General features: G+C 33.6%; 2 long non-coding RNA genes across 8 annotated transcripts; both read right to left on the bottom strand.

Moving 5' to 3' along the window:
• Positions 1–46,075: 46,075 nt before the first annotated feature.
• On the bottom strand, positions 46,076–46,502 carry LOC139894221 (uncharacterized). Its single transcript, XR_011774855.1, has 2 exons — positions 46,466–46,502; positions 46,076–46,374 (listed from the first exon to the last, which is right to left on the bottom strand). It is a non-coding gene; the product is annotated as an uncharacterized lncRNA (long non-coding RNA).
• A 77-nt stretch (positions 46,503–46,579) lies between these two features.
• LOC139893829 (uncharacterized) lies at positions 46,580–49,161 on the bottom strand. Of its 7 annotated transcripts, none has more exons than XR_011774718.1 (5): positions 48,946–49,161; positions 48,803–48,839; positions 48,648–48,713; positions 47,466–47,556; positions 46,580–47,296 (listed from the first exon to the last, which is right to left on the bottom strand). It is a non-coding gene; the product is annotated as an uncharacterized lncRNA (long non-coding RNA). The 7 variants fall into 7 exon arrangements; XR_011774717.1 differs by having other exon boundaries at positions 48,803–48,836; XR_011774714.1 differs by having other exon boundaries at positions 48,648–48,839.
• Positions 49,162–72,089: the final 22,928 nt, after the last annotated feature.

The following is a 72,089-nucleotide window of genomic DNA, read 5'->3' as shown; positions in this document are numbered from 1 at the left end:
TAGTTAAAAAGAACCATTTTTATGTAATTAGGTATTTAACCCTTGCCACTTAATTTATTAAATTCAAATAACGAAAGTTATTTTTATTTACATAAATTAAGCTTCAACATTAAAAGTGATCTAGACGAATTTATGGATAATTTATTAACACCAATTTAGAAATAAACTTCGGTGGTTTGGGTGATATCAATAAATTACATGACAGTGAAATTATAAAAAGGGAAACCGTTATAATTTGGGTATTGGCGAAGGTCAAAACTAGGCTAGGTCTCAATTTAAATACTTGGGGAATAGTAGCTTTCTAAAAAGAATCCGATGAAAATTAGATTTTATTTAGTTAAGTTGTAACCTTATGTTTATTCGAGAGAAAAATGTAAAGTTTGATACTAGAACATTTTAATAGGGCGTAAAACTTAAAACAATCCATGGACCTAGGGGTGACACAATTAAGTAAACACTCCCAATTATCTTATTTATATTTGTTATAAAAGTATTATTAAAATTATTTACGAATTATCTTTTTAAAATATAAAAAAATACATAAAAACAATTATTTTTCGTAACAGTAATCTGTCACATCTTTTTACTCATACACGAATCGTGTATAGTCACACGAATCATGTAAGGCTCTGATGCGGCTACAGTACAGCTAGGGTTAAATTTAGGGTTTTAATTATTTAATTATATATATTTAGGTTATTAGTTATTTTAATTAAGTTAATTAGTTTTACTTATTATAAAATACCTTAATAAATGTTTTAATCTTAAAATTAGTATTAATTATTATAAGTTTATAAATTGTAACTAGTTTATAATTAGTAAATTAATTAAATTCCTTTTAATTTGTATTAGTTTTACTAAAAATGCATTTTAGTTAATTTAAATAAGTTTCTATTATAATTGCTCAAAACAAAATTCTAAATATATAGTTTCATTAAAAATTACTATTTTACTAATTACCAATTAGTAACATAATTAATGCATCATAATTAGTTTATTTTCATTTAGTTCCTTTTTAAGTTAATTTTTGTAATCTTGTAATTTTATTTAGTAAATTAGTTTTAGTTATTTTCTTTTACTGTTATTTTACAATTGCCTAATCCAAAACCCCCTTTAATTAAGTTTGACATCAAAGACTATTAAAAACCATTAAACACTCCATCTTCCTGTGGAACGAATCGGATTTACCAACAAACTAAACTACACGGATAGGACTAGTTGCCTATATATATGTGTGAAATCAACCTAAAATCTATAAAATACCACATATACAATAAATCAATTCGTGTAACAAAACAACTCAAATCCGTTAATAAATAAAGGTTACGTTTCCGCACATCATTAGGTGACTCACATAGGCTGCTAAGAGCTGATCATTGGAGTGTATATACCAATAGTACATACATCTAAAAGCTGTGTATTGTACGAGTACGAATACGGGTGCATACGAGTAGAATTGTTGATGAAACTGAACGAGGATGTAATTGTAAGCATTTTTGTTAAGTAGAAGTATTTTGATAAGTGTATTGAAGTCTTTCAAAAGTGTATAAATACATATTAAAACACTACATGTATATACATTTTAACTGAGTCGTTAAGTCATCGTTAGTCGTTACATGTAAGTGTTGTTTTAAAACCTTTAGGTTAACGATCTTGTTAAATGTTGTTAACCCAATGTTTATAATATCAAATGAGATTTTAAATTATTATATTATCATGATATTATCATGTATGAATATCTCTTAATATGATATATATACATTAAATGTCTTTACAACGATAATCGTTACATATATGTCTCGTTTAAAAATCATTAAGTTAGTAGTCTTGTTTTTACATATGTAGTTCATTGTTAATATACTTAATGATATGTTTACTTATCATAGTATCATGTTAACTATATATATATCCATATATATGTCATCATATAGTTTTTACAAGTTTTAACGTTCGTGAATCACCGGTCAACTTGGGTGGTCAATTGTCTATATGAAACATATTTCAATTAATCAAGTCTTAACAAGTTTGATTGCTTAACATGTTGGAAACATTTAATCATGTAAATATCAATCTCAATTAATATATATAAACATGGAAAAGTTCGGGTCACTACAGTAACTACCCGTTAAATAAATTTCGTCCCGAAATTTTAAGCTGTTGAAGGTGTTGACGAATCTTCTGGAAATAGATGCGGGTATTTCTTCTTCATCTGATCTTCATGCTCCCAGGTGAACTCGGGTCCTCTACGAGCATTCCATCGAACCTTAACAATTGGTATCTTGTTTTGCTTAAGTCTTTTAACCTCACGATCCATTATTTCGACGGGTTCTTCGATGAATTGGAGTTTTTCATTGATTTGGATTTCATCTAACGGAATAGTGAGATCTTCTTTAGCAAAACATTTCTTCAAATTCGAGACGTGGAAAGTGTTATGTACAGCCGCGAGTTGTTGAGGTAACTCAAGTCGGTAAGCTACTGGTCCGACACGATCAATAATCTTGAATGGTCCAATATACCTTGGATTTAATTTCCCTCGTTTACCAAATCGAACAACGCCTTTCCAAGGTGTAACTTTAAGCATGACCATCTCTCCAATTTCAAATTCTATATCTTTTCTTTTAATGTCAGCGTAGCTCTTTTGTCGACTTTGGGCGGTTTTCAACCGTTGTTGAATTTGGATGATCTTCTCGGTAGTTTCTTGTATAATCTCTGGACCCGTAATCTATCTATCCCCCACTTCACTCCAACAAATCGGAGACCTGCACTTTCTACCATAAAGTGCTTCAAACGGCACCATCTCAATTCTTGAATGGTAGCTGTTGTTGTAGGAAAATTCTGCTAACGGTAGATGTCGATCCCAACTGTTTCCGAAATCAATAACACATGCTCGTAGCATGTCTTCAAGCGTTTGTATCGTCCTTTCACTCTGCCCATCAGTTTGTGGATGATAGGCAGTACTCATGTCTAGACGAGTTCCTAATGCTTGCTGTAATGTCTGCCAGAATCTTGAAATAAATCTGCCATCCCTATCAGAGATAATAGAGATTGGTATTTCATGTCTGGAGATGACTTCCTTCAAATACAGTCGTGCAAACTTCTCCATCTTGTCATATTCTCTTATTGGCAGGAAGTGTGCTGATTTGGTGAGACGATCAACTATTACCCAAATAGTATCAAAACCACTTGCAGTCCTTGGCAATTTAGTGATGAAATCCATGGTAATGTTTTCCCATTTCCATTCCGGGATTTCGGGTTGTTGAAGTAGACCTGATGGTTTCTGATGCTCAGCTTTGACCTTAGAACACGTCAAATATTCTCCTACGTATTTAGCAACATCGGCTTTCATACCCGGCCACCAAAAATGTTTCTTGAGATCCTTGTACATCTTCCCCGTTCCAGGATGTATTGAGTATCTGGTTTTATGAGCTTCTCTAAGTACCATTTCTCTCATATCTCCAAATTTTGGTACCCAAATCCTTTCAGCCCTATACCGGGTTCCGTCTTCCCGAATATTAAGATGCTTCTCCGATCCTTTGGGTATTTCATCCTTTAAATTTCCCTCTTTTAAAACTCCTTGTTGCGCCTCCTTTATTTGAGTAGTAAGGTTATTATGAATCATTATATTCATAGATTTTACTCGAATGGGTTCTCTGTCCTTCCTGCTCAAGGCATCGGCTACCACATTTGCCTTCCCCGGGTGGTAACGAATCTTAAAGTCGTAATCATTCAACAATTCAATCCACCTACGCTGCCTCATATTCAGTTGTTTCTGATTAAATGTGTTGAAGACTTTTGTGGTCGGTATATATAATACTTTTGACCCCATATAAGTAGTGCCTCCAAGTCTTTAATGCAAAAACAACCGCGCCTAATTCCAAATCGTGCGTCATATAATTTTGTTCGTGAATCTTCAATTGTCTAGACGCATAAGCAATCACCTTCGTTCGTTACATTAATACACAACCGAGACCTTGCTTTGATGCGTCACAATAAATCACAAAATCATCATTCCCTTCAGGCAATGACAATATAGGTGCCGTAGTTAGCTTTTTCTTCAATAACTGAAACGCTTTCTCTTGTTCATCATTCCATTCAAATTTCTTCCCTTTATGCGTTAATGCAGTCAAGGGTTTTGCTATTCTGGAAAAGTCTTGGATGAACCTTCTGTAGTAACCAGCTAGTCCTAAAAACTGGCGTATGTGTTTCGGAGTTTTCGGGGTTTCCCACTTTTCAACAGTTTCTATCTTTGCCGGATCCACCTTAATACCTTCTTTGTTCACTATGTGACCGAGGAATTGAACTTCTTCCAACCAAAATGCACACTTTGAAAACTTAGCGTACAATTCTTCCTTCCTCAATACTTCTAACACCTTTCTCAAATGTTCACCGTGTTCTTGGTCATTCTTTGAGTAAATAAGTATGTCATCAATGAAAACAATGACAAACTTGTCAAGGTATGGTCCACACACTCGGTTCACAAGGTCCATGAACACAGCTGGTGCATTAGTTAAACCAAACAGCATGACCATAAACTCGTAATGACCGTAACGTGTTCTGAAAGCAGTCTTTGGAATATCATCTTCTTTCACCCGCATTTGATGATACCCGGAACGTAAGTCAATCTTTGAATAAACAGACGAGCCTTGTAGTTGATCAAATAAGTCGTCGATTCTCGGTAGTGGGTAGCGGTTCTTGATGGTAAGTTTGTTCAACTCTCGGTAGTCGATACACAACCTGAATGTACCATCTTTCTTCTTGACAAACAAAACAGGAGCTCCCCACGGTGATGTGCTTGGTCGAATGAAACCACGCTCTAAAAGTTCTTGTAATTGGCTTTGCAGTTCTTTCATCTCGCTGGGTGCGAGTCTGTAAGGAGCACGAGCTATTGGTGCAGCTCCTGGTACAAGATCTATTTGAAATTCAACGGAGCGATGTGGGGGTAATCCCGGTAATTCTTTCGGAAATACATCGGGAAATTCTTTTGCAATGGGAACATCATTGATGCTCTTTTCTTCAGTTTGTACTTTCTCGACGTGTGCTAGAACAGCATAGCAACCTTTTCTTATTAGTTTTTGTGCCTTCAAATTACTAATAAGATGTAGCTTCGTGTTGCCCTTTTCTCCGTACACCATTAAGGGTTTTCCTTTTTTTCGTATAATGCGAATTGCATTTTTGTAACAAACGATCTCTGCTTTCACTTCTTTCAACCAGTCCATACCGATTATCACATCAAAACTCCCTAACTCTACTGGTATCAAATCAATCTTAAATGTTTCGCTAACCAGTTTAATTTCTCGATTCCGACATATATTATCTGCTGAAATTAATTTACCATTTGCTAATTCGAGTAAAAATTTACTATCCAAAGGCGTCAATGGACAAATTAATTTAGCACAAAAATCTCTACTCATATAGCTTCTATCCGCACCCGAATCAAATAAAACGTAAGCAGATTTATTGTCAATAAGAAATGTACCCGTAACAAGCTCCGGGTCTTCCTGTGCCTCTGCCGCATTAATATTGAAAACTCTTCCGTCGCCTTGTCCATTCGTGTTCTCCTGGTTCGGGCAATTTCTAATAATGTGGCCCGGTTTTCCACATTTATAACAAACTACATTGGCATAACTTGCTCCGACACTACTTGCTCCGCCATTACTCGTTCCGACACCATTTGTTCCTTTCGTTCTGTTAACCCCAGGTCCGTAGACCTCACACTTCGCCGCGCTATGACCGTTTTTTTTACACTTGTTGCAAAATTTGGTGCAGAACCCCGAGTGATACTTTTCACACCTTTGGCATAGCTGCTTCTGATTGTTGTTGTTGTTGCGGTTGTTATTATTGTTGGGATGATTGTTGTAGTTGCTGCTGCTGTTGTTGTTGTTGTTGTTGTTGGGCCGTTTGTTGTAGTTGCGATTGTTGGGATAATTGTTGCGATTATTGTTGTAATTGCTGTTGTTGTTGTATTGGTGATTCTTATCACCGTTTTCCTCCCACTTTCTTTTGACTTGCTTCACATTGGCCTCTTCAGCAGTCTGTTCTTTAATTCTTTCTTCAATCTGGTTCACTAGTTTGTGAGCCATTCTACATGCCTGTTGTATGGAGGTGGGCTCGTGTGAACTTATATCTTCTTGGATTCTTTCCGGTAATCCTTTCACAAACTCGTCGATCTTCTCTTCCTCATCTTCGAACGCTCCCGGACACAATAGGCATAATTCTGTGAATCGTCTTTCCTACGTGATAATATCAAATCCTTGGGTTCGTAACCCTCTAAGTTCTGTCTTGAGCTTATTGACCTCGGTTATGGGACGGTACTTCTCGTTCATCAAGTGCTTGAATGCTGACCACGGTAGTGCGTAAGCATCATCTTGTCCCACTTGCTCTAGATAGGTATTCCACCATGTTAACGCATAACCTGTGAAGGTATGCGTAGCGTACTTCACTTTGTCCTCTTCAGTACACTTACTTATGGCAAACACCGATTCGACCTTCTCGGTCCACCGTTTCAATCCGATCGGTCCTTCGATTCCATCAAATTCCAAAGGTTTGCAGGCAGTGAATTCTTTGTAGGTGCATCCTACACGATTTCCTGTTCTGCTAGATCCAAGGTTATTGTTGGTATGTAGCGCAGCCTGTACTGCGGCTATGTTTGAAGCTATAAAAGTACGGAATTCCTCTTCATTCATATTCACGGTGTGTCGAGTAGTCGGTGCCATTTCCTTCAAAATAGTCAAATGGAACAAGTTAATCATACAGAATATTAAGAGTAGTTAATAGTATTTTGTAGCATAATATGAACTCATTTATAAAAGCTTTTTCTTCATATTAGCGTTTTATAAGTTTAAATTCGGGTAGTACCTACCCGTTAAGTTCATACTTAGTAGCTAATATACAATTCAACTACTACAATTCTATATGAAAAACTGATTATAATAATATTTCGCGTTTAAACTTTTACACAATATTTTACAAACTTACAATACAGCTTATTTTACATATAGCATGAAATATAGCACACAATAAATTTGATACAAGATGGTTGTGAAGATAATTCTAGCTAGTACACAAGTCGTTCAGCAAAGGCAATAAAGACACGTAATTCATACGTCCAGAAACAAGTCATGCATTCTGGTTTTACTAGGATTACTTCCCATCCTTGGTCTTGTGGAACATAACCGTTATGGCCGTTGATAAGACAGCGTGTTGTAACGTTGTCAAAGGGACGAGGGTTACGTAATGTCCAACAGTCCCGTAACAATCTAAAAACCTCATTTCTTACCCCAATTACCGACTCCGTCACTTGTGGGAACGTTTTGTTTAATAGTTGTAGCCCGATGTTCTTGTTCTCACTTTGGTGAGAAGTGAACATTACTAATCCGTAAGCATAACATGCTTCTTTATGTTGCATGTTAGCCACTTTTTCTAAATCACGAAGTCCAATATTCGGATATATTGAGTCAAAATAATTTCTTAACCCATTGCGTAAAATAGCATTTGGGTTCCCCACAATATATGCGTCAAAGTAAACACATCGTAACTTATGGATTTCCCAATGTGATATCCCCCATCTTTCGAACGAAAGCCTTTTATAAACCAAGGCATTCTTGGAACGTTCTTCGAATGTCTTACAAACTGATCTCGCCTTAAATAGTTGTGCCGAAGAATTCTGACCGACTCTAGACAAGATTTCATCAATCATGTCTCTGGGTAGGTCTCTTAAAATATTGGGTTGTCTATCCATTTTGTGTTTTTATACTGTAAAATAGACAAGAGTTAGATTCATAAAAAAAATACTTATTAATACAAGCAATTTTTACATATATCATAAAGCATAAGCACACTATATTACATATATTACACCACACGAATACAACTATCTTATTCCGACTCGCTTGTTTCTTCTTCTTCGGTTTTGGTTCGTTTTGCCAAGTTTCTAGGGATATATGATGTTCCCCTAATACGAGCCGTCGTTTTCCACATTGGTTTAGAAAAACCTGGTGGTTTAGAGGTTCCCGGGTCATTGTTACAACTTAAGGACTTCGGGGATTGACGATACATATAAAGTTCATCGGGGTTGGAATTAGATTTCTCTATTTTTATGCCCTTTCCCTTATTATTTTCTTTTGCCTTTTTAAATTCAGTTGGGGTAATTTCTATAACATCATCGGAATTCTCGTCGGAATCCGATTCATCGGAGAATTGGTAATCCTCCCAATATTTTGCTTCCTTGGCGGAAACACCATTGACCATAATTAACTGGTTGAGGATTTTCTTTTACTTAACCGTTTTATTATTTCCCCCACCGGTTCTATTTCTTCATCCGGTTCCGATTATTCTTCCGGTTCCGATTCTTCTTCCGGTTCCGACTCTTCTTCCGGTTCCTCTTCGGGAACTTGTGAATCAGTCCACGAATCATTCCAATTTACATTTGACTCTTTATTATTATTAGGTGAGTCAATGGGACTTGTTCTAGAGGTAGACATCTATCACATAATATCAAACGCGTTAAGAGATTAATATATCACATAATATTCACATGTTAAAAATATATAGTTTCCAACAAAATTTGTTAAGCAATCATTTTTCAAGTAAACACGGTCGAAGTCCAGACTCACTAATGCATCCTAACAAACTCGATAAGACACACTAATGCAAAATTCTGGTTCTCTAAGACCAACGCTCTGATACCAACTGAAATGTCCCGTTCTTATTGATTAAAAACGTTCCATATTAATTGATTTCGTTGCGAGGTTTTGACCTCTATATGAGACGTTTTTCAAAGACTGCATTCATTTTAAAACAAACCATAACCTTTATTTCATAAATAAAGGTTTAAAAAGCTTTATGTAGATTATCAAATAATGATAATCTAAAATATCCTGTTTACACACGACCATTACATAATGGTTTACAATACAAATATGTTACATCGAAATCAGTTTCTTGAATGCAGTTTTTACACAATATCATACAAACATGGACTCCAAATCTTGTCCTTATTTTAGTATGCAACAGCGGAAGCTCTTAGTATTTACCTGAGAATAAACATGCTTTAAACGTCAACAAAAATGTTGGTGAGTTATAGGTTTAACCTATATATATCAAATCGTAACAATAGACCACAAGATTTCATATTTCAATACACATCCCATACATAGAGATAAAAATCATTCATATGGTGAACACCTGGTAACCGACATTAACAAGATGCATATATAAGAATATCCCCATCATTCCGGGACACCCTTAGGATATGATATAAATTTCGAAGTACTAAAGCATCCGGTACTTTGGATGGGGTTTGTTAGGCCCAATAGATCTATCTTTAGGATTCGCGTCAATTAGGGTGTCTGTTCCCTAATTCTTAGATTACCAGACTTTATAAAAGGGGCATATTCGATTTCGATAATTCAACCATAGAATGTAGTTTCACGTACTTGTGTCTATTTTGTAAATCATTTATAAAACCTGCATGTATTCTCATCCCAAAAATATTAGATTTTAAAAGTGGGACTATAACTCACTTTCACAGATTTTTACTCCGTCGGGAAGTAAGACTTGGCCACTGGTTGATTCACGAACCTATAACAATATATACATATATATCAAAGTATGTTCAAAATATATTTACAACACTTTTAATATATTTTGATGTTTTAAGTTTATTAAGTCAGCTGTCCTCGTTAGTAACCTACAACTAGTTGTCCACAGTTAGATGTACAGAAATAAATCGATAAATATTATCTTGAATCAATCCACGACCCAGTGTATACGTATCTCAGTATTGATCACAACTCAAACTATATATATTTTGGAATCAACCTCAACCCTGTATAGCTAACTCCAACATTCACATATAGAGTGTCTATGGTTGTTCCGAAATATATATAGATGTGTCGACATGATAGGTCGAAACATTGTATACGTGTCTATGGTATCTCAAGATTACATAATATACAATACAAGTTGATTAAGTTATGGTTGGAATAGATTTGTTACCAATTTTCACGTAGCTAAAATGAGAAAAATTATCCAATCTTGTTTTACCCATAACTTCTTCATTTTAAATCCGTTTTGAGTGAATAAAATTGCTATGGTTTCATATTGAACTCTATTTTATGAATCTAAACAGAAAAAGTATAGGTTTATAGTCGGAAAAATAAGTTACAAGTCGTTTTTGTAAAGGTAGTCATTTCAGTCGAAAGAACGACGTCTAGATGACCATTTTAGAAAACATACTTCCACTTTGAGTTTAACCATAATTTTTGGATATAGTTTCATGTTCATAATAAAAATCATTTCCTCAGAATAACAACTTTTAAATCAAAGTTTATCATAGTTTTTAATTAACTAACCCAAAACAGCCCGCGGTGTTACTACGACGGCGTAAATCCGATTTTACGGTGTTTTTCGTGTTTCCAGGTTTTAAATCATTAAGTTAGCATATCATATAGATATATAACATGTGTTTAGTTGATTTTAAAAGTCAAGTTATAAGGATTAACTTTTGTTTGCGAACAAGTTTAGAATTAACTAAACTATGTTCTAGTGATTACAAGTTTAAACCTTCGAATAAGATAGCTTTATATGTATGAATCGAATGATGTTATGAACATCATTACTATCTTAAGTTCCTTGGATAAACCTACTGGAAAAGAGAAAAATGGATCTAGCTTCAACGAATCCTTGGATGGCTCGAAGTTCTTGAAGCAGAATTATGACACGAAAACAAGTTCAAGTAAGATCATCACTTGAAATAAGATTGTTATAGTTATAGAAATTGAACCAAAGTTTGAATATGATTATTACCTTGTATTAGAATGATAACCTACTGTAAGAAACAAAGATTTCTTGAGGTTGGATGATCACCTTACAAGATTGGAAGTGAGCTAGCAAACTTGAAAGTATTCTTGATTTTATGTAACTAGAACTTGTAGAATTTATGAAGAACACTTAGAACTTGAAGATAGAACTTGAGAGAGATCAATTAGATGAAGAAAATTGAAGAATGAAAGTGTTTGTAGGTGTTTTTGGTCGTTGGTGTATGGATTAGATATAAAGGATATGTAATTTTGTTTTCATGTAAATAAGTCATGAATGATTACTCATATTTTTGTAATTTTATGAGATATTTCATGCTAGTTGCCAAATGATGGTTCCCACATGTGTTAGGTGACTCAAATGGGCTGCTAAGAGCTGATCATTGGAGTGTATATACCAATAGTACATACATCTAAAAGCTGTGTATTGTACGAGTACGAATACGGGTGCATACGAGTAGAATTGTTGATGAAACTGAACGAGGATGTAATTGTAAGCATTTTTGTTAAGTAGAAGTATTTTGATAAGTGTATTGAAGTCTTTCAAAAGTTTATAAATACATATTAAAACACTACATGTATATACATTTTAACTGAGTCGTTAAGTCATCGTTAGTCGTTACATGTAAGTGTTGTTTTAAAACCTTTAGGTTAACGATCTTGTTAAATGTTGTTAACCCAATGTTTATAATATCAAATGAGATTTAAAATTATTATATTATCATGATATTATCATGTATGAATATCTCTTAATATGATATATATACATTAAATGTCTTTACAACGATAATCGTTACATATATGTCTCGTTTAAAAATCATTAAGTTAGTAGTCTTGTTTTTACATATGTAGTTCATTGTTAATATACTTAATGATATGTTTACTTATCATAGTATCATGTTAACTATATATATATCCATATATATGTCATCATATAGTTTTTACAAGTTTTAACGTTCGTGAATCACCGGTCAACTTGGGTGGTCAATTGTCTATATGAAACATATTTCAATTAATCAAGTCTTAACAAGTTTGATTGCTTAACATGTTGGAAACATTTAATCATGTAAATATCAATCTCAATTAATATATATATAAACATGGAAAAGTTCGGGTCACTACAAGATGTACAGAAATAAATTGATAAATATTATCTTGAATCAATCCACGACCCAGTGTATACGTATCTCAGTATTGATCACAACTCAAACTATATATATTTTGGAATCAACCTCAACCCTGTATAGCTAACTCCAACATTCACATATAGAGTGTCTATGGTTGTTCCGAAATATATATAGATGTGTCGACATGATAGGTCGAAACATTGTATACGTGTCTATGGTATCTCAAGATTACATAATATACAATACAAGTTGATTAAGTTATGGTTGGAATAGATTTGTTACCAATTTTCACGTAGCTAAAATGAGAAAAATTATCCAATCTTGTTTTACCCATAACTTCTTCATTTTAAATCCGTTTTGAGTGAATCAAATTGCTATGGTTTCATATTGAACTCAATTTTATGAATCTAAACAGAAAAAGTATAGGTTTATGGTCAGAAAAATAAGTTACAAGTCGTTTTTGTAAAGGTAGTCATTTCAGTCGAAAGAACGACGTCTAGATGACCATTTTAGAAAACATACTTCTACTTTGAGTTTAACCATAATTTTTGGTTATAGTTTCATGTTCATAATAAAAATCATTTTCTCAGAATAACAACTTTTAAATCAAAGTTTATCATAGTTTTTAATTAACTAACCCAAAACAGCCCGCGGTGTTACTACGACGGCGTAAATTCGGTTTTACGGTGTTTTTCGTGTTTCCAGGTTTTAAACCATTAAGTTAGCATATCATATAGATATAGAACATGTGTTTAGTTAATTTTAAAAGTCAAGTTAGAAGGATTAACTTTTGTTTGCGAACAAGTTTAGAATTAACTAAACTATGTTCTAGTGATTACGAGTTAAAACCTTCGAATAAGATAGTTTTATATATATGAATCAAATGATGTTATGAACATCATTACTACCTCAAGTTTAGTAGGTAAACCTACTGGAAGTGACAAGAAATGATCTAGCTTCAAAGGATCTTGGATGGCTTGAAAGTTCTTGAAGTAGGATCATGACACAAAAACAAGTTCAAGTAAGATTTTTACTCGAATTAAGATAGTTTATAGTTATAGAAATTGAATCAAAGTTTGAATATGAATATTACCTTGAATAAGAAAGATAACCTACTGTATATAACAAAGGTTTCTTGATCTTAGATGATTACTTGGAATGGATTAGAAAGCTTGGAAGTAAATTAGTAAACTTGAAGGGATTTTTGAAGTGTTCTTGAAGTGTTCTTCCTATGATGATTATAGCTTGATTCTTGAAGTGATTTTTGATGAAGATGATGATTAACTACTGGAAAAATACGTTCATAATAGTGTGTGTGTGTGTGTTGAGAGAGAATTAGAAAGAGAATTGGAAGTGAAATGGAGTGAATGATGAGTGGTAATTGGTGAGTGGTGAGTGGGGTTAAAAGGAGTTCTAGTTAGTTGACTAGCTCATGGTAGAAGTTAAAATTGATTAGTCATACATGACATAATCAAGAGTGGAATCCCATGCTAGTTCCTATTGGTATATACCCATAGTAAGTACGTTTTGAAGCTGTGTATAATACGGGTAAGAATACGACTAGAATTCTTGATGAAAGAAAAGAATGGGAAAGTAACTGTAACCATTTTCGTTAAGTATGAGTGTTTTGATATATGTCTTGAAGTCTTCCAAAAGTATTTTAATACATCTAATTACACTACATGTATATACATTTTAACTGAGTCGTTAAGTCATCATTAGTCGTTACATGTAAGTGTTGTTTTGAAACCTTTAAGTTAACGATCTCAATTAATGTTGTTAACCCATTGTTTATTATATCTAATGAGATGTTAAATTATTATATTATCATGATATTATGATATATTAATATATCTTAATATGATATATATACATTTAAATGTCGTTACAACGATAATCGTTACATATATGTCTCGTTTCGAAATCCTTAAGTTAGTAGTCTTGTTTATATGTATATAACTCATTGTTAATATACTTATGGAGATACTTACTTATCATAATCTCATGTTAACCATATGTATATCCATATATATATCGTCATGTCGTCTTTACAAGTTTTAACGTTCGTGAATCGCCGGTCAACTTGGGTGGTCAATTGTCTATATGAAACATATTTCAATTAATCAAGTCTTAACAAGTTTGATTGCTTAACATGTTGGAAACATTTAATCATGTAAATATCAATCTCAATTAATATATATAAACATGGAAAAGTTCGGGTCACTACATCATAGCTGTATCGAGACCTATAAACAAGACATTCACATCTATGAGATATGTAATGTATTCGTACTATCGGATTTTATTATCATGATTTGGGTAGCACTTGTGCAGAAGATATGAGATATGTCTCAATAAATGTAAAGATCAACTTAATTGGAACAATTGGTTTAGAAAGCCGCCGTTATTGTGTGTTTTTTTTTTTTTCCTTTGTTTGTTCTAATTTCTTCCTAAAAGTCTTAATAAAATTTGTAGTTCAGAAAAAAAAGAAAACAAATTCAGTTGAAATATCGAACTTTTTTATATAACCAATGGGTGAGTTACACAGAAGTAGACTTTTTTAGTAATGGCGCTAGTGGCGTCAACACCATAAAATTAAGTTTTTACTGAATACTTCATCCATCCGTAAAGAGTTTATGTTAATATTTATATTTATTATATTATATATTTTCTAAAATGAACGTACTTACTTGCAATAACATTTACTATATCACAAAAGTTCCTTCTCTACCACTTTATATATATGGAGAATGCAATATATTGACATAACAATTTAATTTTGGAAATGAAAACTTTGTTGAAGTTAATAAAATTATATTTCGTTATTTTGTTATTAAATTTAAATGAGAGCTACAAGAGAAAGTAAATTATACTCCGCAATTTACATTTATCGATTTATGCATTTTAGTAATTACCATTGCGAGTTTATATCTAAGAAGTACCACAAGTCGATTGGGGGATGAATACTCAATATCCTCGTATGATTCTCTTTGTAATCAAAGTCAAGTATACAAATGATTCCAAACTCTTTGCGCAGCTACATGGCTGGTGACTTCTTGTTGCTTTTGTTTCATGAGTTTTAATCATATTCTTATTGCCTTTCAGAAAAAACAAATGATTTAATTTAAGTACTATTATGTTTTTCCACAGGCGAATTTAGGCATTTAATAAGTGTGTCCTTGCACAGGGCTCATAATTCAATGAGGCTCAAGAAAAACTCAACATATATTATTTATACTGATCCGGCCCGATAATTGGTCAAAAATATTAGTATTGTTAAATTTATTATTATTATTATTATTATTATTATTATTATTCACTATATATGAAAAGTTTTATTATACAAAAGATTAGATTTGTATTTACTGAACAGTGTCCATAATAATTATGATGAGACGGCCCTGTGTTTTTCTTACAAATGATTAACTTTACATAGTACATCATGACCTCGCCCTTTTAAAGACTTCTATGCCTGATAAAGTCAACTTTTGAGTACTAAAATGGGCATCTTTTGTGCCAATTGGCCCTTTGACTTCATCTTTTCATATCTATTGCTTTTGCTCCTGTATAAATAGAAAATTAATATTCGAAGCTCCAGATCTGTAAACATCCAACTCCATAAAATATAGTGTTCCTAGTCAAAGTATCTCTTGATACCTGTCATACAGTACATTATCTATTGTATACGGAGTATATACTTGAATGCAAATTTTACTATTTATTCCCAACTAGATTTAAGAGCCCGTGCGTTGCACGGGGACTCTTCCGCAAACAATCTTGAATCTTAAAATGATATATCAATTACGATATTATACGGACAGTGTCACAAGTACTTTTGTGAGTGAATTCGTTAAGTAATTTTTTTTACACAAAACACATCATCAAGAGCTGGATAACTTAAACTTTGTTTTAGACATAACACATAGATTCACGAAAATAAATAGGACATGATAATTCTTTAAGAGCCCGTGCGTTGTAACCCTAGGATCGTAAACCATACCATATGCGCTCTAAACACCCTATAGTTAGTTCCTTTACACTATACCTCTTTACACCTGTATTAGTTTTAATTCCATCAATTATACTTCTTGATATCTTTAAATCGTCTATCCCACTCTTGTGTATCATACTCTTGTTCCGATACATCTTTTTCGGTACTGTAAACAATCTCATCTTGGCCGATCACAGTCCTCTGAGACATTTTTCCTCTGAGACATTTCTCCAGCACTAAGAATATGTAGAAATCATACATAATTAAAAAGTCAAACTTGATGATAATCAGAACAGCAAAATCAATAAAGCAATAATATTTCTGGTATTAAGAAAATGAAATGATTATGGAAATTTATTTCATAAAAAGTAAATATATCGTATAACCATTGATGTATTATTACCTTTTGTATGAGGAAGTTATCGGGGAAATTAAGCGCTTGTGCACGCAGCTCTCTAGTTCGGTTTCTTTTTTCTATTAAAGCATTTGTTTTTTGAGCTTAAAACTATCGGACAAAAGGGACAACAAAAAAAGAGGTCGCATACAACAGTGCAAGTTCACAATGTGTTAATTAACTTTATTAAACATTATTAGACATCATTACAAAACATAACCTAGATTTACCGGTTCACATAAATGGGTTGGAATTGTTCTTTTTTAACTGAAGAAGAAGGAAATTTTAATCACAATGAAATGAATCCATCTGATTCGAATATCTTTTTATCCCCACAAACAGTCACACAAACGTATTAGAAAATTGAGAAAAAATAATAATCCAGAATAAAAATAAATAAATAAACGTACTTGAGCAAGGCACCAAGGACAATCACCCCAAACAGATTAATCCTACCCAAACTACCGACCCTTGCCCTCTCTGTGTTGCTAGTTTTACTGCAAGATGAGAACCAACACATTTCAAAAGGCTGAAAACAAACAATGTAATTTAGAGGTGGCAATTTCAACCCATATACTTATGGATGGGTCAACGCAGGTGGTTTTCTATCACAAACGGGTCAAATCACAAAAAGGTCCGTTTCAAGCACATTCACTAACCCGCACTACCTGCCCATCTTGCTATGTATGCAAAGAATGGAAAACTAAACAAATTATAAGACCTAAATGCCCATTTTTTTTCCTTTAGAAACATAGTGCCTCCTACCCTAAATTGCCTCCCCAAGTCTTTAGATTTATCCTTCTCTGAAGCAGTTGTACGTTGAACTGATGGAAAGCTGTACAAGATATTTCTCTGCACAAAAAAAATGAGATTAGACAAATAACACAACAGTGTTATATCTTAGCAAATGGAAAGTACATAACTCAGTTGACTTATATCCTTAGCAAATGGACTAAGAGTAAGTACAAATAAAACTGAAGTAAAATTAGTACAAATATATCGGAATAATGTCCACGTCTGGAAATTTTTTTTAACTGAACATATATAATTCAAACTTCATCAAAAATAATTATCAACTGTAGTCTATATATCTAATAATTAAATAACTAACCTAATACGGTAACGAACACCATCAAATTCAACCCAGTGGCAATCCAACTCGACTCCTTTATCAATACTGTAAAATCAAGACAGAGAACGTTAATACGACAGATAGTAGAAGATCGTATATCGATCCACAAGACATTCACAGAAAAAACAAAATGACCCAAAAATTCAAACATACCAAATCATATACAATAGCAAACAGGATTCAAACATACCAAATCATTTAAATGTGTGCGCACACCCAACTGATTTCTGTTTTCTCACCTTTTGACCAAAAAGTTACATGACCCATTTTGACCAAACCCAAGTTCCACTTAACCAATTGACCTGAAAACTTTCAGAACTACTTAAAAACATATTTCATGCACGCTCACAAAATATCTTTACAATCAGGTCAAATCTGACCCGAATCTGACCAGGTTGACACCTTTTGACCGGTTACATATTTCGACCCGAAAACACATTCAGTAACACTGAAAATTTACATAGATACTTAATAATATATTTTGGGCCTACTCATAAAATATATATTTACAATCGGTTCAAATCTGAGACGAATTTGACAAAGTTGACACCTTTTGACCCGTTAGTATTCTGACGTGAAAATACACCCTAATGACCTAAAAATATGCAGAGATACTTAATAACACATTTTTGGGCCTGGACCAAATATATATAGATGAAGCTTAATACACCGAGACCAAATCATATTCAAGATTAGAACAACTCAAACATAAGCTAAACATATCAATGAGTAAAGAGCAATGAAATACCTTTAGCAAGTATATATCAATGAGTATTCTCCTTTCTAATTGATAGATACTTGCTATGAAATTAAAATTCAAAAGGCTAACACACCAACGCCCATATACCGGTAAAACTTGCAACAAATTATTGTGTTGTTTTCAATTGAAGATGATCACTCCAAATGATGAAGAAATTCATGAAAACTATAAATGATAGTCTTTAATCCATCAAATCATTAAAAAATTGGATGTAGTTCAAGTAGCCAATGACCCAAGAACTTAGTATATGAAACAACTGTAACGATATTTCTATCTAAAAGCTTGTCCTGCATCACAATTCAAAAAACTACATAAAAACGACAACAAATTATTTTTACTTTATATTATACTAACTAATAACTAATAACTAATAACTAATAACTAATAAACCTTAAAAAACACTCATGCCAGCTGCTTTGACAATATTAAATGTATATTATGTTTACATCCTCAATATTATACACAATACACAATTATTATAATAAAAGTATTGATTACTAAGCCTAAAATGAATGGACATGGTTCAGACTTATGCGTCGTAGTATCGAAAGGACCTCCTTTTTTTAGTTTTCACTTCATACGTACCAACAAAATGTCATCTGTATCACAAAGAATGGACATGGATATGACCTCAGTAGTAATTAAATATAAAATATTAAAATGGGCTTGAAGAACACCATAAATAATTTCAATATTCGTCGACAGCTTGATTAAAATGAGTATGAAGAATATCGATCAAATAAATTACTCATTTGACCAGTTTGAAAGTAACATAAGGTAAAATGGATTAAATACAAACTTAATCATTGAAAGCTAAATTACCAAATTCCCGAAAAACATACATCAAGATCTGGAACCATATATTATTTTGACAAGCTTAATCATTCAAACATACACCATGATTGATCAACTTTACACCTGAGCAGCCTTGCAAAAATAAATTTACATATACTACAATAAACAGCCCCTTTTCGTGTCAAATAAATAGAAAACTGTGAATATCAATGATGTGTCGCGAGGTGTATATAAAATACTATTAAATTTTACAAGGAAATACTATTAAATACGATACAATTTTACACAAGATATTTATTTATTTATAGAATGGATATACTTAAACCTTGCTACAACACTTATAGGCAGTGTACCTAATCGTACAGTAGTGTAGTTTTTAGTAAGTCCGGTTCGTTCCACAGGGAAAATCTTTAAACAAAGCTTAACGCTATATTAGTTTACTTTTATAAAAATACAAATATATATACAAGTAATATTATTATTATAAAGGGGGGTTTTTACCGTTTAATGACCGGTTTGTCGATTTTAAAACTTTAGTCGCAGTTAAAACCAAATGTAAAATATTAAAAATAAATACAAGACTTAAATTAAAACGTAAAGTAAATAACGATAATGAAATTGCGAATAATAAAAGTGCGATAAAATAAACTTGCGATAATTAAAAAGTACGATAATTAAAAGTGCAATTAAATACAATAACAATAAATAAAAATGCGATAATTAGAAGTGCAATTAAATATAAAATAAAGGAAATTAAATATGAAATAAAAGAATTATGCTTATTTAAACTTCCGTAATCATGATGTTTGACGTGTTGATTTTAGTTTTATGCCCATGGATTAATTGTCCTTTGTCCTGAATTATTTAATATGTCCGTCTGGTTTTTGTCCATAACAGTCCATCAGTCATAAATATAAAGTGCGAGTGTCCTCGTCAAATTATTCTTATACCCGAAGTTAAATATTCCAACTAATTGGGGACTTAAACTGTAACAAGATTTTAATACTTTGTTTAATAATTACACCAGGATGTCGACTGAGTGTAACCCAAGGTTTTAATATTTTGTTATCAATTATACCAAGTGTCCTTGTACATAATTTCACCCCTGTTTTAATTATTCTAGTGGCTATTAATCCATTCCCGTGTCCGGTTAAATGAACGATTATTCGTACATATAAATACCCTGCCCATCGTGTCCGATCGAGTGTAAATGGATTTATAGGGAGGCCCAATTGTAAATCTTTATATTGACATTAACAAACTATCATTTAGTTAAACAAATATAAAGCCCATTAATAGCCCATAGTCTAATTTCCACAAGTGTCGTTCTTTTATCCAAACCCCAATTATGGTACAAAGCCCAATTACCCAATTTTAGTAATTAGCCCAACATCATGATTACTTCGGATTAAATAAGCATAATAATAACTTAACTACGAGACATTAAATTAAAAAGGTTGAACATAACTTACAATGATTAAAAATAGCGTAGCGTTACACGGACAGAATTTCGACTTACACCCTTACAACATTCGCTAAAATACCCTTATTATTAGAATTATAATTAAAATTAAAATTAAAATATAAATTATAAATATAAATATTACGTATGAATGGAGAAGAGAAAGATAGATGGATTTTACGTTCACCAAACTGCGAATTTATAGGCCTGTGAACTGAAAAAGGAGCTCATGCGATCGCATGAGCTTTGCTCTTCAAGGCCATGCGATCGCATGGCCAGCTGGGGAGGCTCACATTTGGTTGTTTTCTTCTGCCGACGGTTTTATAAATAAATATAATATATTAAATAATTATAAGAATTATTTAAATATTATATTATATTTATGTGCATAGTTGACTTGTAATTTTTAGTCCGTTGCGTCGAGCGTTGAGAGTTGACTCTGGTCCCGGTTCCGGATTTTCGAACGTCCTTGCGTACAATTTAATATCTTGTACTTTTTGTTTTGAATCTTGTACTCTTGTAATTTTGAGACGTTTCTTATCAATAATTGGAACCTCGTTGATTGTATTTTGTACTTTTGAGCTTTTTGGTCGTTTGCGTCTTCAATTCGTCGAATCTGTCTTTTGTCTTCACCTTTTATTATTTAAACGAATATTACTTGTAAATAGAACAATTGCAACTAAAAGCTTGTCTTTCTTGAGGAATAATGCTATGAAATATATGTTCGTTTTTAGCATTATCAAATATTCCCACACTTGAACGTTGCTTGTCCTCAAGCAATATCGTCTTGAAATACTAGAATCACTTCTTTATTCTTCACACTTTGTACATCAGTGATTTCTATACGGCGGTATAAACAATGGTAGTAACGATATGGTTTACAGTCCCACATGACTATAAAAATTTAGATCCATTAAGGAAATTGGATCTTTATGAAAACATTTGATCTTTTGAAAATTAAATGGTAATGAACGCATTGAAAATAGGGTTTCAGAAAACAAATCGGTTTGTAATTTTGATCAAAATATTTTCTCGTTCAAGCTCGAGTTTAGATATCATTGAATTCCATGAGTTTGAATTCTCAATCTTTAAGGTCAATCTCTAGGATTGAGTAATATCAGGCTTAAAAGCTGATTTTTAATTTTTAAGGAGATTATCCTTTCTGGGGATCTGATTCATTAGTCTTATCCAGCTAATTTGCACGGTGCCCCCCCATTTTACGAGATAAATCCTTCTCATGGTTAGGATAAATTTGACCACTTGGTGACCCTGTTTAATGCTGAGGTCCGTGGATTTCCTGCTGATTTTAGTGATGACTTTTCTAGGTTTTTCGTCAACCTACAGCTGGTCTGGATGACAACTTCATGACCTAACTCAAGAAGCGCGTTTCTTTTAATGATGGAATTGATTCATCGTGTAGATCCATCTCTTCTTTTCTTTCATCGGGTAAAATAGTTTAGTTTAGTCCAAAGCAAAAGTATTTTCAGTTATTTGTTACAGAAATATGTGACATATGTTTAAGATAACTTGGTAATTTTTCCCACACTTGGCTTTTATTTTCCTTTTTGTTGTTCTCTATTCCATTTTAAATGAATTTTAACATTTTGGTTTGTTTCTCAATTTATGTCCTTTCCGAGGTAAGTGTTAACACCTAGTTTTATCGTTCATAAATATGTATAAACATGATTTTGAGTTCATTTAATTGAAAATTTTGAAAAATTTTACTAGAATTGGGTAGTCAGTATATAAGACTAGGGCTGTTCTTTATTATCAGAGAGCACTAGATTCTAATACAACTACTACGTTACTAGTATTTTTAATGGTAACCAAGTGTATAAAGATAAAAATTTTAAAAATCCGAAAGAATTTAACCCCTTCCCACACTTAAGATCTTGCAATGCCTCATTTGCAAGAAATCAGTACAATTTAAATTATTGAGGGTGATTAGCGTAGAAATGATTAAATTTTACCAAAGTTTCCAAACATATTGGCGTTTGTTTGCTGAATGATAAATGGTGCATATCATTTGTTCATTTCGTCTGTTGTTACATCACATTTATTTGTCATCTTGTCGTCAAAATTAGTAGCTTTTGCTGAACTTAATGCCAGTCTTTGAAAATGCGCTGTTTTACCCTGTTTTGTACAATCGACAATATACATACATACAAATATAATCATGCATGGCAATTTGAAATGGGACTTAATATCCCACTTTCAAATTCTAAATATGAAATATTAGTACACAATAATAATAAAATAATAAAAATTACACAAATATATCCAATAACATAAGTTTAAACATGAAAAAGTCAAAAGATAAAAACATAAAAATCATAAAAATAACCAAATGGAACTAAATCAGTCTGGATATGGGTTCCAGTTCATCTCGTCAGGTGGGTTCCATTGTTGGCTATAGGTGTTTTGATAGGCTTGGTTATAGTCATACCGGTTAAAGGGTGGTCGGATATCGGGGCTATGTGGCGGAAAATGAGCAGGTCGCGTAGGTACATAGTTATTTGGTACCTGATATGATAGCTGGCTCATGATTTGGTGCTGATGAACTAACCAGCTATCGTGTTGGCGTCGCCTATAATCCTCGTATACTCGCTCGGAGTTCCACTGCTCATACATACTATGTCTTGCCGCGTTCGTCATTGCTTCCTCATCTATACGAACGTGGACGTCAAGAATAGCATCTCGAAAGACATCCCTAATGTCTTCCGCCTCCTCCATTTCCTCGTCTGAGCCTCTCTCTACCTGAGGATGAGATCCCTCATAGGGTACTGCCTGGTTACGTCTACTTTTCAATACCTTAGCACCCACATAAACTTTCAATCCTAAGGGCTCAACCTGTTCTCTACAAATCTGTAATGGACCCCCTTGGTTCCTATCAACACCTAAATACTCTCTAATGAGAGTAACAAAAATACCTCCTCCTATTATACTCCCATCCTGCATTCCCTCTACCATTTTAGATAAATAAAAAGCAACACAGTAAGGGATATTGACAAAGCTTCTAGGATCCCGAATACACTTTAGGTAGAATAAATCATATAAGGTAATTTTTTCTTTATTATGACCTCTTTGTGTAATCGAGTTAGCCAAAAATCTATTAATAATACGAAGCTCGGCTCTGTCAATATGTGTATAGGAGTGTCCTCCCGCTCGTGTAAAAACATCAAAATGTGACATACGCCTCCAAATGGCGTCGGCGTCAAAGTTACTATCTACCCGTTCACCATAATGAATCAAGTTTGTACAATCGGGTAATAGCAACTCACCAGGAGTATATATCTGTAAGGCCCTGGCCATGTCCAGCATGGACATTCTGTACATCCTACCGCCAAGGATAAACCTAAGAAATCTTCTATCATCTATTCTAACTATATTTGTATCAAGTGATACAGTACTCATCAACTCAACACACCATTCCTTATATACAGGTCTACGAATGGTGAAGAGACTTTCCCAATCTGTAAAAGAAGAACTGCCATACCTTTGAACTAAAAGCTGTCTAACACGGTCAGCTAGATGGACCGTTTCCAAAGGGGCCCAATCGATTACCCTTGGCACCTCTACATTTTTTGTTACCAATTTGAATTTGTTCCTTTGATATGTCTCGTAATCTCTCCATCTTCTATCAAATCTCAGATTAGGATGTAGAGTGTGCTCAGGAATCGTTAGGAATTCTACTGGCGGCCTCATTGGGAATACTATGAATTCATCAACAAACTGTACCGGATCATAATAAGGTATGTGCTGATCAGGCTGTTGTTGTTGTTCCTGTTGTGGTTCTTGTTCGTGTTGCATTTCTGGTTCTGGTGCTGGTGCTGGTCGTCTAGATGATGATGCTCCTGAACCTCCAGTATCGGCTTTCTGCAAAACACATTAAACACAAAATTTGTGCATCCAAATATGCATTAGTGTTAGCAAAATAACAACTTAAAACAATCACTATAACATGTTAAATCAAAATTAAACTTATACACATTTTCACAATTTTTCACAATTCTACATTTTTCAAATAAGCACATATGAAAATGTATACAAAATTCATAAGCATTTAACTCAAATAACATGTCAAAATAGTCATTACTAATAATTAAACAAGTCTCAAATGGCAATTACATCAAATTAATCAAGTTCATGAATTTTGGACTTAAAAAGTCCACTTTAATCTCCAAAAATCATGTTTAGGATCATTGTTTGGATCATTTAACTATCTAAACATGTTACACTACTCAATTTAGCAATAATTCATGACAAAAATCGGCCATAACCTGTTTATATCAAAAAGCCCCAAATTGCTCAAGAACACAAACCCTAGATTTCTAAAATTTTTGAAGTTTTTGGCTTCAAATCATGTTAAATAGCGTCAATCTAGGTTATACATGCATAAAATACTAACAATTTAACACTAATTACACTAGAAATTAACAAAATTGCATTAGGTAAAAAAATTGGTAATTATCACAAAAACTAGGAATTTATAGAGTTTAGGGGTGTAATTTTTACCAATTTGCTGAAGAATGAGAATCTAGGCATGATTAGAGCAAGAAATTTGATGAATTACGGTGGAAAAATGGCGAAAATTGGTGAATTTTTGGGTGAGTTTCGTGAATGTATGTGTGTGTTTGTGGTGAGGCAGAACCGAACTGCTGTATGTATCAGGCCTGCATTTGGTCACCATACGATCGCATGGGTTCCAAGTGCAAACCCCATGCGATCGCATGGGGTGCCGGCTACAGTGATTTCTGATTTTTTTTTTTTTATAAAACCTTATACTTTATAAAACTTATAATTAATTAAATTTTAAAAATTTTGTTTTCCTTTAGGAGCGAGGGCGTTTCGGATCGTTGTCCTAGTCTGTCCCTCGACAAAATTTTAAAATTTGTCAAATCAAAGCGCGGTTTTTAAAAGTAAAGATTTTTTTTTGGGTTTTTTAATATTTTTGGCTTACTTTAATTCAATAAGATTAAAAATAATGATAATAAAAGTTCTCGTCCCTCCCTCGGGTAAAGCAATTTCGGTTCAAAGACCTAGTCTTCAACTTACGACGAATTTTAAAAATCATATTTTTAACTTAATGAGATAAAGTAAATTTTTGTTTTTAAATTCACACAACTTAAATATAAAATTCAAAATTAATATTAAAAATTCACACCAAACTTAAAATTTGAAATGCATAAAATTAAAAATTCATATTTTAAAAATTAAAAATTCACACCAAACTTAATTTAAAAATTCATATTATAAATTCACACCAAACTTATATTGATTTTTCAAATATTTACAATTTTAAATATATTGATTTTACAAAGTTTACAATATTAATTTAAGATTTATATATTAATATTAAAAACATGGTAAAAATAAAATTAAAAATCTTTTTGGCTTTTTATCCCACTTTAATCAATCAAATATTATCAAAAATATACGCCCCTCTTTTCGGTAAAGTAATTTCGGTTCCAAAACCTAATTTAAATCATGACGAATTTTTGAAATATTTTGTGTTGATTGATTAAAGATATTTATACCTTAAGAATAAACGTTAAATTTCGCAGTGATGTAATAAATTTTTGTGTGATATCAATAATTTCGGTCGCCAAACCTAATTTTATTCAATACCAATTTAATACTTTATAGCGAACAAATTAGCGTTTATTATCAAAAGGTTAAAAAAAATAAAAACTGTACAGACTTACCTGTGAGATAGTATTCTTAGTTATATGATCTATCCCATTCATAAGATAGTCGGTTTAATTGGTTTTCCATAGCTACATAGGCGTAACCTCGAGCATTCAGTGTTTTTTCTTCTAAACATATGAACGGTCCGTCTCTGCATAAAGTAACAAATTCGGTATTTGAATAGGTTTGATTATTTGAACATTTACCTCCATGTGACCATTTTCCGCATTTGTGACATCTTTCTAGGTGTCGTGCTCTTCTTTTCGCTGCGGATTTTGATTTTCCTTTACCAAATTGTAACTTATTATCTTCGCATCTGGATTCTTTTCTAACTCCGTCCAATCTTTCTCTGATTACTGATACTATTTCACTCGGTAGTGTGTCATTATTACGTTTAGTGATCAAAGCGTGTAGCATTAGACCATGGTTTAGTTCACAGGCAGTCTTCATTTTGTAAAAACCTAAAAAAAATAAAAATTCAGAATGGGGGAGAAGACTAGTTCTTTAGGGTCTGCTAGGGAAAGACCATTCGGATTCCATTTTCGAGAACTACATGAAAACAGACAATCTAACTCTAACATAAATACATATTATCCTTTAAAGACTTGATTCTCCCCACACTTAGTTAGCTGTGGTGTTGAAATTGTGATTAACTTCGTTGTCGACTTCCATCAGACTATCTATGTAGTGTTTAACTCTGTGACCATTAACTTTAAATTCAATCCCATTTGAATTTATTAATTCTATCGTTCCGTATGGGAAAACTCTTTTAACTATGAATGGTCCAGACCATCTTGATTTCAATTTTCCAGGAAATAGCTTGAATCGTGAATTGAAAAGAAGAACTCTGTCTCCTTCTTTAAATTCTTTTAAACTTCTGATTCTTTTATCATGCCATTTCTTCGTTCTTTCCTTATAGATTAACGAATTATCGTATGCTTCATGTCTTAATTCTTCTAATTCGTTTAGTTGACTTAACCGTAGACGTCCAGCTTCATGTAAATCAAGATTACATGTCTTCAAAGCCCAAAATGCTTTGTGTTCAATTTCTACTGGAAGATGACATGCTTTTTCATAAACAAGTCTAAAAGGTGTGGTTCCAATTGGAGTTTTGTAGGCTGTTCTAAAAGCCCAGAGTGCATCCTCCAATTTAATGGACCATTCCTTCGGATTTGATCATACGGTTTTCTCTAGAATACGTTTTAAAGCTCGGTTGGTATTTTCAACTTGTCCACTTGTTTGTGGATGATATGCGGTGGAGATTTTATGAGTTACTCCATATCTTTTAAGAACTTTCTCAAGTTGATTATTACAGAAATGAGTACCCCGATCACTTATTAAAGCTTTCGGTGTTCCAAACCTTGCAAAAAGACGTTTTAAAAAGTTGACTACAACTCGTGCATCGTTAGTTGGGAGAGCTTGTACTTCCGCCCATTTAGATACATAATCAATGGCTACGAGAATATAGAGATTATTATGAGATTTTGGAAATGGACCCATAAAGTCAATACCCCAAATGTCAAATACTTCACATACTTGGATGACATTTTGTGGCATTTCATCACGTTGACTTATTTTTCCGGCCCTTTGACATGCATCACAGGATTTGCAAAGAAGGTGTGCGTCTTTGTAAATTGTAGGCCAATAGAATCCAGCATCATAAACTTTTCTTGCTGTTAGTTGAGGCCCATAATGCCCTCCTGTTGGTCCTGTGTGACAATGGTTTAAAATTTTACTAGCTTCATCTCCAAATACACATCAGCGTATTATTCCATCTGGACAACTTTTAAACAGGTGTGGATCTTCCCAAAAATAGTGTTTTATATCACTGAAGAATTTCTTTCGTTTTTGGTACGATAATCCTTTTTCAAGGAATCCACAAACTAAGTAGTTTGCATAGTCTGCAAACCATGGGATTTCATTATAATCTATCTTCAATAGATATTCATCAAGAAAGTTGTCTTGTATGGCCGATTCATTTAGAACTTCTAATTCGGGATTTTCAAGACGATAAAGATGATCAGCGGCGAGATTTTCTGCTCCTCTTTTATCTCGGATTTCAATATCAAACTCTTGTAAGAGTAAGATCCAACGGATTAATCTTGGTTTAGCATCTTGTTTTGAAAATAGGTATCTAAGAGCAGAATGGTCGGTATAGACCACCGTTTTTGCTAGAACGAGATATGAACGAAATTTGTCAAAAGCAAATACAATAGCAAGGAGTTCTTTTTCAGTAGTTGTATAGTTCGTTTGTGCTCCTTGTAACATCTTGCTAGCATAATATATAGGTTGAAATCGTTTTTCAATCCTTTGTCCTAAAACGGCTCCCATTGCAAAATCACTTGCATCGCACATTAGTTCAAATGGTAGATTCCAATTTGGTGTTATCATGATCGGCGCATTAGTGAGTTTCTCTTTAAGAATATTAAAATATTTGATACACTCATCTGAAAAGATGAATGGAGCATCCTTTTCTAGGAGTTTATTCATAGGAGTGGCAATTTTAGAAAAATCTTTTATGAAACGTCGGTAAAAATCGGCATGCCCTAGAAAACTCCTAACTCCTCTAACATTGGTGGGATGTGGAAGTTTAGCAATTACATCTACTTTAGCTCTATCCACTTCAATTCCTTCTTTTGAAATTTTATGTCCAAGAACGATGCCTTCTTTAACCATGAAATGACATTTCTCCCAATTAAGTACTAGATTTGATTGTTCGCATCTAATAAGCATTCGTTCAAGATTAGCTAGACATGTTTCAAATGTATCACCGAAGACCGAAAAGTCATCCATGAAAACTTCCATTCATTCTTCTATCATGTCGTGAAAAATCGCCATCATGCACCTTTGAAAGGTTGCAGGGGCGTTGCAAAGTCCAAATGGCATGCGTTTGTAAGCAAAAGTACCATAAGGGCACGTGAACGTGGTTTTCTCTTGGTCCTCGGGTGCTATTGGAATTTGAAAATATCCGGAAAATCCATCTAGAAAACAATAGTAACTATTTCCGGCTAATCTTTCCAACATTTGATCAATGAAAGGTAAGGGAAAGTGATCTTTTCTGGTGGCGTCATTTAATTTTCTATAATCAATACACACACGCCATCCTGTTACAGTCCTAGTAGGAATAAGCTCATTTTTCTCATTTGTAATGACAGTCATGCCACCCTTCTTAGGCACGCATTGAACTGGGCTTACCCATGGACTATCAGAAATTGGATAAATTAGACCTGCATCTAGCAGCTTAATAATCTCTTTCTTAACTACATCTTGCATATTAGGATTTAGTCTTCGTTGGCGTTGCACATACGTTTTATGACCTTCTTCCATAAGGATTTTATGTGTGCAATACGAAGGACTTATTCCTTTAATATCATGAATCTTCCATGCAATGGCTGGTTTATGAGCTTTCAACACAGAAATGAGTTGTGATTTCTCATTTTCAGTAAGAGAAGACGATATTATTACAGGTAATTCAGATTCACCATGTAAATAAGCGAATTCCAAATGGTTTGGAAGTGGCTTTAATTCTAATTTCGGAGGTTCTTCTATCGATGATTTATATCGATATCTGTCTTCTTCTTTTAGCATTTGAATTTCTTCTGTTGTTGGTTCATATCGATTAGCTATAAGTGTAGCTAACATTTCAGCTTCATCAATTGGTTCATTACCTTCTCCTAAAGAGCATTCTCCTGTTCCTTGTAATTCTGGAAATTCTTCTAATAATTCTGCATGTGCATCTATAGTTTGAATATAATAACATGTATCATCTGCAGATTGTGGTTGTTGCATTGCTCTATCAACTGAAAAGGTAACACTCTCATCCTCTATACTTAGGGTCAGTTTCTTACCGAACACGTCTATCATTGCTTTAGCCGTATTTAAGAACGGTCTTCCTAATATGAGAGGAACTTGAGAATCTTCTTCCATGTCCAGAACAACAAAATCTACTGGAAATACTAAAGTACCAACTTTAACTAGCATGTTCTCCATTATTCCTCTAAGATATTTTATTGATCTATCGGCTAGTTGTATGCTTATTCTGGTTGGTTTCAATTCTCCAAGGTCTAGTTTAGCGTATAGTGAATATGGCATTAGATTTATACTTGCACCTAAGTCTGCCAATGCTTCTATTGAACTAAGACTACCCAGAAAACATGGAATTGTGAAACTTCCTGGATCAGATAGTTTTTCTGGTATCTTATTCAACAGTACTGCTGAACAATTAGCATTCATGGTAACAGCCGAGAGTTCTTCCATTTTCTTTCTATTTGAGATTAGATCTTTCAAGAATTTAGCATATCTAGGCATTCCTGAAATCACATCAATGAAAGGAAGATTTACATTTATCTGTTTAAACATATCCAAGAATTTGGATTGCTCGGCTTCAAGTTTCTCTTTCTTCATTTTACTCGGGTAAGGAAGTGGTGGTTGGTATGGTTTAACATAAGGTTTAGCCTTAACTGTGTTATCTTTATTAACCTTTTCAACTACCGGTTCTTTTTCCTTATCTTGATTAGGTTGTGGTTCTTGTGGAGTAGGAATAGCTTCATCAGAAGTTACAGGTATTTCAGGTGGTTTAAGTGTTGTACCACTTCTTGTGGTAATGGCTTTAGATGTTTCATTCCGGGGGTTAGCATTTGTATCACTAGGTAGACTTCCCGGTTTTCTTTCACCTATTAACCTTGCTAGGTTACTTACTTCTTGTTCCAGATTTTGAATAGAAGCTTGTTGATTTCTAAATGCTTGAGCATTTTGTTCATTGGTTTGTTTCTGAGATGTGAAAAACTGCGTTTGAGTTTCAACTAGCTTCGTCATCATGTCTTCTAAATTCGGCTTTTTATCATCGGTTTGTTGTGGTGGTTTGTTTTGAAAATTAGGTCTTTGCTGATTGTAATTATTATTGGATACTTGTTGATTGCTAGGACCTTGTTGGTTGTTGTATGGAATATTTCGGTTATAGTTCTGGTTTTGATTGTAAATTGATCTTGGCGGTTGATAATTATTCTGATAATTATTTCCAGGCCTTTGGTTTATGTATGAAATATTCTCTATTTGTTCCATTGTTAATTCAATACTGAGACAATCTTTTGTCAAATGTGGTCCTCCACACTGCTCACAACTAATTCGTATTGAGTGAATATCCTTAGTCATCTTTTCCATTCGTCTCTCGACAGCATCTATCTTTGCGGAAATGGAATCTAAGTCATGGCTAGAATTGGCTCTAGCTGCTTTAGATGATCTAACGATATCTTTTTCTTGGTGCCACTCGTGTGAGTGGGAAGCAGTGTTATCAATAATTTTGTAAGCATCAGTTTCGGTTTTCTTCATAATAGAACCACCAGCTGCTATATCTATGTCTTTCCTTGTAGTGATGTCGCATCCTTGGTAGAATATTTGTACTATTTGACAGGTATCTAAACCATGTTGCGGACATCCTCTTAATAACTTTCCAAATCTTGTCCACGCCTCATATAGAGTTTCATTTGGTTTCTGTGTGAACGTAACAATTTCTCCTTGAAGCCTTACGGCTTTAGATGCAGGAAAGAATTGTTTAAGAAAATTTTCAACTAAAACATCCCATGTATCAATCGCCCCTTCAGGTAACGATTCCAACCAATCTTTGGCTTCTCCCTTTAAAGTCCAGGGAAATAACATGAGATATATCTGTTCATCCTCCATTTCTCGGATTTTAAATAGTGTGCAGATCCTATTAAAGGTACGTAAATGTTCATTTGGATCTTCCTTCGGCGCACCACTAAATTGGCATTGATTAGTCACCATGTGTAGAATTTGTCCTTTGATTTCATAATCTGGCGCATTAATGTCTGGATGAGTAATTGCGTGACCTTGGCCATTGCGTTTAGCTCTCATTCGGTCTTCCATACTTAAAGGTTCCAGATTCTCCATAATTGAATTTGTTGAATCGGAATCACTAGAGGATTCTGATTTAATGGTTCGTTCCTCAACAATCTCTGTTTGAATGATTGGTGGTTCCGGAGGAAAATTTAATGGTTCAGGATCTACGAATCGTTCCTGAATATTCTCCGGATTCTCAATTGTGAGGTCGGGTTCAAAAAATGGATTATCGGAAATTTGAACTGGAGTACTTGGTCGACTGGATGACGATTCTAAAGAAAAATCAACGGCAGTAATATTTGCTAAATGTCTTGATCTAGTTACAGGTGGTGAACGTACAAAAGGTGGTGAACGTCTTGCTCGGTGCATTCACTGAATATCCTATTAGTTTTTAAAAGGAAAGAAAAATTATAATAAGTTATCCAATCAATAGACTTTTCTGATTTTGCCCACGTTTCGAATAGCCAAAAGATGCAGCAGAGGGGCAGGATTCGTTTGGTCTCAATATAATTGAGGACTGTTTGGCTCCAATAATCCGGTCCACATACAAATCCAACTATTACTACGAACCAGAAAATTTTGATGTCTATCAATTTAACCACTTAAAATAAATTTTCGTAATTTTAAGAAATTTAGATAAGAAGTAGAATAAAAATCTATGTCCTAAAAACTAGAATAGCGAGAAATAAGAAAGAAAAAGAGTTCGTCGGAAAAAGATCGATAAAGAAAAATAAGAAAGAAAGATAAAAGGCGACGGAAAAATAAAAGAAACTTATAAAACTTAAAAACACTTGACTAACCCAACCTTATCACTACAACTAACTTAAAATTATAATCGCAAATTGAGATTACTAATTGGAATGATAATTGATACATAGGTAAAAGGTGTCTAAAAATATTAAAGCTTACAGGAAAAACTATATTCCAAATGGAAATAACTTAAAAAGAAACTAAAACTTAAAAAGGCGTCGCAAAATTCTAAAGTACCTAAATCTTAGTCTAAAGAAAAACACTTAAGGGATTTTACGGCAAAGCCTAAAAATCTAGAAGTAAAAATAACTATGGCAAAAACTAAGTTTAAAACTAAATATGAGCTAAAAATACAAATATTACGCTAAAACGATTAAAAAGGGACAAAATATAAAAATATACAAAAAGTTGTAAAAATTACAATTTTTATAAAAATATTATTTTTATATTATTTATTTTATAAAACTATTAATTTTACAATTGAATTAAACTAATTAAACTAAATAATACAAATAATAAATAAAACTAAATTAATATATTAATTAACTAATAAACCCTAATTAGGGTTTTAATAATAATAATAATTAAAATATACTCCGTAATTAATGCAGTTGCAGTCTGGCGTGTCAGAAGGGCTCATGCGATCGCATGAGTCCTAAACAATCCGGCCATGCGATCGCATGGGCTAGGGTTTCGGGCCACAGAGTGGGCTGCTATAATACCGGACTCGAGTTTTAATTTTTTTTCTTCTGTTTTTGCTGTAAAATATAAAATATATTTATTAATTAAATAAAACTTATATTTTTACAAACTAAAAGAAATAGAAATAAAGAAACTTTATAAAACTTAAATATTTACCAAACTCTAAAAAAAAATATTTATATTTTTGTTTTTCTTTTAATATTTTTGAATATTTAAAACGTGTTTTTACAAAAGCGTACTAAAAATAAAAATCTTTTTTTTTCTATATATATTAGCGTTGCGCTTCCGGCTTTTAAGCTAGATTGATTCCCCGGCAGCGGCGCCAAAAATAACTTGATGTGTCGCGAGGTATATATAAAATACTATTAAATTTTACAAGGAAATACTATTAAATACGATACAATTTTACACAAGATATTTATTTATTTATAGAATGGATATACTTAAACCTTGCTACAACACTTATAGGCAGTGTACCTAATCGTACAGTAGTGTAGTTTTTAGTAAGTCCGGTTCGTTCCACAGGGAAAATCTTTAAACAAAGCTTAACGCTATATTAGTTTACTTTTATAAAAATACAAATATATATACAAGTAATATTATTATTATAAAGGGGGATTTTTACCGTTTAATGACCGGTTTGTCGATTTTAAAACTTTAGTCGCAGTTAAAACCAAATGTAAAATATTAAAAATAAATACAAGACTTAAATTAAAACGTAAAGTAAATAACGATAATGAAATTGCGAATAATAAAAGTGCGATAAAATAAACTTGCGATAATTAAAAAGTACGATAATTAAAAGTGCAATTAAATACAATAACAATAAATAAAAATGCGATAATTAGAAGTGCAATTAAATATAAAATAAAGGAAATTAAATATGAAATAAAAGAATTATGCTTATTTAAACTTCCGTAATCATGATGTTTGACGTGTTGATTTTAGTTTTATGCCCATGGGTTAATTGTCCTTTGTCCTGGATTATTTAATATGTCCGTCTGGTTTTTGTCCATAACAGTCCATCAGTCATAAATATAAAGTGCGAGTGTCCTCGTCAAATTATTCTTATACCCGAAGTTAAATATTCCAACTAATTGGGGACTTAAACTGTAACAAGATTTTAATACTTTGTTTAATAATTACACCAGGATGTCGACTGAGTGTAACCCAAAGTTTTAATATTTTGTTATCAATTATACCAAGTGTCCTTGTACATAATTTCACCCCTGTTTTAATTATTCTAGTGGCTATTAATCCATTCCCGTGTCCGGTTAAATGAACGATTATTCGTACATATAAATACCCTGCCCATCGTGTCCGATCGAGTGTAAATGGTTATTTATAGGGACGCCCAATTGTAAATCTTTATATTGACATTAACAAACTATCATTTAGTTAAACAAATATAAAGCCCATTAATAGCCCATAGTCTAATTTCCACAAGTGTCGTTCTTTTATCCAAACCCCAATTATGGTACAAAGCCCAATTATCCAATTTTAGTAATTAGCCCAACATCATGATTACTTCGGATTAAATAAGCATAATAATAACTTAGCTACGAGACATTAAATTAAAAAGGTTGAACATAACTTACAATGATTAAAAATAGCGTAGCGTTACACGGACAGAATTTCGACTTACACCCTTACAACATTCGCTAAAATACCCTTATTATTAGAATTATAATTAAAATTAAAATTAAAATATAAATTATAAACATAAATATTACGTATGAATGGAGAAGAGAAAGATAGATGGATTTTACGTTCACCAAACTGCGAATTTATAGGCCTGTGAACTGAAAAAGGAGCTCATGCGATCGCATGAGCTTTGCTCTTCAAGGCCATGCGATCGCATGGCCAGCTGGGGAGGCTCACATTTGGTTGTTTTCTTCTGCCGACGGTTTTATAAATAAATATAATATATTAAATAATTATAAGAATTATTTAAATATTATATTATATTTATGTGCATAGTTGACTTGTAATTTTTAGTCCGTTGCGTCGAGCGTTGAGAGTTGACTCTGGTCCCGGTTCCGGATTTTCGAACGTCCTTGCGTACAATTTAATATCTTGTACTTTTTATTTTGAATCTTGTACTCTTGTAATTTTGAGACGTTTCTTATCAATAATTGGAACCTCGTTGATTGTATTTTGTACTTTTGAGCTTTTTGGTCGCTTGCGTCTTCAATTCGTCGAATCTGTCTTTTGTCTTCACCTTTTATTATTTAAACGAATATTACTTGTAAATAGAACAATTGCAACTAAAAGCTTGTCTTTCTTGAGGAATAATGCTATGAAATATATGTTCGTTTTTAGCATTATCAAATATTCCCACACTTGAGCGTTGCTTGTCCTCAAGCAATATCGTCTTGAAATACTAGAATCACTTCTTTATTCTTCACAACGTGTATGAAAAGTACCCCAAATATTTAGCGTTTTTTAAAAAGAATCCGTTTTGCATATAGTTAGAGACATTGTGTTCGTAAAATTATTTCGAGTTTAGCAATGGTGCCGAAAAAATTTAACTCGTTGCGAGCGAGAAGATATGACCCGTTGAATATTTGGGTGGAGTTTATTTAAGATTTTTTTATGAAAACGTTGATTTAATACTTTACCCCTCTGTTTTGGGGGGGTTGGGGTTGGGGGGGGGGGGGGGGGGGGGTTAATTTTTGAGCAAAGTGTGGAGGGTTTTTTTTGGTGAAATAGAATTTAGTAATAAAAAAAAAAAGGTGAAAATAACAAAAATGTCCCTGATACTATTCATCATTTTTGTCTAATAGTTAATATAGTAATTATAAAAATTATAATAATAATAATGATTATTTTGAAGTTAGCATACTCTTTTTTGCATATTAAAATGCTTAACAGTTACACGCGCACACAAACATATAGCTAGTGGTGAAAACAAGAATTTTTTTTTACCTAGGACGAATTTTTACAAGAGCGTTCGCATTCACTGCAACTTTTTTCTTTCATTCTTCCATTCAAATATAACCTTTTAGGTCATGAGTTTTTGGGTTGAGAGCAAAATATGGAGTCATTTGGAACATATGAAGGGATTTGGGCAAAATATGAAAGTTTTTGGAGAAAAAAAGGCTTTTGGGTCATGGGCTTTTGGGATAGGAGTAAAATAAAAAGATTCAAATTGTTTAGCTTAAAATTTTCAGATTCACCGGGGGCAGGGCGCCCCCCCTCCCCCACTCTTTTCGCCAGTGCATATAGACGTATAGGTGGTGTAGTGCAAACCTCTAATGTGTGGTTCATTACATAAAACAACACAAATAGCTCCCCGAAAAATCAATATCATCAATACCAACAGATTCAGAAGATAGAAGTTCATTATTAACAGATTTGTGGCATCAAAACACAATCACAAAAAACAATTAAACTTTATATATCCATAGATACAAAGCAGCGGGATCAATAAGAGTTGAAAACTAGGTTACATGATTACAAAAATATAGACGACGAATATTGGATCCGCAACCTGTATTATGTTCTATATACAAACAACATTTACAATATCATTACCTCCTGTTCCTGAGATATTCAAACATTCATTAGTCACAAATATTACATATACAACAAACATAGAATCCAATAAAAACTCTCTTCTCAATTCATTAACCGGCTAGTAATATAATAAACCATGCTAGTGTGATTAAAGTATAAATCCTTGAATGATCTAGTTGTGTCATAATGCTATTAAGATCTCTGCAAAGTTTTGGAAATTCAGCTGAAAGACATTGTAACATTAGCATGATACTTTACTTCAGTAAGATAAGATGTTCACCATCAGTGTCCATTAATTTCACTCAAAATCACTGCAACTATAGGTTTCAAAACAAAACAAATGTTAACAACCTTGAAATGACCAACAATGACAATAACGTACAATTTTCTTTCCATTTGATATAGAAGGCTGAAATAGCATTCTCGGGAGCCTCTGGGAGGTCGGGGTATTCAATCCCATGATACTCAAGGAGCAGGGCGTCATATCCCAGGGGTTCTACTTTCTCGTAAACCAAGAACCATCAAGAAATTTGATGCGTTTGTTCCTAATTGGGTAAATCGCCTCATTCGTCTTTACCACTCCACTCTGTTTGTATAAAGTTCCGGCGACATATAAGAGTCTCGACTTGAGCGCTTCCTCGAGATAAAACGGCGAAGGAACGCCTATTGGAGAGCTTGAACAATTTCGTTGGGTTATGGTGGAACGGGGTGGGGTTGGGGTAAGACATGTTTTAACGTAAAGATCTATTAAGATACGGTTTGAAAGCTAGAACAAATAAAATCAAGAACAGAGAGATCCTGATCCCAATGAGATCTTAATGATCCAAGTGGGATATTTTGTGTGGATATGAACAGGGATTGCAGTTGATCCAAGTGGGATCGGCCTGATTTGGAGGCCAAGTTGGAAATCTTAATTAGAGTTTATTTTGGTATTGGATTTGGTTTCTACCTCCTAGGATTCCTATATAATGTAAAATGTAACCCCAACCTCATGTAACCGTGTGCACAACAATAAATATAAATCTATGGTTTGCGCCCGTGGACTAGGTAAATGCACCATGGGCCAGCAAGCCTACGCCTCTTTGCTTCGTTTGGCTGCTATCATGATTCGAGTTTTTCGGCTCCGATATAGCCAATAAAATGGCTAAGTATCTTCTCGACGAAGACACCGAACCGCTGAATCCCGACTCCACCCCCACCACCTTTGAAGTAGACAATGTGGTTGACAACTCACCTCCACAAACCCCGAACATCCCAAAATTATGCATACCTTTCCACACACAACCACCCAATTATATGCCTGACATTATGGTTACAGACCCAATCCCCGCCATTGTCACTTTTACGACATATTCTTGCTCCCAAAGTTGCCTTGGATTCTTGAGAATTTCAAGGTATTCAGGTTTCTTGGCAAGGTTGTGAACCGAGTGAAACGAATTGGGAAGATGTTCACTTTTTCCTTGGTTATCTATATTCTTGAATTTGATCACTTATCATCTTGCCATAGGAATGCCAACGTTTCAAGCAACATATGGGTAGAACGAATTGGGAAGATGTTCACTTTTTTCTTGGTTACTCTATATTCTTGAATTTGATCACTTATCATCTTGCCATTGGAATGCCAACGTTTCAAGCAACATATGGGTAGTGGTATAGCAAGTTAGTAGCAGTTCTTAATTATTGCAGTTTAGAATTCTAGAACTAGTTTACTCTTGGTTAATTGTTAGTATAAATATGTATGAATGAAGTAAATTGTTTTATGCAAAAGTCTATTTCTTAATCATGTTTCTTGAAAGATTGATCAACTCGAAACGGTCTACTTTTACCACCAACGGATGAGGCAAACAATGGCCTTGCAACCGTTGTTGTCAATCGCAAATATACACAATCGATAAATTAGTAACCCAGCAGACAACGAAGGCGGAGGATTTTGTGTTGGGATCTTTCAATCGAACAGATACACAATCGATAAATTAAGGTAGGGATTTTCTGTGAATCCTGTAGTTGATTGGAATGGATTCATCAGTGTTGAAATTAAAATGGAAAAAAGTAAATTACCAAACTACCCATTCCCGACAGTAGATTACAACATTTGCTTGTGAGAGGAAACAACACAATGGGCTTTTACTACCCATTCCCTACAGTAGATTACAACATTTGCTTGTGTTAGGAGCTTTCAACTTCTAACTTTGAACAAAAAGCTCATATCTAATAAAATGGTTTCTTTGATTATGAGACTTTAAAGGTTTTAAATGGGGAGAAAAAGCTAGAGGCTAAAGTCTCATAGAATTACCGTTTGAGAAAAAGCTCATTTTTTTGTTGTTGTCATTTTACTCTTTATTGTAACAATTACAACTATTCTGTCAAACACCTAAATACATATACAAAACTACCATCTATAAGCTACCAGATAGTTTTGCCAAATATACCCTATATTTATGTTAAATACCCTAGGGATTCGGATTTCGTGACAGTTAATTAAACCGAAGATTAGTTGTCAATAAGACTTGTTGACTTTGTCCATTACTGATCGTAATGCCCCATTTGAGTTTCAGAGTGTTTTTTAAAAGAAATGAAATGTGTTAATCGAATTGGAATCCAGATGAATTAAAGACTATGGAATAGAATTGAGTTCCATTTTATGGTATAACAAATATATTAGATATAAACTTAGGTGTTTTACGTTTCCGTTATACGTTTTCGCTTTTTTACGTTTCAGTTTTCAGACTCGCGATTTGATTTTCAGTTTCGCAGTTTACTTCTTACTTTCGCGTTTCCGTTTTCGGTTTCGTGTTTCATTTTTCAATTTCGTGTTTTAGTGTTCAATTTTGCATTTTAGTTTCGCGTTTTAGTTTTTATTTTCAATTTCATGTTTCTGTTTTTAGTTTCATGTCAGTTTTCAAATTCGCGTTTCAGTTCTAAATTTGTGTTTCGGTTTTCAGATTCAAGTTTATTTGTTCAATTTTTAGTTTCAATTGGTACAAAGCAATCTCATTGATAGAAAATTAGGTTGTGAACCCCCACAACCTTCCTTTCGTGATTGATTTCCTGGCCATTGATCTAAACATCGATCCTTTTCACTTCCACTACTAGTTTTCGAGTATGCCTCGCTTAATATATTATTACTTCAAGAACAAACACATTTCTATATAATCGGATGGACAATAAACATATATTCTTCATGAAATATAAGGTCCTCATGTTTCTAGTACAAAGCGTATGATAGCAATTTGATAAATGTAAGCCTTCAGCATGGACATGTAATCCTTAACAGACAGTACATGTAAAATTTAGGTCACACTTATTTTTTGTTGGTAAGTTTGTTACCGCATTGGGAGGCATGTCAGTTAGGTTCGGGTGTCAGTCAGATTTTATTAATGATTAACTAAAATAAATTAAAATCAAAGTTATTTTCAAAAAAATAAATAAATAATATAGCAATTTATATAGTAATTTTATTTTATTCTAATGAGTAAAAATTGGTTTAGCCCAACTAAATTAAACAACAAAGAAGCCCAATGGATTACAATAACAAAAGAATCCAATTTCATATAAGCCCACTTTAACAATATTAACCTACCAAATTTATGAAAAAAACCCACAAATAACCTAATTAACTTTTTCTTTCTTCAATTCCTCTCCAGCAAACATATCAATATTTTGCAGGTATTTAAACAAGAAAACAAGAGAAGAAATAACTTGATTAATTAATGAAAGAATAGAAAAGAAGAGAAAAGAAAAGAATAAAGTAAAGAAGAAACTTTAAGCATCGGCAACGGAGTGGGTGACGGCATCGGTTAAGAAAAACGGAGGTGGGAACGCGACCCACTCTGTGTGCTCTTACACTACAACAAAATAGTCAAATCTACACATTTTTTAGGCCATATATACACGCTTTTATGCATGTATAATAATGAAACTCACACTTCTACAAGGCGTGTGGAAAATGGCCGTAACAAATTTGATCAATTATTTACACACTTGCAAGCGTGACGATATTAAATGAATATCTACATTTCCAAGTGTGACCAATCTGTATTGAATATTCACACATGTAAATGTGACATTTTTTGAAAATGTTCACACTTACATTTGTGAACACACGCCTCAAATATACACATCTAAAAGTGTGTACAAATCACTATTTTTTGAAAAATAAAATAATGAATTCATATATATTGTGCTCCGTTTCTAGCTGTATGAGCTAATTAATAAATAATAATAATTACTATTATTAATATTTAATCTCTAATAATAATAATAATAATATTTATAACTGTAATAAAAATTAACAAACAATTAATACGTACAGGATGGAAACAACATCTAAAGAAGCATACAAAGACAATGTATCACATATTATTGATCAATTAAAGTGAAAAAAAAAAAAAAAAAACACGATTCACAAAATGAAATAAAAAACGATTTTGGCACTTAACTACGATCTAGATTCAAGCACGTCAAATTCATTACAGTTTTGTGCAGGATCAACGAGTCAAGTTTTTGATAGATGGGTCGAGTTCCTGTATGTTTTTGTCATCTCTTTGAGCATCCACCTGCAAATAATAAATCAGGATTGGAACTGATATGAGCTGCACTTACTAGTGATTAAATAGACACTAAAAGAAAATTGTCATTAATGAATAGTCATTAGTAAGTTTAATAAAAGAAAATTGTCATTAAAAATTCGAGTGGCAAGCTACATTAAAAATATATCTTTTTATCAATCATACAACTCAAGCGGGAAACATTCAAGTTGCAAAAGGCCAAAAAGATTTGACTATGCTATATATTTCTTAAAACACATTATAAGCAAAAGATTGAAAAGAGGAGATAGCAGTACTCACCACCGAAGATACAAATAATTCGTTTTCTTTGATCGACAAACTTCTAAAATGGGTTGATGTAACCTTTGGAACATGAACAACGTACAGGGACCTCCTCACCAAATTCACTATCTGAAAGTAATTCATGTTTATCATATGATAGAAACAGAAACAACTCACCGGAAGTTACATCCCGTATTTGACAATTATGACTAAATTGTTTATATTTTACATTTAAAACCTCATATCAATTGATTAATATCTTAGAAACAACATCAACTTAGGAATACCTTTATGCTAGGCAAGAAGCATATCCTCTACACAGTAATCTTCGTTTGTTCTGTGAACATCCTCTACCCACCTGCTAATCATACACGCACAGAAAACAGTATGGTCCCTGGAGTTAATATACAAATTTGATCAACAGAACCTACATAAATTTAACCTTTTGAAAATTTGAGATAAAGCCTTGATTGAAAGCAAACTGTCCCTGTTAACATACGAAAAGTCAGACTGATAAAAAACCATACAAGTCACTTTTAATGTATACAAAGTTTTTGGGCTCATATTTATGAATACATTTAATAAGTTTTGGGTGAACTTAACCCCTGAATAAACTAACAGTTGGAGCCAGTTTGACCCTTTAGCGGAACCATCTAGCTCTATCCATTCTGCCACCTTATTCTTTGTGTTACGATCTTTTTAGAGGTTCTAACCAGGAAAATGCCAAATGGTCATTGTGTATCGGATAATTTCTATTCGTATAGTTTCAGCAGGATGGTCAGGTAAGCTGATACAATTATTGCAATATTGGAAACTATGGAGGAACTCCCTATAACTTTAGGTCATACGAAAGAAACAGTAACTCCACTAGGACTCTCATGGTGATAACTTGTGCTACTAGCTAGGTCAGTAGTTAACTATTACAATATTTCATATGCATCTGTATAAATACATGAACGGATAGTTAAGAAACTAGTTAACCTTCCCTTTGCATCCTTCCCAGTTAAACACAGTGCTTTGGTAGCTATCATTAACATATTAACAGACTTATAAATGGTTACATAGGCATTGGCATATTAACAAACACATGTATCAAACAGAAGAAAAGAAGAAAAGGTGCAAATCGGTCAATTTACCTGCAAGACGACGCGTTTAAATTAGTAATTGTTCAACCTGATCATGGAGACGGAAGAATACTACCTTCAAAGAACATCAGAGACATTTAGGCCGATTAGGCTTCTTCATCATCACCACCATCCCACTCATTAACATCAATTGCAAAACTTCGCACACATAAAACGGTTATCGAGATGATAAATTGGTAAATTGACCTAAAATTAACCAAATTAATAGCAATAAAAATCTAAAGTTAATAGATTAACCTGCCAGAAGATGAGATCACTGTATTTAATCTTCAATTGGACGGAAGAGAAGGAAAACCCAAAGTATTAGGGCTCGATCGAATAGAATCGCATTATAACTCATGAATCACAAGGATAATATCTATAACAATCGAGAAATTCGAAGAATTAGGGCTTCAGTCCAGTTAGTTGTGCAGATGATGGATAAAATACATTTGCTAATTGCTATGAATTGGTACTATACGAGTATAGCTGAATTGGGGGAAGAAATTGGTATAGGCATATACGACTATATCCTGTTACGATATTTATGCTTAAAATTAAATTTAAATAAACTAAATAAATAAAAAAATAAATGAATACGGAGTACCAATTCTTATAAAAAAACTACACACTTTTTGGTGCAATCTTGCATAAATAATCAAACTTCACGCTTCAAAACATGTAGTGCGCTTCATTTAGTTTGCATATTTGGGAGTACACATTTAAAAGAGTTTATAAAATTAATATATTTAAAAGCGTGAAGAACTTTAATAATATATACACGGTTCTATGTGTGTATATATTTGCACTCACTTATACATGTGAAGGTTTTTAGAGACACGTTTAAAAGCGTGATAATTTACAACACATTCATAAGCGTGCACAAATAAATAAAAAATTACACGCTTGAGACAAGCGTGAAAAAATAAGTGTGAAGAATCATCATTTTTGTTGTAGTGTTAACATCAAGGTGATAATCCGAATACCCATTTAGTAACCGAGAGACTATTCTCTTGTCGCTAACTATAAAATGATGAATTTGGACTTCGAATGAAAAGACTATACCATTATTTCCAACAAGTTTGCTAAATATACTTAAAAATGAGTCAGTAACTATAAAACCATGTTTGAATTTTTTCCTTCACTACTATATATACATCAAAATCACCATTATATACACGGACAGTGCCGGATCTAGAAATCGTAGTCGCTGGTGTTAGTGGTTAAAACTTCAAAAAATTTGTTACTAGTTAAAACTCAAAAAAATTTCCACATCGCGTATGTCACGGGTGTACCGCACCACTACTCAACATATACTACATCCACCCCTGTATACGGAGTACTGATAAAAAAAAAAAACATGTTTTGTTAATTAAACGGGTAAACGGATGTTGTTTCTCATGTTCACACTATTCGGAAAGGGCAACTATTTGATATTGTGATTACACAAACTCTACTCTTCTCTGGAATATCTTCTTGTGGTTGAGTGGTTCTTGTTCTTTTCAGATTGTGGCGGTTTGGGGTTTCAATGAGTCGGCATGTTTTGTTTATTTAGATTTCGGTAGATGTAATGATATTTTCTATTAGATTAATTCCGATTTGTTATTAACTATGAGGTTAGGACTGTCGTGGTGTACATGTCTCTTGGAGGTAGATTGGGTGACTCTTGTTACGGGTTTTGGATGAGGTTTACGGTATGTTTGTCGTTAGTTTTGGATTTTCGTCATAGCAGAACTACTTGGGGGACAAGGAAGGGCAATGACCATCCCAAAAGTTTGAGGTATTAGTGTAAATATTTGGTATTTCAAGTTTTCAACTAGGGTGATTATTTGTATGGTTTAGCTATTTTTTCAGTTTATGTAGCCCCTCTATTTTGGACAGCTCTCTCCATTTTAAATCTACACTCTCTATATTTATGTTCGTATGATTTTGTTATAGACAAACAATTAATTTACAGACAAACAATTTTACAAATCGTTTGTAAATTAGAGGTTTTTATCGACACAAAAGAAAAACGCAAAAGAAAAACAATGAAATATTACATTAAATCCATACAATTAGGTGTAACTAAAAGCTACATTAACCATTAACCAAATATATAAGAAAATAACAACTTTGTAGTCATTTATTTTTCAATCACCTGACACTACATTGTGTCTAACTTATCAAATTTAAGTACTACAACAATAACATTACCCAATTCCGTTGAAGCGAGGACATCAAAATATGAATTCGTGTGTTTCATACTTTCATGTATTAATTTGTTCAATAGTTTATTTATCGATCACTCGATGCTAGTTTCACTTAGCATTGATGTTATTCAGTGATTGTGGTTGTAATTGGTCATTGGTTATAGTTGTTTAATATATAGTCATTAAATGTGGTTGTAATTGGTCATTGGTTATAGTTGTTTAATATATAGTCATTAATTGTGGTGTACAATAGATTGTAGAGTTTAGTCAATTCGGCGATGGTTTGTATCGTTTGTAAAACTTAAGATTTTTTTTATCTATTTTTTCTTTCTTTTTCTTTTGTTAACAAAATAAGGTAAATTATTCCGTATTTAAGTACAGTAACAATTTTGTTCTACACAGACCGAAACAACTTTGTAGAGCGGCTTTTTCTCAATAAATGAATCTGTACATACAACAATTTTACGAGCTTATTTAATAATTGGGTAAAGGCCCGTTCAGAGGATATGTAAGCCCAATTCACGAGACATAATATCTGACAAAACCTGAAAACTTGTTCCTTGGACCAAAAGTAGAAACTAACCATCTTCACTTATCACAATTTAAAGTACCGAGTATAAATTACTCCATAATTCATCAACTATTTATAATAATCAATTACTCCGTATTATTTATTTATTATTTTTATTATTTGTTATAAATAATTAAAAGGCCTGGTCAAGTTTTACACCAAAGTTATTACGAATGGTATTTTATGTAAGATCAAATCAGGATCTTTAGATCTTATGGCACTACAAGAAATGTGACAACTAGCATAGACATCTTTTGGGTGGAAATCCATATCCTTGCAATAGATCCACTAAATGACAAAACAATGAGCCAGCTTTGATTTTTTTTTCTTTGACTAACTCAATTGCGTGGACATGTCCACACAATATATCAATACTAGATTTTAAGAGCCCGTGCGTTGCACGGTAGCTCTAAAAATTAGTTTTTGTATTCGTTTTTATTTGTCCAAAGTTCAATCAAGTCTGCAAAATGGGTGTTGTATAGAAAAATGAGAAATCCATAATGCCAACCTTCGTCCGTGTACATTTGGAAAATATAGTACGTATCTTGCATTTGTTTATCATGTAGTCCATACATTAAATGTCAATAAGGTTCTCAAATCCTCAAGGCATCCAGGTGCTGATCAATAAGTTTGTTATTTCTTCGGCACCGAAAGTTTTAGAAAGCCTGCAGTAACCATATATTTACCATACTTACCATATATTAAGTATATATTTAGTACATGCTGAACTAAAGGATTTCAGTAACCATATTTTACCATATATTAAGCCTATCATGCTCAAATTCAGTGTGGTTCGCACATCTCTGGTATCCACATACATAGAGCTTCAAAACAGAATAATCAAACAAATGAAACTACATATATGACCATTATATGAACATAGTCACGTCTTATGTGCTACCTAGATGTAATAATAAACGCATGGAGCTTGTGTGTTATCTAAATGTATTAATAACTTCAATACATAGAGCTTGTGTGTTACCTACCTCAAGTTCAACATCTCGAGTCTACAAAGACTACTCTTTTTGTACTGCGATAATGCTCCAGGTAACTACAAATGTGTGAGAATTGTCGCAAACTAAATCAAACATACATGTATCGCCTTATCATTGTGGACTCGAAACTAATTATGTACCTTGTACATTTGTTCCTTATGAGAAGGTGTAAACTACAGAACAAAGCCACCGTGTTAAAACTGAAGCTGCTGATGCTGCACCTTAATAAAAAAAAAAAATCAGCCTGTAAAAGAACAACATAAATTGTATAGTGAATTTGTGTTGTTTCAGAATCAAATAAATCTTGAAAAAAAAAACTACCGGTATGTGATTAAGATAAATCACAAATCAACCCATTCATTATGTAAACAAAATAAGAAGTGCAAATCAATCTTAAAAGTACCTGAAATCGGGGTTCGAGTAAACCGTCGATATCACTACAGGTGTACTTATAATATGGTCTGGAGTAAACAAAATATAAAGATAACTGGAATAATATTAAACAAACATCAAACCTCATCACCTTGGAATTATGAAAAGATTATAAGCATTTCTAGACGAATTGCTCTTCTGGAGTACCATCTTCTTCCACCTGCAAATACAACTTACTTGAATTACTTTATAATAGAAAAACATCTTAAATTTTTCATAGTAAAAGTAGTGCAATGACATGCAATTGTTGTCCACTCAAAGCTAATATTAGTAAAAATAAAATAAAATAAACTTAATACATTTAAAGCATTAGAAAAAAAAAAGAATACCGTATCACTGTATCTGCATGCTTTTTTCAGAATCTTGCAGATCTTCTTCTATCTCAACACTCTTGCTGCAAACTTTTGGTCCCTCGTCATCCTTTTAATATAATAACAAACAAAAACCATTTAAAATCTATAGTGTAACCAACTATAAGTCTAAAAGATAACACGAATAGTACTAAAATGCCATTAAGAACTATAAACATACCAATCAGTCTTATTTACTTTGTCATACATATCTAATAGAAATGAGGTAGTTGTGAACTATGTCATACAATCTAATAAACTCGAGTTAAAAGCTTACCTTCAGCAATGAGCACGAAGACTCAAAATTTTGGATATTATCGAGTCAAACAACTAAGTTAGCATGCAGATACAAAAATTTTGGATATTATCGACTAAAATTTTGGATATTATCGACTGTTAAAACATACATCTCGATCTATCTATAAGTCTAATTAAAAATGAAAGAAAATGTCAATAAAATTAGATAAGAGACTAAAACAGTTAACATGAAGTTTACCATTTAATAAAGTACCGAAAAAGGATGGATTGAAACATAATCTAATAGCAAATATGATATATATGTTTCATGAGAAGCCGTGGTGTGTAAACTATAATCATACTCCAGTCCATTTACACTAAGACAACTCATACCAACCTTTCCATTACTTATCTCAAAAACGAAAACATTTAACAAATGAACCCACTTCATTGCAAATCCATATCCATAATTAACATCATTTCCATTGTTCAATAAACCTCTTTTCCTTGAACAAATTTCATATACCATAACATAAAACCAACGTTGACCTATCTCAATATAGCAGTAGCAATTTCGATCCATTTCATAGCAACTATAACCACATAAACCCATTAAATTAAAACAATTCCATATATGACCCATTGTCAAACAACAATACCAAAAGTGACCCAAATACAGGCTATGTTGACAAAGTTTACCCACATTCTAGCAGCAGCAGCAATGAATACCCAAAATCAGCAACTTCATGTATTCTTAGAGACAACAGATTAAGCTAAAACTTATTTAGCAAAGTCACTTAAATATATTAAGGTTATAATTAGCAATTAAGCGTACCTAGATTCATCACAAAACATATTAGTTGAGTATAATATAGTGACATAAAGATATATAAACAGTGGAAAGTAACCTAACTGTGGGATTACCTATAGCAATAATGAGCCTTAAGATCATTAAACAACACCAATGCAGTCTTATATTGTTGTGAAGAGCTGTGATCACAAAAATCATAAAATCAGAGCAATACAAAATTACTTTATTGGTGTATTTTAAGAATGAAATTATTTGTTTAGGCAAGTACATTATATTTGAAGAATGGCCATCACCAATGCAGTCTTCTATTGTTGTATTTTAAGAAGGAAATTATTTGTTTAGGCAAGTACATTATATTTGAAATAAAAAAAAAATGATAATAACAAAAATAAAACGATAGTAAACATGTACCTTAGTAGGAGACAATTATCTCATTATTGGTAACCAATTCCTATTACTTAGTAGCAAACAACTCATATGGTGATATGATCAATCAACAGTCAACTGCTCCTGATTATATTCATATCATCATACACATACACATATATTCATTATCACATACACATATACATATTCATTATCACTTACAAACTTATATACAATCTTACCATATCATCATATACATATATAAAAATGCTTACTTTTAAAGTCTGTTAATAGCATCAGTCACAAATTCTTTGTTCAAACACATTTTATGCTTTGCAATCATTAACAACTAGACTTGATCATTGTAACAATTTTCACAGCCTTATAATTTATATAAAAGGTCCTAAATATTTCGTTAATTGTTTTGTGTGTTATATGTATCTTGTATCATATTTGTTAAAGCTTTCAATAGCAAACTATACTTTTCAGTTACACCTTCCAATAAGAAACTATATTTCTCAAATTCATATGAAGTTATGAATTATATATAATACAATTTAATCGTACACTCTGAATGTTACTAACATAATAAGAATGTATAAACATTTAAGTCAAAAATTGGTAAATTAATAAGATTACAAATCAAAAGCAGGGTAGTAAAAATACCCATTGAGTAGTTATAATTCAAAAACAGTATCATCATCATCACATTATAGTACAGACCAAAAATTGAGTAAATCGAATTGAAAATAAACTATACAAATGTTATAAACGATTAGAAAAGAACTCAACTATCGTTTAATAACCCGATTGACAATTTATTCACATAATCACGAACAACCTTCGATTGGATTTAACCTAGAAACATAAAATTGGATTTAAAAAACCTAAAATCGACAACATCTTCACGGTGTTTGTAACAAATTAGTGAAAATCAACTGGTTTTCTAACATAAAAAAACAAAGAACATAAATCGTGAACAAAAACCCTAGTTTTTATCCATACCTTCAATCGATTGTATTGACACCGAAAGGAACGATTAACGCTGTCGTCTTCCTCGAGAATCCAGTCACCGGAGTTGTTGCCAGCGACTTCGATGAATCTGACTTTAATATATAAAATTTGTACGGTTATGTAGAGAAAAACGTTACGGTTTCATTGGTAGTAGTAGCTTCGATTAATACGGCCGCATGAAAAAAATCAATTGATGGTGAAAAGGAATTGGGGTTTCCCTTATAAAAAGAGAGAGAGAGAGAAACGTTTTTGAGAAGATAATCTGTGAATCTAACGGGTTTTAATAAAAATACGAATTCTTTGACGACACGTGTTTTTTTATCAGTTTATTAGCAATATTTTTGATTAAACCATCTAATTACATGTCAGCACGAAAACCGAGATTCACTCAGTGTTTAACACGTCAGCTTTAACCTTTACGGTTTGTAAAAGGTAGAGATTAATTTCTTTTTGCATTTCATTTCACGGTCAAAGATAGAAAATGAAAAAATGTTGGCAATTATTTCTTGACAAGAGCTATAACGTGGACATGTCCATGCAATACTTATTTAGCAAAATTTTAGTTTTTTAGAAAATAAATTTTATTTTTCATCATTAAATTCTTATTAAAATTTTAAATTCTAATTATTAATTTTTCACTTTAAAAAATCTAAATTTGCCTCCAAAATTAAAAGAATTCCCGGGTTACAGTTTGCGTGGACATGTCCACGCAATAGGTCATTACTTGATGCTTACAAGACGAACTTAATGATTATCGAACGAACCTAAAACTTACCAGGCGAACTGAATATTTATAGGAGGAGCTTTAGGAATATCGAACAACCTTAAGGCTTACCATACGAGATTCATACATATCGGACGAGCCAAAAGTATATCAAACTAGCGTAATGATTATCGGTCGAGCTTATGGAATACCAGAGGGGCTTAAGGACGATATTACATTCTTAATGCTTATCGAACGAGCTGAAAGCTTATCGGACGCGTTGAAGGATAATCGGACAAGCCTAATGCTTATCAGACTGAAGGATTATCAAACGACTTGAAGACTAATGTGTTGAAGGCTATCAGACGAGCTTAATAATAATCGGACGATGAGCCGAATGTAACAACCTACAGCGGTGGTAATGTGTGGCAGTGGAAAGTGACAAAGAAACGTGGTGGTAAAATCATGTGGCGTTGTAATTCGACAAAGGAATGTGGTTGTGATATGTGAGATTGGAGTATGAGTGTGTGACGGAGAAATATGTAGGTAGATGCACTGATCGCGGAAAAAGAAAGATTGGCTGAGGAAAGAGAAGCACGCTTGGAGAGATCAGCGAGACGCGGTGAACGAAAGGCCCAGAAAATTGCAGACTCCATATCCAAACATTTAAACTTAGAGGTTGTGTTTTCTGGAGACGAGAATGACGAAGACGAGGATGGTGAAGTTGGTATTGAGTGGCGTTAGTATCTCGAGGTTGTTTGATACTTGTTATTGTTTGATATTTGTTTTAAACTACTTTGAATTAAGATTTTTGAACTTGTTGTGAATCAGAACTTGTGAATTTGTTTCTCGCTTGGATTTGGTAATTGTTTATATTGTTGTTATTGTTGGTTATATTGTGAGAAAACGAGAAAAACGATCAGGAAAACCGGTCGGGAAGATGCTAATTTGCATTAGTATTTTTGTAAGGACATGTCCACGCAACAGGTTAATTGTGACAACATTTCTTGTATGCACATGTCCACGCAACAGGTTAATTGTGACAACGTTGATTGCTTGCACATGTCCACGCCATTACTTAATTGTGAGAACACTTCTTGCATGGATAAATTCAAGCTACAAGTTTATGATAAGAACTCTATTTGCGTGGACATATCCACGCGATATTGTTATTGTGAGAACTCTATTTGCGTGAACATGTCCACGCGATAGTGTAATTTTCTTTTCTTTTTCATTTTCCTTATAAATCACTTGTAGCGTGAACAATGTCCTCACACTAGATATCTCGCGTCGAGTGTGTAGAAAGAACCGTTTTGCATGAACATGTCCACGCAAAACACCTATTGCCTGGACATGTAGATATCTTGCGTGGACATTTGTCCACGCTAAAGGTCCAACTTGTTGTAGTGTGGTTTTAAGATCCGATCATGATCGTTCTGATTAATCAAGATCGTAAGTTCTTAATATCAAGATATACATATTATTTTAATAACCTTGTTTTACATTCAGTAGCGGAACCAATTTTTTTCACCGGGAGCAAAAAAATAAAATTAAAACCGTAACAATTTTTTTGGACATAATATAGAGGTTTTAGGGCAAAAAATAAGATTTTTAGGCAAATTATGGAAGTTTTGGGGCAAAGTTGGAGAATTTTGGGCAAAATTTGAAGGTTTTGGGGCAAAAAAAATCCACCGGGGGCAAAGTCGAAAAACTCAAAAAAAATTCACTGAAAATTACAAATTCACTTGGGGTTGGCGCCCCACCCTGGCCCCAAATAGTTTCGCCCCTGTTTACATTGTATCAAAGCTTTTCTAACAGGGTTTAGAATCCAAATAGTAAAAAAAGAAGAAGGTGAAAATACATCATGATTCATGATATGTTTTATAGTAATATAATACGTGTATGCGAATATGTAACGATGGTAGTGAGAGCTCGCACTCATTTAACAGTATTTTAAGGTAATAATTTATTATTTTAAAATTCGTAAAACTATATATACCTTAATATATGGTATATTGCATTCAGAACATGACGTCCAAATCAGCTTAGGGAGATCTTAGTACCGGAATGATTTGTTTAGGATATTCAATCCATGCCCTAAATAAAGGAGGAAAGAGTTAGTCAAACAAGACGTTATGCCCTCAACAAGAAAAGTGGAAGTGAGGTTCCGTATTATTCTATGTTGCCCGATTATAGTGGGCTTGAAGAATGTTTGATTTATTCTGTTCTTTAAATAGCGGTTGTATTGAATGAATGGGGTTCATGCATCTTACTTGTAAACATCGATACATTTAAGAGAAAAATAAATAAAACAAAACACTTTTACCCCATATTATAATTCCACCATTATTATTCGTGCTTCATACTACCTATTGTCACAATAAAACGGAAACATTCTTTTACTTATATCAATATCCTTACGGATCGTGTCAAGCATCTATTTCCTAACACATCGAGTGGTATCAGAGTCACGATCCATACATTTGTATCATTGTATGGTGCAAACCAAAAATGCTTACAAAGCTTCTGGAGAAATAATCTTGGAATTAAAACAACGGCGCAAAACAATCACAAAACATCAAGTAACCAACATGTCGACAGAAGAAACTTCCAAACACAATGAGCTATCCACGAAAGTGGAACAACTAACCACTCAACTCGCGTCGGTATTAGAGTGGATCCAAACCCAGACAAAACCAAAGGCTCGAGAAACACCTCTAAAGAACCGGAGGATAGACGAGGTCGAATGGAATAGCGAGACTGAAGATGAATCAAGAAGTGATTCTGGTTCATCAAGAAAAAAAGGAGACCAACAGGCCATTCAAAGTTGAGGCAAAACTTGATATTCCTACGTGCGATGAGGTCATAAATGCTGAGAAATTAGACTTCTGGATCGATCAACTTGAGACCTATTTTATACTCTACGGTTTTAAGAGTGTCAAAAAGGTTTCATTCGCTCGATTAAAATTAACTAGCCATGTGATATCGGCTAAAAAGTCACATTTTTACCTCGATATTAAGGCCCAAAAATAATAAAGTTCCAAACTTTATCGCTAAAATAATCACTTTGTTAGTTAATTTTGTAGATTTAGCATTTACAAAGGCGATGCAAAAAGAATCAAGTAAAACGGAGCTAAAACGAAGATTCTAGAGCGAAAACGGTGAAAGACAAGTTACGACCCTGAAAACCAAGTTACGATCCAATAAAAACAGCAAACTAGGGCAACCATACGGCTTGCCATCCGGGCTTCCATACGGCTTGCTATATGAGAAACGGCTTGCCAGCCATCCGGGCACCACAAACGGTTTGCCTGGCCATACGGCCTGCCATACGTATGATAGCAAAATTCAAATTTATATAAAAGGCACTTGTCATCCATTTTTCACACACCTTATTCACTTCTCTCTCTAAAATATCTCTCTATTGTCGCTCTCTAGTGATCAGTAGGAGATTAGTTTTCTCTCTACTTTCTCTCTCTAGATTCTAGAGAGAAAAAAGTACGGAGATTAGAAAATTGATTATCTCTCTATTGTCGCTCTCTAGTGATTAATAGGAGATTAGTATGTAGTTACTAGTAGAAGCTATCAAGCATTGTAACGCTATGGATATTATGAAGAAATTAAAGTGTATTCTGCCGACATTTTTCGGTAAAATCTATCCTTTATTTTATTAATTTATTATAATATTCTTGTTTGATGTTTGTGAGTATTAATATTAGAAATGTTTGTTGCCATGATGTGTGAGTAATTGCTTGATTGTTTACCATGATTTAATAATGTTAGTTATGGATGATTATCGTTTCGTACTTGCTTTCTGTCTATGATATTAAACCTCGTTATTATCGTCCTTCCATCAATAAACGTGATTAAAACCTTTTATAAAGTCGACAATTATAAGGGTAATTAATTATCTGTGTTTATATATTGGTCAAGGTATGAACCCATCGGAAATACTATAAAGTACATAGGGAATTACCGTAGGACCAGATCAAGACATTGGTCAAGAGTATAAGACTCGAGGAAATACTGTTGCACCAGTAGAGTACCATGTTGATGTACTTTAGGACCACTTAATCATGGTCAAGGTTAGAAGCTATGGAACCACTATAAGTATAGTACATGGTGGATAACTAAGGGATTTATTGGGTTGATTTAAGTAAGGGATGGTTTAAATAATAAATGAGAATTTAACGCACTACAATAACAACTAAGCTTATAAATCTTTAAGGATGACTGAGAACTATCAGAGGTTCTAATTTGTCTACAAACCCTTAGATTTTATAAAACCATTGACAGAAAGGAATTCGAAACACAATCATAACCACTCACTTGGGTGATACACTAAGGTGTTAAGAAAGATTGGATATTATATATATATATATATATATATATATATATATATATATATATATATATATATATATATATATATATATATATATATATATATATATAGGCTATGATACTTTATCCGTGCGCCCAAGGTATGCATTGCATCCAAGATGGGCCGCTTATATCCTTAAACCGAATAAAGCGTCGGGAGTTGAGCATAGTCAATCCGATCAGAATCACGATAACCTAGTTCATCGTGACATGCTAATCGATAAATCAATTAGTAGGGATTCTAGTGTTTACACCAAGGTATATCTATCCAATGAGTGTCTCGCAATCATCCCGACACTATGTTATCTTAAATCATGGTGAACCACGTCTTCTCTGTCCTTAGCTGTTGCATGCTAGCTAGCTTATTTTAATTATATTGCTTTAATATTTTAAATACAATTATAAATTAAATCAACCCAACTATTGCCTTTACATAATTTGATATTCCGGATAAAGTGGTGTCTAGAATAAACCGGTTGGACTTGGTTGTTGGATTTTCTGAATAGTCGTCAATTTATTGGGACCAAAAGGATCCTGCCTCTCCACATAAGATATATCTGGCCACTAGTCTTAGATACTAAATTGTGTACAACCCAATCTTAAATACCAAATTATCTAAATAAGCTCCGCTTCAAATTCGACCGCTCAACGAATGACCCAAGGTCATATTTGCCTTTGCTAACCATAGGAAGGAATAATAGATTTAGGCCTAGCAAAATATAAATTTAAAACTTTGTTGATAAGTTCGTATCGACACCTTGCGACCTAATGACACTGCATAAAGAAATCGTCCGTTTTGAGCATATCACCATGCCTTGGCTTGGTGGAACTCGTACCTCAGAACACGTACAGATGAAGAAATAAGATGTTCAGAATTCACTCGATTGCTAAGGAAATTATTCTACCCAATGAGTTACTCACAAGATCGGTGGACATATTGGCATAATTTACGCCAACAACAAGGGCAACAGGTAAAGGGCTATACAACCGAGTTTCAAAGACTTGTGGTGTCGTTAGGAATCCTGTTAGATGGTGAAGAAACATTTACAAAATATGTTGTTGGGTTAGCATGAACCATTAGTTCAGAGTTGCAGTTTCACACGATTATAGACATCTCGAATGCTAGTTGATATGGCCAAAATGGATGGTTTTATTTGTGCGGTGTCGTTAGGTCGCAAAACGTCAGAATCGGTTACCAAAATGGAGTAATGGTTTTATTATTTATATTTAGCTGGTGTTTCCTAGCTATAATTCACATACTTGTCTTCCTTTATCGATTAAGTGGTAAGTATAACTCAGGTTCGTATTTTTGTATGTTTGCTCAGTAATGTGGGATAAAAGTGCCTAAATAGTTAACTCTAGTGACAAGTGGTGATAAATTAAGATTAACTAAAGGTAATACAAACTATAAAGATAAAAAGGGATAGGTATGAAGAATAGAATTTTGATGGGGAACTATTCAAGAGTTCAACTTTCTAGAATAAACACTAAACCTCAATCAAATGGGCTATGAACCTAATCGATTTTTCACTAAGAGTTTAGGCTTTGAAGATTCTGGCTAAGACGGATATCCCTACTCCCAATGTTAACCTTAGAGGGTTTAAACGACCTTATGGATAGAATCCTATGTACATGAATATAGTGGTATATCCTTAAAAGAAAGTCTCAGCTTTTCTTAATCCTAGTTGGTCTAACTATAGTAACGTTCCACCACTTAATACTAAGCTATGCCTTAACATTAACAGATGTGCAATCTTAGACATTCTAAGGTACTGCTAATTGGATTAGAGGACTCTCCTTTGCGATCACTTACTCAACCCCGGATCATCTTAAAACATCTCAATAACGTTTCTTCTGACGCGAATCATGCTTTTGAGTAAGCCAGTGTTCAATGAACTCTATATTGCCTACTCTAATCTCAACGTAAATGGGTAGCTTTTCTTTGACGGATAAATGATTAACCGTACGTAGGTACCATATCCCTATTGTGACGTTAAGCACACATAACTACTTACCTTGTATCCTAGGGTTGATCAGGTCCTAATACTAGGTTATAGCCACGTGAATAAGTGGAAAGGGTAATCCGTAAATTAGACTTCTAAACCGTCAAGGTTTCAGCATAACAATAGCATAAGTTTCACATAAAATATTCAATATATAATAAACATTTACATTGGATAGATAATCATGCAAGGTGAAAGCAACTTAAAGTAAAAAGATAACTTTATTAAATTAAGGAAAGCGTTCGCCGTTTACAGACGAGATCTGGACCATTACAAGTGCTGACATCCTCTAGACCGCTCCTAGTACAATCTTCGGCGTTCGCCTGCGGGTACTTAATTTCCCGCTCGGAGGTGAGAAGGCCTTGAAAGTTCTAGTGTGAGAAAGTGTATTGTAGTGAGAGAGTGAAAAGCGGTGTGTTGAAAATGGATGAAAAAAGCCCTTTAAATAGACTTGGATTTGTCCTGCATAAGGATGGCAAGACGTATGGCAAGACGTAGAGATTAATAGACTTGGTTTTACGTCTTTCATCGTTTTCGCTCTAGAATCTTCATTTTTAGCTCCGATTCTCTTGATTCTTCTTGCATCGTCTTTGTAATTACTAAATCTTCAATTTTTTCCGACAAAGTGGGTATTTTGGCGATAAAGCTTGAAACTTTATTGTTTTTGAGCCTCAATACCGGGGGTAAAAACGTGACTTTTTAGCCGATATTAAATATCCAACACTTAGACTTTGCTTGTCCTCAAGCAAACTTTAGAGCTTTTTACACAGAAGATTCATATTCGTAGTGATCAAGCGATCTTCATTTCGCAAGACGTAAGAGTGAAAACTCGTTTCATTCTTTTTTGTTATTCCCGAAATTTTTTCCGCAAGCATGAGAGGATGTTACATAACTGAGGCTATCTCACTCAGGTCACTAAATTCACTAAAGTGTATCGGGTGTCCTATAGTTCTAAGAAATGAAATCGGTCATAGACAGTCATGTTTGCATTCTTTGTCATAGGCTTGATCAAGACTCAAATCTCCATCACTTATTTGAGAGAATTTTCAGTTATAGACTCAGCTTATATCGTGAAGAGACGGTGATTTGGAGGTTTGGGGGTGTAAGAGTTTGGATAGATAGAAGTTTCTTTTAAGGATCGATTTTGATAATCTTTCCAGCTTTTTGTCGGGAATTTCAGGACGAGCATCCTTCTTTTTGACTGCCAGGAGTTTTTTCTTGAATCTTTTTAGTTTCGCTCCTTTTCTCAGAACCTTTATTCATCATCATCTTTTTTTCTTCCTTTTTTTTGGCAAGCATCTTTTGCTTTTCTCTTCGAGGTCTCCTTTTATCGATGGTCTCCTTGATACTTAACTTGGATGCTCGCATTTTTTCTGATGCGGTTTTATAGAGGAATTCCCGGAAATTATGATTTCATCGGGATTTATTTCTTTATTTATGAATTGAATGAAAAACCTAGGTAGCGGTAGATGAAATTATGGTGGCTTGGAGTGAAAATGAAAATGAAGGTATTTGATGGGGGTGTTTTGTCTTCTGAATAGTCGAGGTTTCTAACCTAGTAATTCTCGTCAAAAGGTGTGATTCTGAAATGTAGATCAAGAGCAAAATCTGATTCAGAGATGTTAATATCGGCGCACTCAACGGAAATATAGCGAAGCACTAAAAATGAGTGCTTGTCAAGCCTTATTTTGGGGTGCCTCACAACAATTATAATGTGTCGAATTGCTGTAGTGACCCGAACTTTTCCATGTTTATATATATATTAAATGAAATTGATATTTACATGATTATATGTTTCCAACATGTTAAGCAATCAAACTTGTTAAGACGTGATTAATTGAAATAGGTTTCATATAGACAATTGACCACCCAAGTTGACCGGTGATTCACGAACTTTAAAACTTGTAAAAAACTATATGATGACATATATATGGATATATATATATATATATATATATATATATATATATATATATATATATATATATATATATATATATATATATATATATATATATATATATATATATATATATATATATATATATATATATATATATATATATATATATATATAACATGATATTATGATAAGTTAGTATCTCACAAAGTATATTAACAATGAGTGATATACATAAAAATGAGTTTATTGAATTAAGAAACTCGACACGATATATATAACGATTATCGTTGTAACGACATTTAAATGTATATATATCATATTAAGATATATTAATACATCATATTATCATGATAATTTAATAATTTAACATCTCATTAGATATAATAAACAATGAGTTAACAACATTTAACAAGATCGTTAACTTAAAGGTTTCAAAACAACACTTACATGTAACGACTAACGATGACTTAACGACTCAGTTAAAATATATATACATGTAGTGTTTTAATATGTATTCATACACTTTTGAAAGACTTCAAGACACTTCTCAAAGTAATTCTACTTAACAAAAATGCTTACAATTACATCCTCATTCATTTTCATCAACAATTCTACTCGTATGCACTCGTATTTGTACTCGTACAATACACAGCTTCTAAATGTATTTACTATTGGTATATACACTCCAATGATCAGCTCTTATCAGCCCATGTGAGTCACCTAACCATGTGGGAACCATCATTTAACATCTAGCATGAAATATCTCACAAAATTACAAACTAATGGAGCCTATATGGAACCCCTAAATTCACGTGAACTAGAGGACTCACAAACACATTTCCATTTCAATTTTCTTGAATCAAATTACTCTCTCTCAAGTGTTCTTACATTGTTTTAAGTGTTCTTCATCATCTTCATCAAAATCTAGCTCAATCTAGTTCATAAATCCATACATAAACCAAGTTATAAAATAACTACTCAAGAACACACCAACAACACTTCCAAGTTTGCTAGCTTTCTTTCAATCTTGCAAATCCATTTTGAGTGATCATCCAACCTCAAGAAATCCTTATTATTTACAGTAATATATCTTTCTAATACAAGGTAATACTCATATTCAAACTTTAATTCAATTTCTATAACTATAACAATCTTATTTCGAGTGGAAATCTTACTTGAACTTGTTTTCGTGTCATGATTCTACTTCAAGAACTTTCAAGCCATCCAAGGATCCTTTGAAGCTAGATCTATTTTTCTCATTTCCAGTAGGTTTATCCACAAAACTTAAGGTAGTAATGATGTTCATAACATCATTCAAATCATATATATAAAACTATCTTATTTGAAGGTTTAAACTTGTAATCACTAGAACATAGTTTAGTTAATTCTAAACTTGTTCACTAACAAAAGTTAATCCTTCTAACTTGACTTTTAAAATCAACTAGGCACATGTTCTATATCTATATGATATGCTAACTTAATGATTTAAAACCTGAAAACACGAAAAACACCGTAAAACCGGACATACGCCGTCGTAGTAACACCGCTGGCTGTTTTGGGTTAGTTAATTAAAAACTATGATAAACTTTGATTTAAAAGCTATTCTTCTGGGAAAATGATTTCTCTTATGAACATGAAACTATATCCAAAAATCATGGTTAAACTCAAAGTGGAAGTATGTTTTCCAAAATGGTCATCTAGACGTCGTTCTTTCGGCTGAAATGACTACCTTTACAAAAATGACATGTAATCTGTATTTCCGACTATAAACTTATAATTTTTATGTTTATATTCATAAACTTAAGTTCAATATGAAACCATAGCAACTTGAATCACTCAAAACGGATTTAAAACGAAGAAGTTATGGGTAAAACAAGATTGGATAATTTTGCTTGTTGTAGCTACGTGAAATTTGTAACAAATCTATACAAATCCTAACTTAATTAACTTATATTGTATTATACATGTATTCTATCATATATTATGTAATCTTGGGATACCATAGACACGAATACAATGTTTTAACATATCATATCGACCCATCTATATATATATTTCGGAACAACCATAGACACTCTATATGCAGTAATGTTGGAGTTAGCTATACAGGGTTGAGGTTGATTCCAAAATATTATATATACTTTGAGTTGTAATCTAGTCTGAGACTTGTATACATGAGGTCGTGGATTGATTCAAGATAATATATATATATTGCTTTATTTATGTACATCTAACTGTGGACAACTAGTTGTAGGTTACTAACGAGGACTGCTGACTTAACAAACTCAATCATTAAAAGGTAATAAAAAATGTTGTAATTATATTTTGATCATACTTTGATATATATGTACATATTTGTTATAGGTTCGTGAATTAACCCGTGGCCAAGTCTTACTTCCCGACGAAGTAAAAATCTGTGAAAGTGAGTTATAGTCCCACTTTTAAAATCTAATATTTTTGGGATGAGAATACATGCAGCTTTATAAATGTTTTACAAAATAGACACAAGTACATGAAACTACTTTCTATGGTTGAATGATCGAAGCCGAATATGCCCCTTTTTGCTTGGTAACCTAAGAATTAGTAAACCAGTCTACTAATTGACGCGAATCCTAAAGATAGATCTATTGGGCCCAACAAACCCCATCCGTTGTAGCGGATGCTTTAGTACTTCGAGTTTTTATATTATGTCCGATGGATGTCCCGGAATGATGGGGATATTCTTATATGCATCTTGTTAATGTCGGTTACCAGGTGTTCACCATATGAATGATTTTTATCTCTATGTATGAGATGTATATTGAAATATGAAATCTTGTGGTATATTATTACGATTTGATAAATATATAGGTTAAACCTATAACTCACCAATATTTTTGTTGATGTTTAAAGCATGTTTATTCTCAGGTGATTATTAAGAGCTTCCGCTGTTGCATACTAAATTAAGGACAAGATTTGGAGTCCATGCTTGTATAATATTGTTTGAAAACTGCTTTCGAAGACATACATTGTTGTGTAATATTATTGTAAACAATTATGTAATTGTCGTGTGAGAACGCTATATTTTGATTATCATTATTTGATAATCGCCGTAATATTTTAAACCTTCATTGATAAAATAAAGGTTATGGTTGTTTTAAAAATCGAATGCAGTCTTTGAAAAACGTCTCATATAGAGGTCAAAACCTCGCAACAAAATCAATTAATATGGAACGTTTATAATCAATATGAACGGGACATTTTAGTTGGTATCCGAGCGTTGGTCTTAGAGAACCAGAAAATTGCATTAGTGTGTCTTACCGAGTTTGTTAGGATGCATTAGTGAGTCTGGACTTCGACCGTGTTTTCTTTAAAAACGATTGCTTAACATTTTTTTTTTAGAATCTATATATTATTAACATGTAAATATTATGTGAAATATTAATCTCTTAACGTGTTTGATATTGTGTGATAGATGTCTACCTCTAGTACAAATCCCATCGACTCACCTAATAATAATGAAGAGTCGAATATATTTTGGGAAGATTCACAAATTCCCGAAGAGGAACCGGAAGAGGAGGAACCGGAAGAAGAGGAACCGGAAGAGGAGGAACCGGAAGAAGAAGAGGTTCCGGAGGAAGAAATATTGATACCTACAGTAAATCGATTAATTAAAAGAAAATCCTCAACCACCGGACCAAAGTCAATAATGGTCAATGGTGTTTCCGCCGAGGAAGCAAAATATTGGGAAGATTACCAATTTTCCGATGAATCGGATCCCGATGAGGATTCCAATGATGTTATAGAAATTACCTCGACCCAATTTAATAAAGCAAAAGAAAATAATAAGGGAAAATGTATAAAAATAGAGAAACCTGATTCCAACCCCGATGAACTTTATATGTATCGGCAACATCCGGATTTCCTAAAAAGTAACAATAACCCGGGAACCTCTAAACCACCAGGTTTTTCTAAACCATTGTGGAAAACGACGGCTCGTATTAGAGGAACACCATATATCCCTAGAAAATTAAAAAAACGAACCAAGTCCGAAGAAGAAGAAACCAGTGATTCAGATTAGAGGGTTGTAATCATGTTGTGTATTATATGTATTGTGGTGTGCTTGTACTTTTATGTTCTATATAAAAATTGCTTGTATTGTTTGTTAATTATCTTTTACGAATCTAATCCTTGTCTATTTTACAGTATAAAATCACAAAATGGACGTTAAGGGTAGACAACCGAATATTTTAGAAGACCTACCAGAGGATATGATTGATGAAATCTTGTCTAGAGTCGGTCAGAATTCATCAGCACAATTAGTTATGGCGAAATTAACTTGTCAAACATTTTAAAGACTTTCCAGAAATGCCTTAGTTTATAAAAGGCTTTCCTTTGATAGGTGGGCTATATCACATTGGGGAGACCGTAAGTTACGTAGTGTTTTCTTTAAAGCGTTAAATGCGGGGAACCCAAATGCAATTTTACGCTACATGTTAAGAACCTATTTTGACTCAACATATCCCAACATAGGATTTCGTGAGTTAGAAAGAGCTTCTAACATGCAACATAAAGAAGCATGTTATGCTTACGGGTTAGTGATGTTCGCTTCTTACCAAAGTGAGAAAAAGAACATCAGATTAGAAATTTTAAATAAAACCTTCCCATAAGTGACGGATTCAGTAGTTGGGGTGAGAAACAAGGTTTTTAGATTATTACGGGGCTGTTGGACATTACGAAACCCTCGTCCTTTTGACAAAATTACAACATGTTGCCTAGCCAATGGTCATAACAGTTACTTTCCACAAGACCAAGGATGGGAAGTCGTCTTAGTAAAACCAGAATGCATGACTTGTTTCTGGACTTATGAATTACGTGTCTTTATTGCCTTTGCTGAACAACTTGCGTATTAATTAGAATTACCTTTATAGCTGCTGTGTAGCAAAGTTGTTATGTGTTATATTTCATCCTATATGTATAATAAGTGGTAATGTATGTTTGTAAAATATTGTATAAAAGTTTGAACGCGAAATATTATTGTAATAAGTTTTTCATATAGAAGCGTAGTAGTTGAGTTGTATAGTAGCTAGTAAGTATGAACTTAACGGGTAGGTACTACCCGAATTAAAACTATAAAATGCTAATATGAAGAAAAAGCTTTTATAAATAAGTTCATATAATGCTACGAAATACTATTGACTACTCTTAAATTCTATATGATTAACTCAATTCTTTTGGCTATTTTTGAAGGAAATGGCACCGACAACTCGTCAGAACTTGAACATGAGTGAGGAAGACTTTCGTGTTTTCCTTACTGCGAACATAGCCGCAGTGCAGGCCGCAATGCAAAATAACAACAATAACTCTGGTTCTAGCAGTGGAACAAATTCCACAAGAAATCGTGTAGGATGTTCCTACAAAAAATTCACTGCCTGCAAACCTTTAGAATTTGATGGAACCGAGGGTCCAATCGGATTGAAACGGTGGACCGAGAAGGTTGAATCGGTGTTTGCCATAAGTAAATGTACTAAAGAAGACAAAGTAAAGTACGCTACGCATACCTTCACATGTACGGCGTTAACATGGTGGAATACCTATCTCGAGCAGGTAAGACAAGATGCTGCTTATGCACTACCGTGGTCAGCATTCAAGCAATTGATGAACGAGCAGTATTGTAACGACCCGTCAAAATCGCTATTGACGCGGCACGTTAATCATTGATTCCACAGTGAGGTTTTGACCTCTATATGATACGTTTTGATAAAATATTGCATTCATTAAAATAAGTGACTTTCTAAACATAGAAAGTTATAAACATGTGGGCGAGTGCTTAGGTATAAACAAAACCCCGAAATACATAAGTCTTTAATTTACAGGTTGACATCACAGTCCAATTATTTATTACACAACGCAGTTTTATTTTGAATGCAATAAACTTTGTACAAAGCATGAGAGACTCCATGTAGGCAACAAGCACATCACAGTGGAAGCATTCTAAGGACCTGAGAATAAAACATGCTAAAAAGTCAACACGAATGTTGGTGAGTTATAGGTTTAATTGCTCGAGTCATAAACATATATAAAGATAGACCACAAGATTTCATCAAAAGTTTATCAATAGATTCTACGTAACAGAGCACCCTGGTAACTAAACTTAACGCTATAGTGATAATTACCCCATTCATTTTAATACACGCAAACCAACGTGTCTTAAACTCAAATAACATACGTCCGTTAAAAGGCTAGCGCTCTAGCTCGGACGGGGGTGTCAAGCCCTATGGATCCATATACTAATACTCGCGCCCACCAGTTCTTATAACTGGCAGTTACTAGTTACCAAAGTTAAGGGATTTTCGGTTCAAACTCAGTGTAGAATTTAGTATGTACTTTTATCCATTGCGTTTAAAATAAAGTGCATGTATTCTCAGCCCAAAAATATATATTGCAAAAGTAATTAAAAAGGGAGCAAATGAAACTCACAGTTCAATATTGAGACTCAATATTGTTAGCAAATTGCATAGACGTAATGATGGTAGACGACTTTATGGTTGACCTTGGATTCAAGAACAATACCCCGAATAATACCCAATATTTTCTTAGCTTAAAACGGTTTGAAACCCGAATTAAAAATACCCTTGTATATACCTTATTATTATTAAACTTAAATTTAAAATTATAATTATAATATTAATATAAATATTGAGAGATAATTGTGATAAACTTCGTCGAACAAACTGCGTATTTATATTACTTTTCGATTTACTGTAGCTCATGCGATCGCATGAGTTTTCAGTGTTTTTGCCATGCGATCGCATGGCCGCCTTTTCCGTTTTTGTTTGCTAGTTCGTCGACATCAAATAGTGTTTACTGTAGCAAATAGTGTTTACCGTAGCAAATTGTGTTTTACTGTAGCAAATAGTGTTTACTGTAGCAAATAGTGTTTACTGTAGCAAATCACTGTAGCACTGTAGCAAAATACGTTTCACTGTAGCAAATAGTGTTTTACTGTAGGAAAGTCGTTTTTACTTATACATATATATATATATATATATATATATATATATATATATATATATATATATATATATATATATATACTTACATATAATTGTTCATGAATCGTCGAGAGTAATCAAAGGTAATTGTATATATGAAACAGTTCTAAAATTTTGAGACTCAATCTAACAGACTTTGTTTAACGTGTTAAAATAATAAATCGTATAGAGAATTGGTTTAAATAAGTCAAAAAATTTCGGGTCATCACAGTAGCTCCCCGTTAAAGAAAATTTCGTCCTGAAATTTTGAGTAGTACCTGTTTCATGAGCGATATCAGTGAACAAATGTGGATACTTTTGCTTCATTTGATCTTCACGTTCCCAAGTAAACTCGGGTCCTCGTCTTGCATTCCAACGAACCCTAACTATCGGTATTTTGCTTTGTTTTAATTGTTTGACCTCACGGTCCATGATTTCAACAGGTTCTTCGACAAAGTGGAGTTTATCATTGATTCGTATTTCGTCAAGAGGAATTATGACATCCTCTTCAGCTAAACATTTCTTCTAATTTGACACGTGAAATGTGTCATGAACACTACTAAGTTCTTGCGGTAACTTTAATCGATAAGCAACTGCTCCAATTCTTTCGGTGATTTCAAAGGGTCCTACGTACCTAGGACTTAGCTTTCCTCATTTACCGAATCGTACAACGCCTTTCCAGGGTGACACTTTCAACATGACTTTGTCGCCCACTTGAAATTCTAGCGGTTTTCTTCTTACATCAGCATAACTCTTTTGGCGACTCATGGCCGTTTTCAATCGCTGTTGTATTTGAATGATCTTTTCGGTGGTTTCGTGAATAATTTCTGGTCCAGTAAGTTGTATTTCTCCTACTTCACTCCAACAGATAGGAGATCTGCACTTTCTACCGTAAAGTGCTTCAAATGGCGCTGCGTTGATGCTCGTATGATAGCTGTTATTGTATGAAAATTCTGCCAACGGTAAGTGTCGATCCCAACTGGTTCCAAAGTCAATCACGCATGCCCGTAACATGTCTTCCAATGTTTGTATTGTTCTTTCACTTTGACCATCTGTCTGTGGGTGATAAGCGGTGCTCATATCTAATCGAGTTCCCAATGCTTTTTGTAATGACTGCCAGAAACGTGATGTGAATCGGGTGTCGCGATCAGATATGATGGAGATAGGTACACCATGCCTGGAAACTACTTCCTTCAAATATAGGCGTGCTAATTTCTCCATACTGTCTGTGTCCTTTATTGGTAGAAAGTGAGCTGATTTAGTTAGACGATCAACTATCACCCAAATAGTATCATGACTACTTGTAGTCCTTGACAATTTCGTAATGAAATCCATGGTTATTCTTTCCCATTTCCACTGCGGAATTTCTGGTTATTGCAGTAATCCTGACGGCTTTTGGTGCTCAGCTTTGACCTTTGCACACGTCAAACATTTGCTTACATAAGTAGCAATTTCTGTCTTCATATTAGGCCACCAATAAAACTTCTTGAGATCGTGGTACATTTTCCCATTTCCTGGGTGAATTGAGTACCTCGTTTTGTGTGTTTCATCCAGTACTAGTTGCCTTAGATTACCATGTTTTGGTACCCATATCCTATCAGCAAAATACAGGGTTCCATCGGCTTTTACTTCAAGCTATTTTTCTAACCCTCTGCTCATTTCGCCTTTTTCATTTTCTTCTTTTAAAGCCTCTAACTGTGCTGCTTGAATTTGCTTTGTGAGATCAGTACGAATTGTAATATTCAAAGCTCGGACCCTAAGAGGTTTTACTCTTTCTTTTTGACTTAGGGCATCAGCTACAACATTAGCCTTTCCGGGGTGGTAACGGATTTCACAATCGTAATCGTTTAACAACTCTACCCAGCGACGTTGCCTCATATTGAGTTGTTTTTAATCAAAAATATGCTGAAGACTCTTATGGTCAGTGTACACTGTACACTTGGTGCCATATAGGTAGTGTCTTCATATTTTGAGTGCAAAACTACTGCTCCAAGTTCCAAATCGTGCGTCGTATAGTTCTTTTCATGAATTTTTAGTTGTCGTGAGGCATATGCGATAACTTTTGTGCGTTGCATTAATACACATCCTAAACCTTGGCGCGAAGCGTCACAATAGATCATGAAATCATCATTTCCTTCCGGTAATGACAAAATGGGTGCAGACGTTAACTTCTTCTTTAATAACTGGAATGAGGATTCCTGTTCCGTGGACCAATCATACTTCTTTCCCTTTTGAGTCAATGCAGTTAAGGGTTTGGCGATTCTAGAGAAATCTTGAATGAATCTTCGGTAGTAACCAGCAAGACCTAAGAATTGACGGATTTGTGTTGGAGTCTTCGGTGTTTCCCATTTACTAATGGCTTCGATCTTGGCAGGGTCAACTTTAATTCCATGTTTACTGACAACATGGCCCAAAAATTGTACTTCTTGTAACCAGAAATCACACTTCGAAAATTTTGCGTACAATTCTTCTTTCTTGAGTATCTCTAGTACCAGTCTTAAGTGTTGCTCATGTTCTTCCTTGTTCTTCGAGTAAATCAATATGTCGTCGATAAAAACAATGACAAATTTATCTAAATACGGTCTACAGATGCGATTCATTAGATCCATGAATACTGCTGGAGCATTAGTTAATCCAAAAGGCATGACTAGAAACTCATAGTGACCGTAACGGGTTCTGAACGCGGTTTTAGGAACATCTTCTTCCTTCACTCTCAGCTGATGATATCCAGAGCGTAGATCAATCTTAGAATAAACACTTGATCCTTGCAATTAATCAAACAAATCATCAATCCTCGATAATGGGTACCGATTTTTGATCGTTAATTTGTTTAATTCTCGGTAATCTATGCACATTCTCATAGATCCATCCTTCTTCTTGACGAACAGAATAGGAGCACCCCAAGGTGAAAAACTGGGATGAATAAATCCACGGTCCGATAATTCTTGCAACTGGTCTTGTAATTCTTGCATTTCTGAAGGTGCAAGTCTATATGGGGATCGGGCTACAGGTGCGGCTCCTGGTATGAGATCAATCTGGAATTCTACACATCTATGTGGAGGTAGCCCCGGTAATTCTTCTGGGAATACTCCGGGATATTCTCTTACAACCGGCATGTCATTAATACTTCTTTCTTCAGTATCGATCTTCTTTATGTGTGCCAGAATAGCATAACAACCTTTTCTTATAAGTTTCTGGGCCTTCATACAGCTGATGAAGTTCAGCTTTGAGTTGCTCTTCTCCCCATAAATCATTAATGACGTTTCATCCTTACGAGGGATGCAGATTGCTTTCTCAGCGCAAACAACTTCTGCTCTTGTTTTGGACATCCAGTCCATGCCAACGATTACGTCAAAACTTCCTAATTCTACGGGTATCAAATCGATTTCGAAGGTTTCACCAGCGAGATTTATTTCGTAACCATGGCAAATTTTATCGGCTTTTATCAGTTTACCATTAGCTAATTCAATAGTATATTTATCGTCTAGAGGTAATGATGCACATTTTAGTTTAGAACTAAAGTCTTTACACATATAACTTCTATCAGCACCCGTATCAAACATAATAGAAGCTAGTTGATTATTAACGGTAAACGTACCCATGACAAGACTAGGATCCTCACGTGCTTCACTGGTACTAACATTAAATGCCCTCCCACGTGCGGGTTCTTTGTTCTTCTCCTTATCAGGGCATTGATTTATAAAGTGACCAGACTTCTCGCATCCATAACATTTCTTGACATCGGTCGATTTTGTCTTTACTTCAGAAACGGTGGCATAACAATCTTTCACCACATGTCCTTTCTTGTTGCACTTATCACAGACCACTTGGCAATAACCTGCATGATGTGTGTAACATCTTTTGCAGAACGGATGGGGTCCCTTATAGTTTGGACTTGCAGTTGCCCCATCTTGTTTACCTTTAAAAGTTTCTTGTTTCTTCAGGTGAGTACTTTTGCCCTTATAGTCTTCCCATTTCCTCTTTCCTTCAGTTGTCTTGACTTCGGTAATTGGTGCCTTAATCGAACTCTCTGTGATCTGGTCCATGAGTTGGTGTGCCATTGTCATGGCTTCCTGCATCGTATTTGGTTTGGACGATGTAACATTTCCTTTGATATTGATCGATAAACCGTCAATATACATTTCTATCTTTCGTTTCTCGTTTGGCACCAATTCGGGACACAACAAGGCTAGTTCCATGAAACGCTTTTCATAGTTATTGAGATTCGCGCCGATAACCTTCAAATTACGTAACTCAGATTCCATTTTTCTGATCTCGTTTCGAGGACAGTACTCCTCGATAAGCATCTTTTTCAGTTCTTCCCAAGAGATATCATATGCGGTATCTATTCCTTCTGCTTTAGCATAATTGTTCCACCAAGTAAGTGCACCATCTTGCAATGTGCATGAAGCATACTTTGACTTGTCTCCGTTTGCACAATTACTGATTTTGAAAACGGACTCCATCTTTTCAAACCATCGGGTTAGACCGACTGGTCCCTCAGTTCCACTAAACGTCTGTGGTTTGCATCCTTGAAAAGTTTTGTATGAGCATCCGTTTCGTGAGTTTGTGTTTACGGCTGCTGCTTTGGCTGCTGCTTCGGCTGTTGCTTTTGCTACCTCGGCTGCAGCAATTCTTTCATTCACACGTTTCTCGACTAGTTGCTCAAACTCAGCATCCGACATTTGAGACATGTTTCTTCAATAAACACAACAGATATAATTTAATCATATAGAATATTATAGGTAAAATGAGTTGTCAATAGTTAATCGTAGCATATTAATAATATGAACCCATTATTATAAAAGCCTTTTCTTCGTATTAGCATTTTATAATTATTTCTAGGGTATTACTTACCCGTTAAGTTCATACATAATAGCTAGTACAAGGAATTAACTACTAAAATCCTAATAATATTCCACTATGAAAAATTATAGCGAGTTACTACGTTATTATGTAATAATAATAATAAGTATTAATAATACAAATAATCATTCCATGCATTTATTATTAATAAACCAAAATAATACAATACCATACAATACCGATATTTTACATTTGATTATTCTACATAACAAGATAGAGTAGCACACATAAGCAATAGGATAGCCCATGGAAGATTTATGGTTGCGAGGTCGTTTATTCAGAACTATCAGAAACTTCTTCCCATTTGGTTCTCTCTGCCAATTGTTTGTGTGCACATGGTCCGACAGACATTCTGGCAGTGTATTTTATTTTTAGTTGGGGTTTTGAGGTACCCGTTGCCTCAGTGGGTTTAATACAATAAGGGTGGTTACGGATCGAATGGTCCTGTTCCTTTTTAATAATTAAGGACTTTTTATTATTGTGGTTGTTTTTATTATCTATAGCAAGTTGGAATTTCTCCTTAGTGATCTCTTTTATTTCATTAGCGAAATCCTCCTCCTTACTGATCTCGTCTGATGACGAACTGTCTGAGTCATGTGTAGGAGAATATGATGACGAACTGCGAGAATATGTACCGGTGGTCATGAACCGAAATCTGCCAGGCGTAATCGGCACAACCCGCCCGTCGGCGGTATATCTGGACCAATGTTCATATTTGTTTAGAAATGGACGATCCTCGTTTACTCCAGGGATCATGGGTCCATGCCAACGATACTGTGGCTCCGGAAAACTAGAGTTGGGTGGAGCTGGAACCTCCTCTGGGTTTACCGGGAGTTGAGATTCCCCGGCTAACACAATTTCTTCTTTAATAGGTATTGGAACGCCTTTTTCAGTTGTGGATAGAATAGATTCAGTGTCCGATTCTGAGTCGTACAAAATGATAGGATTAGAAGAAGTCATCTATCACATAATTGAAACAACAATTACGTTAGCATATAAATATATCACATATAATGTTTTTGACCAAATAATAAGCAAAAATCAGTAAAAACAGATATGGTCATAGTCCAGACTCACTAATGCATCCTAACAATTACCAGTTAAACACACTAATATAATTTCTGGTTCCCTATGACCTCAAGCTCTGATACTAACTGTAACGACCCGTCAAAATCGCTATTGACGCGGCACGTTAATCATTGATTCCACAGTGAGGTTTTGACCTCTATATGATACGTTTTGATAAAATATTGCATTCATTAAAATAAGTGACTTTCTAAACATAGAAAGTTATAAATATGTGG

This window comes from Rutidosis leptorrhynchoides, chromosome 2 (genome assembly GCF_046630445.1).
Source record: "Rutidosis leptorrhynchoides isolate AG116_Rl617_1_P2 chromosome 2, CSIRO_AGI_Rlap_v1, whole genome shotgun sequence".
NCBI classification, from domain to species: Eukaryota; Viridiplantae; Streptophyta; class Magnoliopsida; order Asterales; family Asteraceae; genus Rutidosis; species Rutidosis leptorrhynchoides.
The sequence above is the reverse complement of the archived record's forward strand: the minus strand, read 5'-3'. Positions and strand labels throughout refer to the sequence as shown.